This window comes from Danio aesculapii, chromosome 12 (genome assembly GCF_903798145.1).
Source record: "Danio aesculapii chromosome 12, fDanAes4.1, whole genome shotgun sequence".
Classification (NCBI taxonomy): Eukaryota; Metazoa; Chordata; class Actinopteri; order Cypriniformes; family Danionidae; genus Danio; species Danio aesculapii.
Window position 1 is genome coordinate 26572769 of NC_079446.1, and position 56528 is coordinate 26629296.

Sequence of the window (56528 nt, forward strand, 5' to 3'; positions counted from 1 at the left end):
ATTGTAGTGTATTGACTGAGAGATGGGATTTACATATCAGGAATGTGTGTATTTTGTGTTGACTACTGTATAACCCTGAGTTACTTTTTGGTTGGTCATCGTTTTGTTTCTAATGAGTCTTCTGTTTTCGCTACTGCAGACTAGTTCAGTAAAAAAGAAAGAAAGAAAGAAAAAATGTGTTTTTTCTTATCAGAAACAAACCATTAATCTGGTAGTGTTTGCATTGCTTTTTCAGGGTTAGTTATTGTGATCTCCCAATTGTGACAGAGAAATATAATGGGAAATCTCTGTAGACTGATGGCATCTCATGCTGTTCAGCCTTTTAATCTTAAAATATGAGTAAAATAAACTGTTTTGTCAACCCTTTAGAAATTATGCTAGAGAATCATTCAAACACTAGCTCTTAAAGGTGCAGTAGGTGATTGTCTTCAGAAACATGTTTTGTTGTGCTGGTAGAAAGCCTCTTCACATTCCAGTAGTACTGATTAAAGTAAATGATCTAAATGTATTTATATGTATTTTTATATTCTGGGTAAGGCATAACACTAAAAAATGTTCATCCAATTAAATAGCGTCGGGCCAACATCTCCCGTAATTCCGATAAGTAGCCCAAACTGTCTGTCAGCAAATGCAGATTATAACTATTGGACAGCTATTTACGCGCAGATCCGCCGTTTGTGCATACATGCACAGTGGGTTCATGAGAGAGAGAGAGAGAGAGAGAGAGAGAGAGAGAGAGAGAGAGAGAGAGAGAGAGAGAGAGAGAGAGAGAGAGAGAGAGAGAGAGAGAGAGAGAGAGGTAAAACATGCTGAATCAAAACTTTTTAAAATCCTGAATCAATATTGGAGTTATTTTTGCACGCTGGAGGCAGGACGACACCATGGCTGAAGTATTCATTTTAGACAAGTAATGTTCTGTTTTAAAACTATTTCAGCTTTACGCAATGCTGATGTAGATTTTGTTGTCACAAATGGGTTAACCTATATGCACAGAAGTGTTGTTCAGCCACTGAAATCTTCCGGCGAAAGATTGATGTGACTAGTATTTTCAGTTTCATAAGGGACCTTTTACAGCATTGATAATGTAGATTTTTCATTTAGTTTAACAACAAAACATCAGTAAATAGCGCTATTCCACCTAGCCTGCTTTACTGAGCTGAAGTGGTTTAATATTCACATTGGTTCATTTTTTAACAATAACAACCAGTGATGCGCTGCCTATATTGTTTACCGTCCTACTCTGAATATTCGGTCTGAAATAGCATGTAAGTATGGCTTAGTAATGAGTGTAATTCCTGCACGCCACCGACCAAGCACTAGTCACTGAGTGAGGGTTCTGCTGTCATCTTTAAGGTGCGCGTACTTGTATTTCAGGAGGCGTGGCTTTGGACGGCAGAGGTGGGACAGAGTTTCAGAGATTTATGCTAGCCGATTAGCATTGTCGCAGATCACCTACAGCACCTTTAAGTGATGTTGGTGAATTAGTAACGGTTTCTGCTGTTCTGACGTCAGCTGCAGATGTGAATAAATGGCGGGAGAAAGTAGTTCCTTCCACAAAGGGGTTTTTAGACTCTCTGTGCTTGGTTTTCCTTTTTATATGCACGATTATGCCATCAAACTGTTGTATAAACACAACATCACACTCGTAGCTGTGCGATATGGCTGTATATCATCACTGGTGGGACACTAAGGCACCAACATAGAGTAAGGGACTAAGGTGGGACACCAAGGGACCAATGCATGCCTCCCACCAGTGCCCCCCGGTATTATTAGCCCCCCTGTTTATTTTTTCCCTAATTTCTGTTTAACGGAGAGAAGATATTTTCAACACATTTCTAAACATAATAGTTTTAATAACTTATTTCTAATCACTGATTTATTTTATCTTTGCCATGATGACAGTAAATAATATTTGACTAGATATTTTTCAAGACAATTTTTCTATATAGATTAAAGGGACATTTAAAGGCTTAACTAGGTAAATTAGGTTAACTAGGCAGGTTAGGGTAATTAAGCAAGTTAATGCATAACGATGTTTTTTTCTGTAGACTATCAAAAAATATATAGCTTAAAGGGGTTAATAATTTTCACCTTAACATTTTATTTTTATTCTTGCTGAAATAAAACAAATAAGACTTTCTCCAGAAGAACAAATATTATCAGATATACTGTGAAAATTTCCTTACTCTGTAAACATAATTTGGGAAATATTTAAAAAAATTAAAAAAATAAATAAAATGGGGGCTAATAATTCTGACTTCAAGTGTATATATATATATATATATATATATATATATATATATATATATATATATATATATATATATATATATATATATATATATATATATAGACTTAGTTTATTGTTTTATTAGTATTATTTTGAACTTTGTTTTAAGCAAAAAAATAAACCAATAAATAAACTGTCATAAACTAATGAATGAATGAATGAATGAATGAATGAATGAATGAATGAATGAATGAATGAATGAATGAAAAACAACTGAAAAATGAACACAAACAACTGAACACCTTCTGGCTACAACCCATAAGCAGAGACAGTAAGCTGTTAAGCTGTCTACATGTAGGCTAATGCAGTGCTGTAAACAAGAATCAAATCATTAAAACATGCAGCTGACTTCAAAGAGTGCAGGCACATTATAATGCAAAGCAGCCCATATAATTGCCATTATTGCCGATGGTTTCAAACCACCAATCAAAGCCTGTTGAAGGACAGCGAGGGACAGCAGCTGGTCTTCAGCACTCAGCAGTCCGAGCTTCACCTGTCCCAGTGACCCAGTAACCAGGAATAGTCCAGCGTGACCATCTCTTCCCTCAAACCACCTCACCATGAGAGTTTATAAATACACCGTCGCCACTAACAGACACTCCAAACTCATTTCAGAACTCTGATACATACTGTAGGTCAACCACACCAACACCAAGTTGCCATTCTTTCTCATGCATACAAATATAGTCATGAAAGCACTAATATATGCCCTGGGAGGTTTTTAAAAGATATAATACAGAATAATCAACTCAAATGGAGATTAAGAGACAGGCGTACAGTTGGCGTCCAGTCATGTGTCTTGTTATTTAAAGAAAAGCCAACAGCGGCTCTCGTTTAGTGCATTGAACTGGACACATGCAGGAGTGTCAGAGGCAGAGAACATCGCTTAACCAACAGGAACAATGTCTTATATACATGGATAGATCTTTTTTTTCACCACTTTTTACACACAGCTAGGGGCTTACATAACTGAGTTATTCTGTGCTTGGCAGTACTTGATTTTGGATGCAGGACTGCTGTTCTGAAGCACTGCTTCACCTTTACATCATCCTGAATAACACACTCGCAGGACTCAGTCTGCTTTTCTGTGAGATGTGGTTGTGAATTCTGCTCGTCAAGTTGTCATTTAGAAAAAAAATATTTGTCAAAACTGGAAAAATGTTGAGTGTCAATGATCAAGAATGTTTTGCTATGCAATGTGCTATCATTTTCCAGCAAGTCTTATGCACTTTAAATGTTAGTTTCCGTATTTTGTGATTCACAAGTGTTTTCCAGTGTTTATTTACAGTTGTGAATTGCATTATCAACTCTACAGTTTAACAAAGAGACTTTTATTGCCATTTTAATTTATATAATGTATAAGAAATAATATATAGAGAAAGGAGTCTGTAAAATAACACAAGAGGTACTGGTAGTTTATTACAAGGTTTTTGTAGCATAATATACAACACCAACCCAGACAATATATCACTTTAAACTATTTAAAATGTTAATAAAATCACCTTTTTTCAACTTTTCGTGGTTAAAAGTTGTTGGAAGAAAGATCAAAGTCTCATAATGTAATTCAAAAACATAAATAAACGAGGGAAAACACAAAACAAAAACACGGAAAACAGCTACAGATATTTTTACAGTGTTTCTATAATTTCAGAAGGATGGATAAGAATTTATGTACAGTATTTAAGGCAAATATCTTATAAATAATTTTACTGACTGAATTGAAATGACTGAAAATGAAAGGTAACCCCTTGCTTTACTTTTGCAGCTGTAATTTAATTACAGTAATTAAACTGCACTTTGAAACTAATTACATTCAACGCTGGACATGGATCGATGAAATATAAGCACACAGAATTCAAATCTAAAATAAATGTAAAATTATTGAACACATGAAAGAAATTTGCATTATCAGGGTGCACACTGGAACAAGAAAAGCCAAAGCCTGAGCACTTTGAGTTCTTTTAATTTCCAATGACCATCATATTCTTATTTTACCAAAATATTCTATCTTATACTTATTTTCAGAATGGTGTACATAATGGGGAGTACAGACCACATTAATTCATCACTTCGAGGGCTCATGACAGTGTTCATCTATGATGATCTTTGTTTCATCTGCATCCTTGCTTCATGCTATACTTTTGTAAACACCAATCTGTCTGAGCTGACCCATTGGGAGAAACAGCGAGTAGGGATGAATCTGCCTGAAATTAGGCTGTAGCAGCTCACGAAGCAAACACTAAACAGCTGTGGCCCAAAATCATACGCTGTTGTCTGTTACAGTGCTCAGCATAATTGAGTACACCCCATTTTGAAAATGAATATTGTTATCCGTTTCTCAGTGAATATAGGCAATGTATTTTGGTGCATTTAAACAAAACAGATTTATTAAACAGATATATTTATTAAAATCATATTTTAGTCACCAAACATATTTAAAAATTCAAAAGATAATAGAATTAAATTCAAGCAAAAATATTGCAAAGAAACAATTACAACCTAGAAAATTCAAACTAAATTTTTCAATTTTTTTTTTACATTACAAAATATTTTTCTCCAACATATAAATTTGGGTGTACTTGTTTTTGGACCGTTATCGTAAGTTATTTTGTTAGATAAGCTCCAGATTTCAGTACTGACTGATCTAATGTATATGCACAAATATAATATTGCAGAGCTTCCTATTAAAAATATGAATTGAAAAGATTGATTTGTGAGGGATGTACTTATAAATGCTGAGCACTGTATATACCTCATAATCAACCTAGATTACCAGCACATTTCTATTAATGTTCTACTGACATTAAAACAACACAATACTCTAGAAAATGTTGGGTTATTTCAAGCCAAATTGGGTAAAATATTTACAAAGCCAAGCATGTTATTTAAAATATCTTATTTTGAACAAGTATATTTTTGGCAACTAGCAAAAACACATTGTATTAGTCAAAATTATATTTTTGAGATTTTTCTATAATGACAATAATCTATATAATATGCTCCGTTTTTTTTTTTTTTTATTCCTGGTAATACTTTATTTTGATGGTCCCTATTGCACATTTTGTTGTCTAAAAGTTGCATTGCTACTACATGCCAATTAATTCTCTTTTTGAGTATTAGTTGACTGTCTGCTTAATAACTGTTGATACTGCTCCTTCAACACATTTAACTCACTATAAGAAAATTTGCCAGTACATGTCCACTTACACTAACCCTAACACAAACCTTACAGTCTACTTATAATCTAATGAAAATTAGTTGGCATGTACACTACTGTTTAAAAGTTTGGGGTCAGTAGGATTTTAAAATGTTTTAAAATAAGCTTCTTCTGCTCAACAAAGCTGCATTTATTTCATCACAAATACAGTAAAAAATTTTTTATTGCGAAATGTTATTGCACTGTAACTGTTCAAAAGTAGTTCATAATTTCATTTAATGATTTATTCCAGCGATTTTAAAGATGAATTTTCAGCTTCATTACTCCAGTCTTCAGAGTCACATGATCCTTCAGAAATCACTCTAATATTAGTTATTATTATTATTATTATTATTATTATTATTATTATGATAATTATTATTATTATTATAATTATTATTATTATTATTATTATTATTATTAATGTAATAGTAATAAAAGCAATAATGACTGAAGTAATAATTTAATTTGAAACTACATACAATAAGTAATAATTAAATATTTAAGAAATAAGTATTTAACAATTTAACACATTTTTATATGCAATGCAACTTAAATTCAACAAAATGTGATAAAGGGACCATCAAAATAAAGGGATACCAAATTATTTTTTCGTAAAAATATCCTTTTAATATATTAAAACAAAAAGTTTGAATATTAATATGCGTCAATGACGTAATTTGGACAACATAAAGGCAGTTTTCTCAATATTTCGATTTTTCAAATCCTTGTTGACTCACTTTCAAATGTTTGTTTCGAGGTCAAATATTGTCCATATGGATAGCTTTTTATTCAGCTTTAAGAGATAATACACTTAATAATAATACACTTATGTTTTGTGTCCAGGGTCACATTTAGTCCTATAAGTAGGGCCAGACAGAATCTGCCCACAGTTTTTGCTTTTTCTGCTGAGAATTTTGTAAAAAGTCTGCAGATTTATGCACTCTCAGAAATAAAGGTACAGGAGCTGTCACTGGGGCAGTACCTTTTCAAAAGGTACATATTTGTACTTGAAGGGTCCATAATGGTACACCTCAAAGGTACTTTTTAGGTAGATTTGAGTACTAATATGCATCTTTTAGGTACCACTGTGGACTATTTGGGTACAAATATGCATCTATTAAAAAGGTACTGCCCCAGTGACAGCTCCTGTACCTTTATTTCTGAGAGTGTGTGGAATGATATAAGGAGATTCATAACAAAAAAAATTATGAAATAAAAAATAATACATTTTTAACTTTTATTTAATGTTTACAATGCAAATTCAATTAGATCTAAATTGGTAAACAAAGCAAGTCTTTCATATAATATCACTACTAAAAACTATTATATTATTCATTCATTTATTTTCTTTTCAGCTTAGTCCCTTTATTAATCCAGGGTTGCCACAGCGGAATGAACCGCCAATTTATCCAGCTTGTTTTACACAGCGGATGCTCTTCCAGCTGCAACTCATCTCTGGGAAACATCCATACACTCATTCACACACATACACTACGGTCAATTTAGCTTTCCCAATTCACCTATACCGCATGTCTTTGGACTGTGGGGGAAACCAGAGCACCCAGAGGAAATCCATACGAACGCAGGGAGAACATACTGTGCCACTGCGTCGCCCTATTATATTAAACTATATAAAATATGACTTCACAAACTGTATTATAAATAAATACATTTTAATATTGCTATTGTTATTTCACAATACATTCATTCATTTTCTTTTCGGCTCAGTCCCTTTATTAATCCGGGGTCGCCACAGCTTCCAGCTGCAACCCATCTCTGAGAAACATCCATACACTCTCATTCACACACATACACTACAGACAATTTAGCCTACCCAATTCACCTGTACCATATATCTTTGGACTGTGGGGAGCACCCGGAGGAAACCCACGCGAATGCAGGGAGAACATGCAAACTCCACACAGAAACGCCAACTGACCCAACCGAGACTCGAACCAGCGACAGCACTACCTACTGCGCCACTGCATCATCCTATATCACAATAATATTAGTGAAATTGATTTAAAAACTGAATAAATATAAATATACACACATTTACACAAGTAACTACTGTACATAGACTCAATGATGGGCTAAAAATCTTCGGATAGGCCTATCTTTCAGTAAATAATACCAAAAAAAAAATCTGGTGTTTTTGTCCATATTTATCCCTAAAATTGGCTTGAAAACCCAAGCATTTTTAAAGCACAGTAAGATGCCCTGAAATAATGGTAACAACTTAAATTCAATTCATCCCGAATCAGAGGTGACATAAATTACCACATGCAAATCTTGTGTATTCCGTTTGTTGTGCTTTTGACCCAATTAAAGGCTCCACTGGATCTCTGAACCAATCAAATTCACCCATGAGCTAGGAATCCCCGTTACCCCAGCAACTGTGAGGTCACTGAAACAGATGGGGAGGAGAAGGAGGAGGAGGGGGGGTGTTCGGTCGTAAGGTTGTAAAATGCAGTTTCTCTCCCTTGACAGTACAGCTGCTGTGCAAGTGTTTGATGCATGCATGCATTCATTAGCGCAGGCATACAGGAAGGAACAGAGGGAGACAGAAATCCATCGAAGCAGATGTGCTTCAAAAAGGAACATTTCCCTGCCTGTTTCTTGTTCAGGTTGCAAAGCAAAACTACAGCTATTGATGAACGAACTCAGTGTCACGGCTGATTTTTTCCAATGCATACTGTAAGATTCATTAGCAGCTTGGCGATGATCAAACTTTTTCCCATCGGGGAAAAAAAACGAAGCAAGGTGATGAAACTCCTCCAGCGTGACCTATTATTATTCACTGAGAGAATTCGCTCTCATCCATGTTTTAAACTCCCATCTCTCTCCCACAAAGAGAAGCACTCGCTCCAGCTGAAATGTTAACGTCGACGCCAACAAATGAACTGCGAAAATAGTCATTGCACATTTTTTTGGTATGTTTTTTCTTGCGGTCTGAGCTGAATAAAGGAGGACTGGATTATGGAGGAAGAGCAGATGAAAGGAGAGAGAGAGGAAGGAGTGGAGACCAGGGCAGCGGAGTTGAAAAGCGAGGAGAGTGGGGGCGTATAGAGCTGTCATTTCATCTTAGATTGTGCTCTCTCCTTGTCTCCACTCGTCTTGCTTGGTGAAATGTTAATCTGGCATGGAGTGGAAAACAGCACAGAAGATCAAAAATAGGTCAGAGGGAAAGAAAAGAGAGGAGCGCTCCATCCTGTGATTCGAAATGCACACTGAGAGAGATGAGAAAGAGGATGGTCGAGCTTCTGAAGATATTTGGGACTGAAGATTAAGATGAACAGAGATTGTAATTACAAATATCTTTGTGTGTGTGCACCCTATAAAGGGGCTATATGTAGAATTCACTATCTCTTCTTAATAGCAACATTGGTGGCTGTTAAGTAGGGATGTAACGATTTACCTGACTCACGATTCACGATTTGGTCACGATTTCTTAACAAAATGATTTAGGACAAATTCTTAAATGCTGCACATTTTTTTGCACAATAATATATTTTCTGCCATAACTAAATTGCTATTTTAAAAACAAGTAAATAAAAAAGCAAGAAGAATACAAACTAAAGAAATCTCATTAATATAAACAAACTGAAACTGTGATTGTGCTAGGATTTTATATATCTAAAAAGAAATATGAGCATATCTTTATTTTCTGGTATAAGCTGAGATCTTTGCACATTTACAGTGTCCCCTGCTGATGAAAAAACTCTTTTACTGGAAACTGATAGGGCTGGTGTGGAGAAAGCCTTTCCTAAACCAGTAAGCAGTGTGTACAGAGGAGGTCAATAGGCCCTCTGATCCAGGGGACTGGCCACTGGCATTAAATACTGATCATAAAACTACTAATTATATAGTAAGATAGAGACAGTAGTTGAATATGATTATGAAGGTGCATAATTACTATTACTTGTATAGTTAATTTGTATAAGTATCAGTGTGATACACCTAAAATGAGATAATCCTAACCTTTTTTAAGTGTTCAATAATAAGCAAATTACTAAAATATTATAAACTAATTTGGAAAGGAGAGGGAAAAATAACCTAATACCTGGTTTTGTAACAGAGCAACTTTCTATTTCAGTCTGAAAAACATCTTTACGCTTTGCTATGAAAACACTGATGCACCGTGTGATCTCCGTAGCACTCAATGGAGTTTTATTATAGTTTTTTGCGTATAGATGTCTGTGACAGTAGTTTTTCACACACACAGTAGTTGTTCTGTTAGTGTAAGTACATGTCTTTTTGCTATATTTGCACACAGTTAAGGCCCGTTTCCACTGAGTGGTACAGTACGGTACGGTTCGGTACACTTTTATGGCTGTTTCCACTGTCAAAGGGTACCTAAAAGCAAACCGTACCGTACCACTTTTTGGGTACCACCCTTGGATCCCTAGCACAACAAAAGGGTACCAAAAGGTGGAGCTAGACGCGCAACTGAACACTATTGGTTTACAGAGATACGTCACTCGCTCGTGGACAAGCAGGAGAATGACAACAAAGGAACCGCAATTTTTAAATACACAGCCGAGACATTACGCCATAATAATATATACATATAATAACGAGCTATGATCGACCTGAGCTTAAACAAACCTTGTCATCGTCTTGATGAACAGCCACAAAGTCAAGAAGAAGAGCAGAATCTGTCCTGTGCACCAGTTTTTTACAAGGCTTTCTAAAAACACGAGAGGTTTCGCTTTCTCCCTTGCGCTCGCCGCGCGTCTATATTTGACATAACAAACTTCTTGAGCTGATAACAATAATGTGCACATGATTATTGAAGTGCTTCTGACATTTGATCCTGTCAGAAACGAACAAACGCGAGAGTGACGCACGAAAAAACAAAGGAGAACCCGGAACAAACCAAGGAGCACATGATCATTTCAGCAAGCTAAAATATGCACAAACTGCCATAACTTACAGTAAGTATACTATAACTATACTGTAACTTACTATACTGTACTTACTGTAACTATACTGTAAGTATACAGGCATTGGTGGGATGTGCAAAGGATAATTATCTAAATGTTGTCAATTTTATCACAAGTTGGACAACAGAAAATTCCTTGCAGTTTAACAGTAGTAAGACGAAAGAAATGTGTTGTGGAACAAACAAAATATGAACATTTTGTGACCTTTGCAAATTAATGGGAAGGAAGTTGAACAGATGAGTTATTTTAAATATTTAGGTGTGGAAATTCAATTCAATTCAAATTCAATTCAATTCTCTTTAGTTTTTAAAAGGCTCAGCAGCAGGTGAGTTTATTGAAAAAACTGAAAAGTTTTGATATTGAGAAGGACATTTTGATTGTTATACACTGTCCTTACTTTTAATATTGTAGCCTGGTTTAACTCCCTCTGTTAAAAGCAAAAATAAACTTTTACGGTTGGTAAACATAGCGAGTAAAATAATTGGTGACAAACACCTCTCACTGATTTATTTATAGCAGTGACAAAAAGAAAAACCTCCACTATTGTGAAAGATTCCTCCCATCCTTTACATGGTTCCTTTACTTACATCTGGTGGACGGTATAAAGTCCCTTTAGCAAAAAAGGCTAAGTACAAGAAGACATTAGGCCCAATCCCAATTCTATTTTTGTATATCTTCCCCTTGACCCTTAAAACAGAGTGTGAACGGGAAGGGCTTCAAAATGTACCCCTAAGGAATGGGACAGCACTACAACACCTGCACACATCATCATATGTCATAGTGAGCTCTTGCTTTTTATGAGATTGCGTTATTTTTTGGTATTTATCTTCAGGAATTCACTGAAGGCATATATCATGCTATCGTAACTATATAATGTGGCAATAAGATCTTAACTGTACTGTGCGTTTACACTGTGGCCATAATAATCTATGTAAACACATGAAAACAACATACCAGATACTGTGAAAAGGTCATTCCCAGCCACTAGGCATTTCTGACAGGGTATTCGAGTGTCATCAAGTGACAGAATGTTGTAGGACTACTATACAGGAGTTATTATAGGCATTATAGATTTTAGCGGTTTTTATTTTAGCGTTTTTTTTTTCTTAACATGACGGTAAAACACGAAATCCGTTATAAATGTATTAAAATATATGCTTGTTTGTTGTAAAAATTTGTAATAATGACAAAAAAAATACTAATTTGTGCATCTCCTGACTTCCGTGTGCAGCCATTTTGTCGTTGTGGCTGGTGTATACTGGGAAATGTTCGTACCCCTTGTTTTCGAGTGTGGTCCTGAAAAATCTCTGTTTTAAGTGCTATCTAGCCCTTCCCCTTAGCCCTACGCCTTCATGCTAAAGAGAATTGGGACACCCCTACACCTTCACGTGAACGTGCAAAACAAGGGGTGGGGGGTAAGGGGAAGGGCTAAAGGGTAGATTTGGGATTGGGCCTTATTCCCACTGCCATTGGGTTTACTGCAAGTGTATTTATGTCTAAAGGCAATTTTGTAACCCCTGTGGGATAGACAAAGTTTATTGAATTGATTTGAATTGAATTGACGTCAATGGTTTCCAGCGTTCTTCAAAAGGTGGAACAAAAATGTAAGTCAAACAGGTTCAAAAACGGTGAGTAAATGATGGCAGACTTCAAATATTTTGATGAACTATCCATTTAATTCTGCTGAGTGTGATATTTAGATGAATAAGTAATATATTCCTGCACACTTTCGTCTCAATAAACAACACACCAGAAAATGACAGCTGTGAAAAGAATCCATCTGATCTTAGTAATGTCCATATATTTGAACAAGCTCAGCAATTCACGGCATGTTGACAAATAGTAACAGATACTATCAGATAGATAGAAGTAATTACACTGTTATGATAGTTGGATTATGACGCAAATTTCAGTATATATGCTATAGATTATGTATGATGTATGACAGATTATGCTATGTGACGGTGTAAGTTTGAATTAATGCACTGTTTCTGCATTTCCATTTTAGAGCATTTGTTTTTTATGCCAGAATATAAAAAGGTCTTTCAAAAGGTTTAACAGGCTTTCATAAACAAGCTAAAAAGGTCTCATTATTACATTCTATTACAAGCTGTTTGCACATTGGCAATGAAAAAGTTACATATGCTCCCACAGAAGTAAACAGATTTTTGCACCCATCATTCATTAATTTTCCTGCAGCTTAGTCTCTATTTCAGAGGTCGCCACAGCGGAATGAACCACCAACTATTCCAGCATATGTTTTACATGGCGTATGCTCTTCTAGCTGCAACCCAGTATTAGGAAACCCCCATACACACTCATTCACACACATGCACTATGGACAATTTAGCTTATTTAGCCAATTCTCCTACATGTCTTTGGACTGTAGGGGAAACCCACACGAACTTAGGGAGAACATGCAAGAAATGCTCCACACAGAAATGCCAACTGGCTCAGCCAGAACTCGAATCCGCGACCTTCTTGCTGTGAGGCGACAGTGCTAACCACTGAGCCACCATGCCAATCATTCAATCTATTTATTTACTTAAATGTAACTGTGTGTGAATGTACATTTGTTTAGTGTTTATATTAATTTCATTAATGTTCTTAAATAATATGCAAATGTTTAATCATTTACGTACAATACAAATTGTAAAGCAATATTGTTTGTATTTTAGAGGATGTATTATACTAGAGAGCTTCTGTAGGTTTATTCGATGAAGTGGCCCTCTTTAGAATAGTTTATTTTAGGATACTCTCAAGATCATTCTGCATATCTACATATTTTAACATTCTGCACAGATAAAGTAAAAAATAAAATGATTCTGCACTGTAAAAAGAGATTAGCTACTTTACTTTCAAAAAGTGAGTAAATCCGTTGCCTTAAAAGCAACAAGTTTATTTTGCTTAAAGATAGTAAACCCATTGACTTAACGTAACTTAATTATGCATATAGTTTGTTTACTTAATAATTATAAAGCAGTGAGTTTACTCTCCTTTTTTAAGCAAAGTCAAAGAATCACTTTTTACAGTGTGTCTAGCTCTGCATATAGCTCGGTCCATTACTGTGGTAAAATGTGAAAAACTAGTAGTTCTAGTGGTCTGGGACTCAAAAAAGGGTCACAATTTTGTTCATACAAAATTTTTGAATAGCTCAATGCAAATAACAAATCACAGCTACTAATAAAACTTGATCAACATTTTAAAAAGTGTGGGGAAAGCACCTTGCTGTGTTAATTTGCAAAAACAAATTCATGTCAGACTAGCTGAATTAGGCAAATTACTGTCTGACATGCCCTTTTCTGCAAAAAAACATGCACAATGTGGAGAAAAACATCATATGCCACGTTAAGTATGAGTTTTGAACTCACTGAAAACACACTTCCTGATTATTTGATTAGAAACTAGTACCAGGCTTGACTCCCATTTGTCTTGAGAAATACCTGAATGTGTTTGTGGCATAGATTCTGCAAGATGAGATTTTGGTCTATATTGACTGATTTGTTAGCGACATATCCATGATGCAAATCCCAAAGGTTGTCTAATAGATATCTGCTGACTGCTGAGGCCATTTGTGTTTAAAAAACAAAACATTTTAAAATGACTTGAGCTTTGTAAAATAGCATGCTATGCTGCTAGAAATAGCCTCGAAAAATGGATCAATGAGATAAACATGGCCAGAAACACTAGGTAGACAATAATGTTTAAACAATGCTCATTTGGTATTAAAGGGCCGAAAGCATGTTAAGAAAACATCCTGCATATCATTACACTAATAATTACTAGACTGTTCATTTGATATGGAACACTCAGACCAGCCCATCTAGCACCAACAAGCATGTGTTTAAATACACATCTATACATACACACACATACACATCTATACATACACACACACACACACACACACACACACACACACACACACATATATATATATATATATATATATATATATATATATATATATATATATATATATATATATATATATATATATATATATATATATATATATATAAAATGTATGTGTGAGTGTATGCTTGTGTGTGCAAATATGCCATTGTGCCAGTGTGTGGATTCATATAAAGACTGCAAATCTTTGCCTCCCTTCCCCTCTTACTTCATTCCACCATTCCATCTGAGCATCTTAGGATGTGCTGTGTCGTAATTCCTTCTCCACTCGTTTCCTCTTTCTCACTCTATCTTTCACTGTCTGCGCAGCTAGTAGGGCAGCATGGGGGTTGGGAAGCAGCAAGACTGCTTTACTTACATATTGAGTGGAGGAGGAAAGCAAAAGAGGTTAAAGATAATAAGGACATTAAAGATAATAAGGAGGCACTTTGAACAACAAACCTGCTGAGACAGGAACTAAGTACAAGCACACATAAAGAAACATCTCACTACCTGTTCCCTGAAGAGCTCTTTCTCTGTCATGGAGCTCTTTAGTGCTCTCTGCTGGTTAAGATGCAAACAGCATCAGCACTCATACAGTAGCCAGATCTATACACCTGCCACTACTGAGAATTTAAGAAACGTCCGACTACACTACCTGACAAAAGTCTTGTTGCCTATCCAAGTTTTAGGAACAACAAATAATAACTTGATTTCTAGTTGATCATTTGGTATAAGAAGTGGCTTATATGAAAGGCAAAGGCCTCTAGATTACGCTTATTTTACCAAAATAAAATATGATCAAACAAGCGTTGATTTTTAATTATTTAATTAGGACAGTAAAGTCTGACTTTACTTAGACAAAAGTATTGTCACTTAACAGAAATAATGTACAGTATAGTATAGAAAGTCATGGTGCAGTGGAAAAGGAATTAATATTGTGTATGACTCCCATGAGCTTGGAGGACTGCATCCATACTCACACCAACAAGGTAAGAGAATCTCTAATGTAACAACCAGAAATATTAAACTTTTTATTTGGTGGTTAATGTACAATGTTCTCCAGAATATTGGTAACCAAACAGTTTCATTTTCCATTGACTATTGTATTTTTTCCCCTCAAGGTTTGAGTTTCTGATTACTGTATTGAAATGTGATGGGCACCATTGCTGCAACAAAAAAAACTAAATTTGCTTGATCAAACATTGTGCCCCATTCATTTAGGGCTCTTTGATCCATGTTGTGATTTCTGTTAAACACAACTAGAGTTTGAAGGTGGACTAATGGTGCGTTCAAGTCATGTCAGATAATTATATTTATGAGTTGAATGCTCATATGATTTCCAAGCCTATCAATAAAAAGTTGATGGATGCAATGTTTTTTTTTTTTTTTTTTTTTTTTATCAAAAGAGGGTACTCCATACTATGCCGAAGAAAGTGACTTGATTTTTGTCATAATTATGACTTGTCAACTCACAAGTATGAACATCCCAGGAAGACGCACTATGAGACTCATCTTTCCACATGTTTTTGCAATTAACCCAGTGAAGTCTACAGAGTGTGTGTTGTCATTGCAGATGAATTATAGTTAAGAATTGAATGCATAGTCAATAGTATGAGTAAGAAACTCACATTTTGTTTTGTATCCATGATCCAAATCCCGAAGGTGGTCTATTGGATAGAGATTTAGTGATTGTGGAGGTCATTGTGTTCAAGAAACCAGTGTATAATGCAGGGGTGCGCAACTCTGTTCCTGGAGATCTCCCTTTCTGCAAAGTTCAGCTCCAACCCTGATCAAACACACCTGAACCAATTAAATAGGACCTGAACAGTGCTTAATAATCACAGGCAGGTGTGTTTGATACGGGTTGCAACTGAAATCTGCAGGAAGGTAGATCTCCAGGAACAGGGTTGAGCACCCCTGGTATAATGACTCAAGCTTTGTGAAATAGAATGTTATTATAGAAATACCCTTCACAAAATGGGTTGTCATATTAGAATGAACATAGTCAGAAACAATGCTTATGGTAGACGTTGACTTGACTTTCATCGCAATTATGACTTGTCAACTCACAACTGTGAAAGTCCCAGGAAGACCTGAGACCCCTCTCTTCTTACTTTACACAGTTTTGAAATTAATGGAAGTGGACTGATGGTGCGGTGGTTTTTATAAGTGGGAAACTCCCATTTTTTTAATACATGATGCAAATCCCAAAGGTGGTCTATTGGATAGAGATCTGGTGACTGTGGAGGTCATTTGTGTTCAAGAAACCAGTGTATAATGACTCAAGCTTTGTGAAATAGCATGTTATTCTAGAAATACCCTTCACAAAATGGGTGGACATAATAGGATGAACATAGAAACAATTCATAGGTAGAGGGTAACTTGGAAGTGACTTGACTTGTAATTTTGACTTGTCAACTCACAAGTGTGCCAGGAAGACTTTAAAATGAATAGAAGTGGGCTGATGGTGCGGTGGTTATTATAAGTGCAAAACTCAAAATTTTCAGACTTTATGAGTTGCCCAGAGTTTCTAAGTTGGTAGTGTGTCAATAAAAGCACGGTGAAATCAATGGATGCAAAACTTGTTGTAGATCAAAAGAAGGTACACTGTCATCCTCTCCCAATGAAAGTGACTTGAATTTCATTGCAATTTTGGATTGTCAACTCACAATTACGAACATCCCAGAAAGACTACGATGCACCATGAGACCCCACCTTTCACTGCATATTCTTGCTATAAAGCCAATTACATTCTAGCATCTGTAGATAACATGTGGAAGTTAAGTTTAGGTGATTGGCTGAAAAACAACTTGGTAACAAAAATAAGCACCAATAAACAATATGGTATAACTGGTATAATGCAGGCTGTGTACCTGGAACAGCCAGGTAAGAGATGAACAGTAATACTAATGGATAGTTTTCTGCTGGTATATTACAGTCCTGCCTTACAGGGATTCATCCATTCATTCATTTTCTTTTCGGCTTAGTGCCTTATATATCAGGGGTCACCACAGCGGAATGAACCGCCAGCTATTCTGGCACATGTTTTAAGCAGCAGATGCCCTTCCAGCCGCAACCCAGTACTGGGAAACACCATTCACTCTCACATTCACACTACTGCCAATTTAGTTTACCCAACTCACTTATACCGCAAGTCGTTGGACTGTTGGGGAAACCAGAGCACCCGGAGGAAACCAACTCAAACACAGGGAGAACATGCAAATTCCACACAGAAATGCCAACTGATGCAGCCGGGACTCGGACCAGCAACCTGTGAGGCGACAGTGCTAACCACTGAGCCACCGTGCCACCTCTAACAGGGATTCTAACTCTAAAACACAACCAGCTGAAAAAAAAGTCATGCAAATGCTTCTCAGGGGATCCAGGAAAAACAAGGTGTTGAAATCAGTAGGTTTATGTGTAAACATGTGACTACACATGTCATTTCATTTCATAACAGCTCATTGTCGACACAATACTTGCTGTGCTCTCCCTATTACTCCCTATTCTACTTCCTTCCATCAACATGCTATTGTATTAAAATGGACCCTAATGCTCAACAGGAACATCAGATGTGCACAAATGTTCTCTTGACTCCCCCATGACCTCATAATCACAAGTTGAGCCATTTTATTATCTGCCGTTCACCTATTTTAATTTGCATTGCTCACATGTAATGCGAATGTGTGCCTCTAAAGCCTGTCCCACAATGTTGCGCTAATGTAATCCAACTCGGCTGCACTCACTGACCCCCATTATGAAACTAAAAACGTGTGAAGAGCAGCGCTTCTTTCAAAGGAGGCCAATCTCCTCCCGTGTTTGTCTGCTCTAAGCTTCTTGTCCATTCGGCTTTTTCTCAATCTCCTTCCACCGCTTCCTTCTCCCCATTGCCAGCTGTGCACACAATCCCCAGCTCTGTAGGCCCACTCGGAGGGGTCATAATCTTCCATCTTCTTAATCACACCCATCCACCGCAACCTCCTGCAGAGAGCGAGATGGATATACATTTTACTGTCGCTCTGCTGTTCACACCGAAATGAGCAGCCTTGGCTCTCTCGCCCTTCCCCGAGGTAGAAAGAGCTGAGCCTTTTCAAAGTTCACGACAAAGTGACACGTCCAAGGCCACCTTTTCTCCCTCAACACTCCCTCACACATACATACACACCTCTCTCTGGTTTTAGCTCTAATTATACTGAGAAGTAGGCTGATGTTCTAGTTCAGAGCACCCAAGTGGGTGGCCTGATTCACCATCACTGGGCGTGGAGAGGACGGGAGGGGGTAAGATAGAGGAAGGGAGAACTCAAGTCATAATGTGACGAAGGAGATGATAAGCATAGTCCTGTATGATGCCCACAGAGCAGTGGGACATGCTGGAAGCGGTCCTGTCTACTGCAGTGGTCTTCTGAGAGATGGGGAACTAGTAGAAACTCAGCTGAAGTCAAATTCACAAAATGAAGCACAGAGTATTGGTTGGTGTTTAATGCACTTTAGTACAAAATTCTGGCAATGACTTAGCATCACAGTAGCAACAAAGACTATAGAATACACAAGACATGTCACTTGTGTAGTTTTGAATAGGGAAAAGAGTATTGGTAGATATGGCAAATGAAGCACAGGAGCCAATCATTGATTGCTATAGACTGACGTTTGTTCGAGGGGAAGCTCGGATCAGACGTGTGCTTTTACGAAGTTTGGGGGTCAAAACACACACTGGAATCTCAGCGAATACTTGCTTCACAGACATGAGAAATATATCCACATAAAGCTTAAAATCCCAACTTTTAAATGAACCAAGTGTACTCAATAACAAAAGTTTTGTAACCTGTATGAAACGAAAGCGAGGTACAGTCAATCCTGTCAAATGCACATCACATGACAGTAACTACTCAACCACCCACAAACTTGTAAACAAAGAGTCACTGTCATTTCTGGAGGAGATTCGCCATCAAGGCAAAATTGTGGATTACTTCAGAAGAGCAGTGTGATTGGACGATCATTATCCAGAGGATAATAATATGTAGAACGGCCATAAATGAGGTTGGTGTCGTGATCTCGTTCCTTTCGAGTGCCAATTTAGTTTGTTTCTGACATTTAGAAATGAAACTTTTGAGGCAGCTGTTGTTTAATTTGAATGTTGGTTGCAAATATATAGTGTAATCATAAGCTTGGCAAACCGTTTTGGAAAATTAGATGTTTCCCAACCAACTTGCTCCGGCTCTGCTGCCGAGTGAAATTACTTGCCTTAATAAGACTTTGGTAGCAATAACCAAAACTCCTAACGATTTATCTAGTCTACTATTAAACTGCCTACAGGAACTTTCACACCAGAAAGTTACAGGTACTCGTTAATAGGAACACGGCACCAGGTTGCCCACAGAAGTATCTCCCCTTTAAACCATTTTCCTAACTGCATTTGCACTGTCACTAGGAATCCGAAAATGACGTACATCTGCCCACATAGCAAACGGACTTGGCCCAAATGTGGCCCTTATAATGGCACTGCTGGTGTGTTGCTGGCACTGGCATGCATAATGTCAGCCGAATGTGGGCCATGCATGGCAATGATGGCACTGCAGGCATGACGGCAAACTACATTTGGGCCAAAAGTGGATGGGAGGTGTGTGGCCCAGATCAGTGTAGCAACTGTGCACATTGTTTAGGTAACATATGGTTAACTTATAGCTGAGAATCGGTACCAATAATAAGCCTGTTTTAGCCCAGTTTAGGGCCAGTTAAGGGTAATACATTGGCTGAGATTCGGGCCGGTTATGGCCCATGTGTGGCCCTTGTCTTTAATCCAGTTATGGGCCACTTCAGGACCGTCATTCTTTGCGGTACTTGGGCCGATGGAAAAGTTATTGTGTGGCCTGCAGCTGGGCCAGAAAACATTTGCTATGTGGGTGGCTGACAATGACAACAAGTACAGCGTTCAACAAAATCGAACTTTGTTCTGAAGAACTGTCGTTCTTACTTCAGTTAAAACATCAGAGTTTGCACAGTAGTGGACAGAGACCCATCTTTTCAGAGTTCTCGTCCACTGATACAGTATGTGCCACAGCCATATCACCCTGCAGCCCAAGACCGGTTACTCACTAAAGCTAAGCAGAGCTGAACCTGGTCAGTACCTGGATGGGAGACCACATGGGAAAACTAGTTTGCTGTTGGAAGTGGTGTCAGTGAGGCCAGCAGGGGTGCTCAAACTGTAGTCTGTGTGAGTCCTAATGCCCCAGTAAGTGATGGGGACACTATACTGTCAGTGAGCACTCTCTTTCAGATGATACGTTAAACCGAGGTCCTGACTCTCTGTGGCCATTAAAAATCCCATAGCATTTCTCGTGAAGAGTAGGGGTGTAACCCGGTGTCCTGGCTAAACTTCCATCCATCGGCCCTTACCCATCATGGCCTCCCAATTATCCCCATCCACTGACTTAGCTCTGTCACTGTCTGTCCATTCCACTAATAGCTGGTCTGTAGTGAGCACACTGGCACCGTTGTCCTGTGGCTGCCGCCACATCATCAAAGTGGATGCTGCACACTGGTGTTGGTGTGGGGAGATCCACTGATGATTGTGATTTGGGTGTATGGCCATTCACGATAAATGCACTATATAAATACACATTACTTACTTATCTACTTGCTTTGATTTGTAACAGGGTTCACTTTTAACCATATATATATGTGTCACTTTTAACCATATATATATATATATATAAATGCAACCGAGTTAGTTTTAATCCGACCAAACCAGCCAAGTGAATATACCCTTTTTGAAAGAAAAGACTCAAATGAAGATAGCTTACAGTTAAATCAAATGAAGATGAGAAGAGAAGAGAGAGAAAGAGAGAGAGAGAGAGAGAGAGAGGGAGAGAGACTTTCATAACCATGAGTAGCTTCTGGTAGAAGCACTGGTTGCTAAGCAACAGCATCCGTGCTGCAACTGCATTGCGACATAGAGTTGAGAACACAAAGTCTATAGTTGACTGCTCTCTCCCCGTTTGACATACTTTCTTCAAAGCCATGTTTTAGAACTGATCTCAGGTCTTACCATAATTATGAAAACCTATGCTCAGGCACGCGCATAGCCTACAGTACATGTGCAGATAATATGAGCTGTTGTGCTGAGTCACAGTGTGCCAATGACTAAAGAGTTAAACTAATCATGTATGGAGGAGTGTAGGAGAGAGAGAAGGAGAAAGAATAAGTAGAAGACATGGTGGAAATTATATAATTAGGGCAGGAAAGAGAAGTTAGAGATCTGAAATGTTCAACCATAAAGAAATTCTAGCACACAAATGCTCCAAACGGGTTGGTTCACATTAACCTATATATAGAATGACAGAAGGTAGCGTAGGACAGATGTAACATAGGTCAAAGAGTTTACTATAAGTAGAAATATTACAACAGGGCAGTCACTTATATTAATATTACCTTCAAAATCCGACGGATGTCTGTCTTTACCTATTGAACTGTACCGACATCTGCTGGACACAAAAGGAAATGCATGAATAGCCTTCTAAAGCCACTTTAACATAGGCCTACACATTTTAACGAGCATTTCATAATTACAAATGATAGCTTTACCGTAAACTGGGGTCTTCAAACAGAATGAACTAAATTAATGTAAAACAAGACTTTCTGTGTGATGAGCAGTATTTTGAGTTGAACTTGAAACCCGAAAAGGAACCTGTAAATAGAGAAATCCAGCGTTAATTTTGACATTTTAATTTAGTTTTAGTATTTTGACTAAATATTTGGATTTAAATTGTTTGGATTTAGTGTACTTTTAGTCAACTAAATCTACTGTGGATTTTAGTCGACTTTGTCTAACAGGTTAAAGGGATAGTTCAAACAAATATGAAAGTTCTGTCATTTAGGCCTACTCACACTTTACAATTCGTTCTTCTGTTTAACACAAAAAAAGATATTTTGAAAAATGTTGAAAAGCTAACTACTGACATCCAAAATAGGCTATTTGTTTTTCATACTATGGAAGTCAATGATTGCAGGTTTTCATCTTTCTTCAAAATAACTTACTTGTGTTAAACAGAAGAAAGAAACTCACTTTGGAACCATTTGAGGAGGGTAAGTGGGTATTGTACGAGGGTATTGTGAGTACATTTTCTTTTTTAAGTGAACTATTCCTTTAAATTGTAATTTCCAAAAATAAAGAATGTACATTTGTAGAAACCCCCATGAACCTATAGTAATGATCATAATTTACTCACCCTGAAAGTAACCATTGTTTAAACATTGTTTAAAAATTTGTAATCAATATGCCCCCCCCCCCCAAAAAGATGGTTACTAGGCCTACACTTTTACTAAATTTAAAGGTGCAGTATAGGTGATCTGCCTAAATGCTAACAGGTTAGCACAGGCATGGGCAAACTCGATCCTGGAGGGCCGGTGTCCCTGCAGAGTTTTGCTCCAACACTAATCAAACACACCTGAACACCCTAACTAGTGTCTTCAAGATCACTAGAAAGCTACAAGCAGGTGTGTTTGATTAGGGTTGGTGCAAAACTATGCAGGGACACCGGCCCTCTCTTGCCGTCCAAAGCCACGCCTCCTGAAATCACATGAACGTGCACAATAAAGATGACAGAGCATATATCTAGCATGTTTTCAGTTGTGTAGCAAGCAAAACTTGTCATAATGTGCAATATTTCATGCATGCAAGGGTCGCTGGTTTCACTCTCTCACACGCTGTCCTAAAGCGACAACTGTTTTGCCGGTGACAGTGGTTGGCCGGCGGCATGCAGAAATTACACTTATCAATAGCTTACATGCTGTTTCAGACTGAATATTCAAAGTACCATGGTAAACAATATTGGCAGCACGTGACAAGTTTTCATTGTTCAAAAATGAACCAATGTGATGTGACTATAAAAGCAACTTCAGCTCAGTAAAGCAGGCCAGGCGGAATAGCACTATTTACTTATGGTTTATTGTTAAACTAAATAAAAATCTACAGTATCGATGCTGTGAAAAGGTCCCTTATGAAATTGAAAATGGTCACATCAATCGTTCGCTGAGATTTCAGTGGCTGAACGACACTTCTGTGCATATAACCCATTTGTAACAACAAAATCTACATCAGCTTTGCGTGACTGAAATAGTTTTAAAACATAACGTTAGCTGTCTAAAAGAAAGACTTCAGCCATGGTGTCTTCCTTCCTCCAGCTTGCAAATGTAACTCCAATATTGATTCAGGATTTTAAAGTTTGGATTCAGCATTTGTTTTTACCGCTCTCACTCGTGTCCACGTGCACGCGCATCAGCAGATCTGCATGAACAGAAGTGCACAGTTGTACAAATTGACATTTGCTGACAGACAGTTTGGGCTACTTATGAGAATTATGGGAATTATCGGCCTGACAAATTTTGATTGGATGAACATTTTTTAGTCTTATGCCTTACCCAGAATATAAAAATACATATAAATACATTTAGATCATTTACTTTAATCATTACAACTGGAATGTGAAGAGACTTTCAACCAGCACATCAAAAAAAAAAAAAAGACAATGACCTACTGCACCTTTAAGCAGTGGTTAACATTCGAAAGGTTTTTTTCTTCTTTCAGACCAAGAAAATCTTGGTTATAACCTAGCTCTTCCCAACTTTGTAATGGCAACGAATAATTAAAGAATAATTGTAATCCTTATGATCCCAGGAGGCTAATGAATGCCTTCTGAGGCAAATATAAGTGTTGGCTTTTCTTAGGAAATATATTTGTTTAAAAAAAATTTAAATATCCTTATCAATACTATCATATAACTGGCTTCTAGCTGTATGTGCAGTCAGGTGCATATGATGTAGGTTTAGCGATAGCTAAGCAGAGGCTTGAAACCGATCTCTTTGGAATAAGTTGTGAACAGAACAAGATTGTTTTGGTTGAACTATTAAAATAAGGATCAAGCCTAAAATGGTGCGTTTGCGTTTCTATCTGGGATTAATGTTTGAAACATTCTTCATTCATGTGGGACACTACCATGACACATTTATATTGCTTTTCTTTTTTTTTTAAAGCTCAAACCCTTCAGTCCCCAACCATTGTAACATCAGGCTCTTTATATAATTTAGAATTCTGACATTTTTTAAAAGGCTATTATTATTGCTGTCCACATCAGAACTCTGCATGACCTGCAGAAGAGGTCCTCCATGTCCCTCCGTGAGTGTGTGAGTGTATCTCAGTGTTGGCAGGAGTGAATTCTCAGAACTCTTAATCAATAGTAAATCATAGACTTCTTGGAAGTTACTGTATTGAGTTTAATCTAGCAAAAATCGACAGCATTTTGCTTTTGGCAGGTTTCCGTTATATTTCCAGAGGAGAACTCTGATACTGATTATGTGATGAATAGGTTTACTACGTGTTGTTATCCGGTGGTCCCACTGCATGGGTGTCTCACAAATGCCAGACAGACTTGTCGCACAGAGAGAGAGAAAAATGCAATCCGACCCTTGCCCTCCCATTTCTGTGAAAGAGACAGACAGCCTGAATGATGAACTGACAACATGTTATAGTATCATACCCAGAGAGAGGATCTCGATGTTAGGTCTAGACATAAGACGTAGGGTTGTCTCTAGCAGGGAAAATATTGGTGATCATTCTAAGGGCTCCAACACATCATATTTTTCAAGGGTGAGCACCGAACTTCTAGAAACATGATTTCAACCATGGTCCTCACCCAGAGCCTGCATTAAGGCCTTGCATTGCCTTGTTATTTACATGATAAGCTGCATGTTTTCTAGGACTTGATGAACTTGTAGCCACATGAACTGAGCATTACGGATGTCCTGCAGGTAACAGAAGAGCCATTTGCAGAGGGCTAAAGAGAAATCTTTAAATATCCTCGTTTTTGGATTACTTAAAAACTAAGGTTTGTTTTAATTCTTACCTAGTTTGTGCCGGATGAGAGACTAGATGTACAAACACTGTTATTCCATTGTGGCCAACACAACACCATGGGGATCTTACTGTGTATGTCTAACTGGTGGCTAACCCCAGATGTCTGGGTTTATTTATAGAGCAGTACGTGTCAAGTCAGACTCAACCATACTGAACTCCTGCAGGTTCTTAAACATCTACTCGCTGACCTGACGTGGCTCCGGAACAAGGGATTGAGAAAACACGCAACACGGGTTTATGCAGAATTGGTAACAATTGCATTACATAAGGCTGGTTTGAAGTGCCTTGTGCATTAGACAGAGATTACATCATTTTTTTCTCACACCTACTTTCCATTTTAATCCCTTCCACAATCAATGCAGCCTTTCAGTTATTCAAAAGACTGCTACAGATAAACCAAACCCACTTGCTATTTTTGCCCGAGCATGACAAACTGACACATTTTAGATAGATAATCTGAAGTGCTTTTGCAACTTGTTAGCACAATGCTAAGCTATCGATTAAAAACAATCCAATACATTCAAAATGTTTCATTGGATTATTTTCAGCTTCATCTATAATCTGATGTGTACTTAACAGGGCATTATTAACATTATCAAGATTAAGATGTACTTTAAAAACATGCATATAAGTTGAACTCACCAAAAGGTCCCATGAAATTAAAGTTTTTAGATGTTATGAGTATTACTAGCTTTTAGGATATCTATAAGCTAGTGCACACCAAAACAGTGACAAAATTCACGTTTAGAAGATATAAAAATTACATAAACATGTAAAGCTTGCAGTTCGTCTCTTCCGCCTAAATGGATTAACACCCCTTCAGACCCGAATTACGTTCCAAGTATCTGAAAAATGTAAAAGTATGTTTTCACAGGTCTTGAGGCTCCTCACCAAAAAAATTAAAATAAATTAGGGTAGGGTGCCGGAAAACCCCCGTAAAATAACGGCCAGTTAATTTACAGACATTTACTGTAAAATAACAGAAGGTAAATTACAGAAATTTACTGAGCATTTTAAATTTAAGGAAATTTCTGTCATTTAAAGTGTGTTATTCTATGGTAAATGTCTGTAATTTAACAATCGTTATTTTACGTTTTTTTTCCATCGCCCTAATTTATTTTCAAAATCACAAACATTACCATTGTAACATTTTTACTTTAATTTTGAGGTTTTTGTTGTAGAAATTACACATTGTTTCTTCATAGATTGCACATCTTCCTCATCGCTTAACGTCCAAATCTGAGATATGTCCATCTGCACTTCCATATGCTCAAGAACTTCAAGATCTGTATAGTTGCATATGAAATTGATTCAGCAATGATGTTTAGTTTATAGTTTTATAGTATAGATTTTAATATAAAATATATATATATATAAAAAGTTCAATCCGCATTACTGGAAATTTACATTCAGTAACACATTTTGAAACCATTGTACATACTAATGGACAGACATATTTGAAACAAAAATCTGTATCTAAAGCTTGCTATGTTACAAAAGACTTAAAACTTTAATTAGTGCATGCGATCCCTATTTTTAACATATAACCTATTAAATAATAGCAAACATATTAAAAAATAAGAATAAAAACATTGTAAATGCATGTGGCTTACGTCTGGGTCTGGAGTGAAGTGATGCCATGCTGCTTTTCAGTGTAGTGTTTTTTTTTTCCAAATTACAACATACAGAGTCTTACCGCCATTTGATTGAATGACAATCGTCCACTCTCATGGACTGCAGGCTTTAAATTAGATGAAATGCTCAGGAACCACAAAAAAACATGGGTTGACATGTGATGTACATTGTAATGGACACTGGATCATGACCAAATCAAATGCTCTCTAGTATCTGACATGCCCCGTCCACCAAGACGCTTCTCATTTGATGCACTTGGTCTACATCGACCAAGACTTTTTGGTAAATAACCGAATTATTCTAGGTAAACACTTCATTTATAAATGCAAATTTGTAAAGGTGAAACCCCGCTTTAATGGATGGAGGAATGATCTGAAGATGTTTGTAAAGTCTCTTCGTTTCATGAGGAACAGAAATGGCCGAAAGCTTTCACATGCCTTGCCCTCGTTTCTACTGCTCGATTAAGACCCTCACACCCACTTTTTTATTTAAATTTTTTAGTTTGTTTGTGTTCCTAGTCATGTACTTTTATATCAACACTTACACTATGTAATAATAATTAACTTGAATTATTCTTTACATTTATATAGCGCTTAACTTGACACTCAAAACACAAGCAATAGCACAAAGCAATTTTTGGGGGGAATCTCCTCATCCACCACCTGTGCAGCATCTACCTGGATGATGCGACGGCAGCCATATCACGCCAGACCGCACCCCAGTTAATTAATTAATTATTAACTAGTGCATGCAATCCCTCTTTTTAACATATAACCTATGAAATATTAGCAAACATATAAAAAAAATCTGAATAAAAACATTGTAAATGCATGTGGCTTATGTCTGGGTCTGGAGTGAAGTGATGCCATACTGCTTTTCAGTGTAGTGGATTTTTTTTTCCAAATTACAACATACAGAGTCTTACCGTCATTTGATTGAATGACAATCATCCACTCTCATGGACTGCAGGCTTTAAATAAAAAAAACCCCACCTGTGTGCAGCATCTACCTGGATGACGCGACGGCAGCCATATCACGCCAGACCGCACACCACACACCAGCTGATTGGTGGAGAGGGGACAGTGATAAAGCCAATTATGATATAGGGATGGTTAGGAGGCCACAATAGACAGAGGCCAGTGGGCAAATTTGGCCAGGATGCCAGGGTTAAACCCCAACTCTTTTTCGAAAGTCTTGCTGGGACTTTTATTGACCAAAGAGAGTCAGGACCTCGGTTTAACATCTCATCTGAAAGAGATTTTATCTGAGAGAGAGAGTTTTGCACTCCGTCAAAATGGGAGGGATTTTGGATCCTTTTTAACGTCAGAAAATGTAAAGAAAGAGACTTTTTGTCTTTACATCACTCCCGTATGACTGTGGACACACTATACCTACACACAGTTCCGTCCAAACAGCTTCCAAAAGATTATTTTCATCATCAAACTGCAAAATGCACATTTGAATAGGTTTAAGAAAACAGTTATAGCGTGCTAGATTTAAAAAAAAAAACAGGAAACCAAATTACACATACAACACTTTTATTTTTGAATTTTAAGACAATGAAGCATAAGCCAAGAGCACCAAGAGTGACAGCTACTGGTGAAAGGGGGGCATGCTTCTGCTCCCCCACAAGAACAGCAAACTGTAACCCAAAGTCAAACAAAAGATTACAACAGAGCAACTTAGTAACAGCCTGGGAGTAGGGACCAATAACTGTACATAAGAGAGAAAGAAGGAACGATGACATAGAGAGAGGACGCCGAGTGCGAGTAATTACAATGTACAGTACGAACCTCGGGCAGTGTATAAAAAATAATAATAATTAACGTATAAGAAGGTGAGAGACAGTGATATCCACGTCACTCCACAGAACCCACAGTCCCTATTTCAGGAAGTGTATTGAGGGTTTACTCCCAAGGGTCAAATAAGAAATAAAGAGGAAGGTCATGGATGGCTCAAGAGTCATCTCACGAATGATCGTTGTCAATTGCTGTAACAATGACACTCGGTTCCACCATCAGTCCCTTCCTCGAAAACAAATGTGCATACACCATTTTAAATGGGTGATGCTTATGATGTATTGGATCTGAAAAAGATCCAACCAGAATTGAACAAGTCAGTCTTTATTCCTGTCCAAAGATTGCTGAACCTCCCTCTAGTTTGTGTACAGAAATGGGTTGAAGAACACTGAACAGAAAACGTTTCCTGTTGGTATACTGTGCAAGGCTCTGCACACAAAATGGCTTGCAACATTCTCTCTAACATTTTAACACAGTCTTGTTATTTTCTAAGAAATCTCAGCTTCCCAAGTTAGGCTACTGACATCAACACACTGCCAATCCAAACCTTAGCGTATCGTCTGAAAATCATGACCTTTCATTCGGTTTTGAGATCTGTGATAGTCTCCATCCATACACATTATTCATGTGCTGTCCGATCACTTAAGTCAGGGATGTCCGAACTCGGTCCTGGAGGGCCGGTGTCCTGGAGAGTTTAGCTTCAACCCTAACCAGACACACCTGAACCAGCTAGGGCCTTACTAGATATACTAGAAACTTCCTGGCAGATGTGCAAGTTGGAGCTAAACTCAGCAGGACACCGGCCCTCCAGGACTGAGTTTGGACATCCCTGACTTAAGTCAATCTGAATAGACCTGGTGGTCTAGAAATATTTCATAAATTACATTTAACTATATTGATCTGGTTAACAAAGATCAAGAACATACCTTAATAATAACATTGTTACTAAAATATGGGGGACTGAAAGCTTTGTGTACACCATTTCTTTGTGATAATTTCAAATTCGTCGCAGAACACTACACACTTCTATAAAAACTCTAAATTAACGCTTATATTTTTAGTCGCGTTTTCTACAATAAGGAATTATGCTTTCATTTGCCGCAAGATGAAATTGAACTAAACTGGGGGCTACTTGAGTTGGGTTACTTCAGAAAAGGGTGTAAAATTTAAGAAAAGGCACTTCTGAAAGTAAGTGAAGCAAATTCACACAATGAGCCAATTAGCACCTGTGATTCGAGTCAATTTTGCAATTACTTTGTTAGGATGGTTTCTGATCACTCTGACAATTATTCACCAAACTTAAACCTTTGGTCACATTAATCTATAGCTTCTCTCACACACCTTTCAATGGCATTGCACTAGATCCATTGCTGTCATGATGTGAACAGGATGACTTTAACCTAAAGGTGATTTCAAAGGAAACCAACTTCTCAAACAATTCACATTGGTTTTCATATGGGTCACCATTATAGCTAAGCCCAAGAACATTATTGCATTTTTTTTACAGTTACTACTATTAAAAATATTTCATTTTAAAATCTGTATCAATATATATATATATATAGATAGATATCTATTTTAATCCAATATGTCTTAAGTAAAACTAGGGAAACTAAGGTGGAGAGAAGAGGCAGCATAATCCGCTTCTCTACCCCCATCTGACTGAGCATATATTCCAGCCCTGATGAAAATTGGTACAGGTATAGGTAGGTACTAGTCAAGTTTCATAAGTTAGTGCAGTAAGGAGTGTCTGGAGCAAAGCCAAGCATTACACTTTTACAGATGAGCAGGACAGCTGGCCCCTTCAGATGCCATGTCAACCTGAAACCTGCTTCACCACTATAATCCAAGCTAAAGCTCTGTCTAAATTGCACTACGTTCACCCACACCTTCCAAATGGGGTGAGGGAGATCAATTCATACCACTGAGAGTTGCCCCAAAGATCCTTCCTTTTGTCTTTGTATTTATTCCTAGTATGACCATGGCACCTTTTTCTTGTGCAAGAAAAAAATGACTCAACGGGATAATGTGCAGGAAGACTTTAAATGCATCAGGATAGGCTGTGATTAGTGTTTCTCGGGAGGAGCAGATAACACAAAACGTTTCATGCCAGCTGAAGTCTTGACAAGAAGGTCAGGGGCAGTGCAACATACACACATACACAAAGCTGGTTGCTGGTTATAGTCACACTGCTGTTTCGAGCCTGAGCTTTGCATTTGGGAGTTGTACCTGATCTCGTCAACTGAAATAAAATATGAAAGTTGAGGGAGTCAATAGTCATATCCCTAGCTCTACTCAAAAACACATCATACATCAGCACCAGGTCCATGAAGATGATGTTTCATGGAGCCATTTCATGACATTCAGTGCAGAAACAGTCATTGGAAAAATTCTCTTCCAATTGGACCACTGTTTGTTACTCACAAATTTTAGATGTATGAAGGCACACTGCTTAAGTGATCTATCTTTTTTTGAGACTAAGAGAATGGGCAAATATTCGTTTCTCTGCCATTCAAACAAGATATGGAGTTTGAAATGACTCACTTTTGTCAAAGAAACTAGCGATGTGATCAAGGCGCTGGTCTTGGCCAGGGGAATCAATGTGAACGTACTCAATTTGAACTCTGAACTTCCCCCTGGACGCTTTCAGAAACAATCTGAAACACTTAAATGTACAACTCGGTAAGTATTAAAAAACATCCCTTAATTAAAATCATATTAAACAGGCTCACAAAACAAGCCAGCTTGACCCAAAGCCATTGGCACTGATGGGAAACCTCAAATCTTAGTCTGTCCTCTCTAGAGCAATGTGGTTTAGACAAAGTGAGATTATAGTGTTTATTCCTATATAGGAGGATGTTTACGCCTGACAACAATGGTCCCAGTGTAGCAGGTTTATGTATTGCCTCTGCTGCACCCACTAACATAAGCACAGTTAAGTTAAAGTGCTCTCAATCAGCGCCCAACTTCCAGGACACCAATAGACCATTCACAACAATACAAAAAAGACGATACAGAATTAGTCACCCCCTGTGCAATTAGTGGTAGGAATTAATGATTACAAAACATACATACAGCAACAGAACGCAGAGTGTGAGTAACTATGTTTTTTGAAAACCAAGCGCTCTCACATCACACCACGTCACATTGTGCACCATTGTCCTTACAGCTTCCCAGAAGCGCAAGGAAGCAAAACGTCACAGAGCCCTTCTCTCCACTGCAATGCATTCCAAAAAGCTATCTGGACACATAGTTTAAACTATCTTTCATGGATCTCTTCTGCCTTTCTTTTAGCAGGGGGAAAGTCTTTCTAGAGTTTTTCCTGCTCCTGAATGCCTCCTCCTCTAAACTGCGGAATGAGCACAGAACGTTACCATGAGAATCACTGACAGAGCACCATGAAATCTAATGATGATGAAAGAAGCTGGAAAAAGCAATAAATGGACATCACCGAACTTCTCCTCTCCCCTCAGAATTTGTCCACAATGTTACTTTAAATAAACACTTGTGATGCAATTTCAATACAAGGGAATTATGGGGAGGCAAGGAGGTGAATGGTACAACAGAAAGAAAAAAGTGAAATGGCTATAAACCAATGGCTATAAACCAGTCAAGCTGTTAAAGGGTGGAGAGGCATGAAAATAGCTGAATCTGCAGATCCCCCTTAGAACACAGCCATGGGAACTAAGGAAGAAAGAAAATGAGACTAAGACCTCTGCTGCTTCATTCTAGTCCAGAAGCTGTAGTGAAATGTGCACTCTGGAGAGCCTGTATATGTAACTTTGTTTGTTAGAGTGATAACAAAAAAAAAATGATAGAAACTTATAGTGTTCAGTTTCAGGTCCCTCCTTACTTCCAACCCCAAACATCAGACCCCTTCCCAAAAAGTGTGTAATTCTTCCACCTCTGCAAAGTGATGAATGAATTACTCGATGGAGAGATGAGAAGTACAGTATCTAGCCTGCCTCACTTGGCCTTGACCGGCTCTCGCTCAAGCCAGCGTACACGCACCCTCTGTTTATAGTGATACTCCCTGAGGTAGTCCTGCAGAGCAGGGGGCAGTGGTAGTGCCCCGATGCCATCGTAGGTGATCCCATGGCAAATTGCAGCTCGAGCCAGGCTTTGCAGGCCAAATGGGAAGGTCCGGTGCAGAGGCACAGTGAGCAATGGCTCAAAAAACATGCAAGCGCTAGGGTCCTTGTAGTGCTCCAAGAGTGCGGTGACAGTGGCTGCATGGAACACGCAGGGGTCGTGTGCATCAAAGCTGAAGTTGTGATTCCATTGCTCAATGCGTGCGTGTAGCGAACGACCATATCTGCGGAAGCTAACAGAAAATAGGTAGTCTTCCTGAGCAGAGTCACGCAGCAAAAAAGTTCCCTCTGGTCGACCATCTAGCAATGCTTCAGCCTCGTAACGGTCCATCACACCCCAGTAACAGGGAAGGGCTGTGATCTGCAGCAGATCTGGAACCAAGCAGTGAATATAGTCAATCTGGGTGTGCACTTTCCAAGGACCCGGTTGCTTGCTGCTCAGATGGCCCTCTCCTGAAGCATGCCACTGCTTGGGTTTGCGAGCTTGCAAGCAAAGTGTGGTGGTTTCATCGTCCTCAGAGTCACAGTTAGCTGCTGCTGCTGCACCTCGACTATCGCCTACGGCCTCACCCATTCCTGGAGCAAGCTTCGGTCCTAGCTTATAAAGAGAAGCTAAGGGGGCTGTGATGGCCTCCACTGTGTGGATCTGAGCATCTGGAGGTGGGTCCACACCCTCCTCAATGCTAAGTCGCCTTCTTTCTCGCAAACGCTCCTCTTCATCTTCCGGGGATGCACAGGTAGCACCACATGCATCAGAAGATGAATCCAATGGAATCATGTTGATGGGTGCAGTGTGTTGTTTAATAAGGTGCCACTTTCTGGCAAGGTCTGATCCTGGTGCAAATGGGCATGTCTCCAGCATCAGCTCCGTAATTTGTATTTTGCGTTTGGGTGGTGGAAGGTGAGTATTTCGAGAAGATGAGCGTAGTGGGAGGCATAGGCCCACAGTATCATGGATTTGCTGGCGAATTGAACGTGTTGTCCCTGACTCCAACTCCTCTGGGCTGTTACCAGTCCCATGTCTGCGCCGAGACCGGCCTGATTGCCGGTCTGTGGTTTCTAGAGAACTCTGAGCCTTAGTAGAACAAGAGTGTCTCTTTTTTCCGCTCCAAGGTGCATGACGTGAATAGGAGTCTCTGCGGGCTCCCAGTGGAGCACGAGCATCATCAGCATCCTGCTCGACAGTGATCTCCAGTATCTGGGGTACATCTGCTACACAGTTATGGCCCCGTCGTGTCACACTCCCACTGGTCCTCCATGCCACTAGAGGAAGTGCTGCTACACTGCTAGAGGGACTGTTGGCCTCTAGGGTGATATCTCCCTGGGCTCTGTCCACACTATGGCACACTGTATCTGTTTGCGGTTGAAGCTGTGGCGATGTTTCAACACGAGAACCCCCATCTGTGTGAAGCAGAGACTGACACCCTCTCTTCAGGTTGCTCCACACCTTGCCAACCTTCTCCATGAGGTGGGGGCACCTGGAACTAGAAAAAAGAAAGAATTTAGTTAGTACCTCATGACAAAAAACTAATTATCTAGTTATAAGCAAGCACAAATAAGGCTCAGACACAAGAGTGTGCATGTATGTCAGGAACTGTGGGAGAGCAAAGTGACTAAGGCCCCATTTACGCATACATCTTGGGAAATCATTGCACAAGTTTATAACAGCCAAATGTGTTCATTTTCAAAATAGATTGACGTTTGAAACAAGGTCTAAAACGAAAGTATCAACTTTGCTTTTCTTTATAGATATAATATGAACGATAATGTTTTAATTAACCATTGCACTCCACCACAAGTTTTTGTTATTAGGGGACTGTTATTTTCCCCCTAATTTAATCAAGGTTTCCTTAATATTAATCAATGGTTTATACATTTTACATCCATTTTACACATTTATTTTCACAATTTATGCTAAACAGACCAAATAAAAGGGATTTATTGAGCAGTATAGCAAAAAAAAAATAGCTTAACTGTCATAGTTTAGTTTCTAAATACATTTTTAAAAAATCTGAAAAAGAACATTTGCATTAAAAAAATGGCAAAAGTAGGCATTCAGACAACATGTGAAACATGCATAATTTAATATTGCTTTAAAATATATATGTTATACTAAAATAATAATATCCTCAACACTAATAAAACTCAAATAAAAGCCTTAGGATTGCAATGTTTATATTATAAAAGTGACAGATTTTAATAAGAGATATAACGTCAGGTATCCCAGGAGACTCATGTTAATTCCAGGTGTATACTCCAATCTTTCTTGGCTGACCACTTGGGATCAGATAGCTCAAGATGGATGTTAATACCAGGTGTAAACAAGGCCTAAGTGATTAAAGAGTTGCCAGGCAGACTCACTGAGACTCAAGGCCAGTGCTAAAAATGAACCCATGGATCTGCTCCCAGTCAACATGCTGCCGTGGGCTGAGTTACAATGCCGGTCTAGGCCTGTCTTTTTCTGACCTGCCACAGTAGAGTGCATTACAGCTAATGAACTGAGAGATTTTGCATGAGCTCTGTAAATCCTATCTGCTGTAATCATTGTGTAACCACCAAAAAACTTTGAACTTAGCTTAAATAATAAAATAAAATATTAAAAAATATTAAATATAAAAGTGAATTGGCTTGGCCTTATTCATTAACTGTTTACCCACTAGATGTTATTCACATTTAATTGTAAAAGCAACACCATATTAGAGAAGACTAAATGTCAGAACAGGCTAAATGTGAGTCAGTAAAGTAGTGAGTAGTAGTGATGGCCTCCAGGTGAAGCGCGAGCTCAAGGACTGCTTGTGCTCAGAAAAACTAGCTTCTTTATTGAGCACATGTACTCTGGCTAAATCGTCTTCTCAAAAGACAAACTTGCTGTCAATGAAAACAAATCAAGCTTTAAATCCCAAGAACAGATCCTTCTACAGATAACCAAATCCAACAGTGATTTCAACACCAAAAATGTTTAGCATAATACATAAGGTGCCCAAATATTACCATTAAAGCAGGTCATCGCATCAGTTTGCACAGAAAACAAGACTTTAAATTATTTAATGTGAAATATGTCACAATGCAAGCCTGAATGAGAGCGAAAACGGCCATACATAATTAATGCTAGTTCATCAAGTCTCCTGATAAAAAGGGAACAACAGAATGTAGGTCATGTGGGAGAAAGAGCAGAGCATTATTCACCTTCTCTCAGATGTTAGAGGAAGAGTGTCAAGTTTTTTTTTTTCATCAAGGTTGCTTGGTGTCATGTGTAAATGTAATAAACATTTGAGATGGACAAACTTGTGAGGCTGACACCATTTGCTGATTTTCAGCTATAAAGAATTCTGTTTAAGGATCAGGGGTAGGAAGATATGTTTATGTAATCATGGGTCATTTTAACCCTGCATAAATGAATCCTGGGTTATCTTGATTCAGATTTCACACTGTGCTTAACATAACAATGAATCACAAGTATTCAACGCTGATGTTTCAACACTGTGAATGCTAAACCCTGGGTTAATGTCCTAATTTGTATATTGCAGTGTCACTGACTGGATGAATGCAACCTGTTTGTTTTGAAACAGACGGACAATATTAAATATAGTCTTCCAATTTACATGATTTTGGCCCATTTCACTGAGTGGTACAGTTTGTACAGTACGGTACACACTTATGTCAATTTCCACTGTCAAAATGGCCACAATAGCAAATCATACCACACCACATTATTCTCAGAGGAAACAAGGCATTTAATATTTTCACCTCAAACGACTGTTTATGAAAAAAATGCACTGTTGCACCAAAGCCTGTGAATATGAGGCAAGTTCTTGGCTGTCATTATGCATAGTCCTAACCCTCCTAACACCTAAAAGAACCCTGTCTTGACCCCGTCTTGAATGAGGGTTTCATAATACCGAGTAGGCATGGGATGTTTTCAGGGTATACCGCGGTTTGGAAAAGTCAAGGTTTTAAAACCGTCAACATTCTCTGTAATACCGTTCCTATATGTGTAAGACTTTCTATTTACTTTTTGTTTGTTTTTAGGACAACAGTATCTCCAGAAGAAAAAAAAATCTAAATTTACCAATTTAAATGGTAAAGAAATCTGTGTTTTTGAAACTAATGAAGACAGCAGAAGTCAATGATTTATTTGAATTATTTAGCCTCACATGTTTACTGTTCCAAAATATTATGTCTTTCAAAAGATAAAATATATTGTTTTCAATGAGGAAAAAAGTTTGTTTTTTACCCAGACATTTAAAAAGAATATATTTTAAAGCAGTAACCACAATACTATGAAACCGTGAAATTTTTTATCCAAGATTTTTATATCGTCATAATCTTATAATCCTGCCCATGCCTAATCCTGAGAAGAAAAAAAAACGAACCAGTGCTAACCAACTTGTGAAGTGTCTAAATTTTCAAGTATGAAATATTGCTATATTTGGGTTAAAACAGGGTTTGAAACAATAAGGATTATAATTTTAACTACTTTTTAATTGAGGTAGCAAATGAAAGCAAATAGTAAGTAATGTGTATTTAAATGGTGCATTTATCGTGTATGGCCATACACCCACAGAACTTCACAATTATTAGGGGGTCTCTTCACACCACCACCAGTGTGCAGCATCCACTTGGATGATGCGACGGCAGCCACAGGAGAACGGCTCCAATGTGCTCAACACACATTAGCTATTAGTGGAGTGGATAGACAGTCATAGAGCCAATTTGGTGGATGGGATTGATTGGGAGGCCATGATGGGTAAGGGCCGATGGAGGGAATTTGGCCAGGACACGGTTACATCCCTGCCTTTTTTTTTTTTTTTACAAAAAGTGCCATGGGATTTTTAATGACCACAGAGAGTCAGGACTGGCGCTTACTGACAGTATAGTGGCCCCTTCACTATACTGGGGCATTAGGATTCACACAGACTACAGGTTGAGCGCCCCTTGCTGGCCTCACTGTCAACACTTTCAACAGCAAACTAGTTTTCCCATGTGTTCTCCAATCCAGGTACTGACCAGGCTCAGGCCTGCTTAACTGGTCTTGGGCTGCATGTTGATATGGCTGTGGCATATGCATGAAATTCAGAAAAATATTGAATCGAAGGGCAAAGTGTGTAACATTTCAGTTGAAATCGGCTTGTTGGCATTAAAACTATTCAATTCTAAGACTACATGTTCTCTAATTCAACAGACAAGACAAGCTCTTTTGAGTCCATACCAAGATCAACTGCTCCTTTATCTCATGGCAATTAATAAATATTTTACATTGTTTTGTGAATTAGTGGCCAATTTATAAGCCTATTCATACATTTTGTGTAATCTGCTCACACCCTGGTGACGTTACATTTTGGGGAGAGGTTAGGGGCAAACCATTATGGTTGGTTTAAACTACAATGACTATTGAACACTACAGTTTGGTGAATCTTCATTTCGTAATATCAATATTACTAAATATTATTGTAGCCCTTTTGCTTTAATTTTATGCCAAATAATACTTAGTTTTAGTGGTTTCTTACGACTGGATAAGAATACAATTTATATTTAAAAGAGGAAGAAACTCATGATTATTATGTTAATATTATAGAAAATTATTTATTGATATTAATAAATAATATTTATTATGTTAATTAATTTGTATTTTTAATTATGATGATGATTACTATTATTATTCTATGTATTATAATACTATACTACTATTTGCTGTGTTTACTATGTTATATATATATATATATATATATATATATATATATATATATATATATATATATATATATATATATATATATACATACACACATACACTTTTTAATGTAAACTTTAGAAATGCTTTGGCAATACTTTTGTAACATTTGTCATGGCAATAAAGCAATTATTGAATTGAATTGAAAGTGATGATGCCTTAGTCGGGCACTTATATACCCTCATTCATGTTTCCAAATATTGCACACAGTGACATTTTGGCTCAAACAGCATCTTGCTTATGTCAAACCTGCTTGATTATGTCAGTGCTGAAAAATGGGTATGATTGGCACCAAAAGCGTTAGCATGTTCCCCTTTGTTTTTCCCATTCAAAGCCAGTCTGTGAGTATAAAGAATGATCATAAATCAAAGTTCAGATCTTGCAGTGGCAGCTATGGCGACAATGTGCATAGGGGCCAACAAGCCTGACCTTTCCCCCAAACTCAGGAACCCTGCTCCACTTCTAGACTGAACTTGCACTACATAACATTTGTAAAATTGTGGCGCGAGGCGGTCAGAAGAGTTCATGAAAAGGGTCATAGAATTCATTAGGATGTATTCTGTGAAACTGTAAGCTAAATATGAAGTCAAGGGTCATTTTTTATGCCTCGACTCTCATCGTGAAATAAGACTATTGCATAAAAAGTGTTGCATGAGCAACATTTGCACTATTTAAATGACTGGAACTGTAAATTGATATTACATAACCTTGCTTTGGCAAACCAGGCAGGGAGGCACAACGGAGTGAATTAAATCTATTCAATTCACAGTGCACACGTTCCAAAAAAAGTCACATCCAAGCAAACTGACTGTGGAGGTCTTCAATATATTGTGTATTAAAATTCAATAAGCAATAGGACAGGTTCCAGAAGAACATTTTAAACCATTAAATAAGCATGTTAGCGATTAGCGAATGACTTTTTCCCAATGTTTAAGAAATTATTCAAATGTAAAGTTGTATGGTAATAAAAAAAACCTGACATTGCAATATTTAGTTTTTCTGCAATATACACTGTGATATGAATACAATTTCAGCAAATGATTTAAATAGCTCTATTTGGAAAGCATTTATTAATTTAGATGAGAATAAACATACGATGATAGCCTTTTTCATGGTATATCGTGGTTTGGAAAAGTCGAGGTTTTAAAACCGCCACAATTTTTTGCTATTCCATTCCTATAGTATAAGTAAGATTTTTTTATTTACTAAATTTATTATTAATTACTGTTTTAAATTGTAAAAAAAATCTGTGTTTTAGATACACGAAGACAGCAGAAATCAATAATTTATTTGAATCATTTACTGCTCCAAAATATTTTAAATGTTTCTCAAAATAAAATATACTGTGTTCAGAGGGGAAAAAAGTTGTTGTTTTTTACCCACACATTTAAAAAGAACTTATTTAAGAGCAGTAATCGCAATACCGTTAAACCGTGATTTTCCATCAGAATCTTATACCGGCCCATGCCTAGTAGAGAATAGGATTGCACAATATATATCGTTGCAGCATCGATATCGCAATGTGCGCATCTACAATAGTCACATCGCAAGAATTGCAATGTTGTGTCTAAATTAGTTGACCAGGAGCTACAGAACTTGTGATTTGTAAAGTCACTGCTAAATTGAACCATAATAGATAGAACGTTTATAGATAGAAAGTCTTGTGACTAAGCATTTCTGACTTACTTTCTGCATTAAATCGAAATTTCACAATCTAAATTTCTCATAAAACTCATAATGTTCCTTTTACAGCATTGATGTTGTAATGTATATCAAATATAATCAGCTAAATAGACTTAAGCATCCATTTGGTGGTTTAAGCATAGAAACAGACGAAAAACAATTTAAACGTAGGCGCCGTCATTAGCAATAGGCTAGCGCAGAAACTCCATTGAAAATACTGGGGTAAAATTAATTTCGATATTTTAGACATGGCGTGGAATAATGGAATTTTATGCTGTGCTTCTTGTTTGGTCTGATACCCACTTTATATCGTATCTCAGCCAGGCAGTGAAGATCGCTGTTTTTTCAAGAAAGCAGATCTTAAATGTGTCAATATTGTATGAGATGACAATTAACCGGAAGCCCTGGGGATGGCTGACTGAAATTAAAAGTCTGTTTGTATATACCTCATTCAAAAAAAATCTGAAGTTTGGAAATGCGACTAAAAAAATCTGACTAAAAATTCAGTTGCCTTAAATTTCAGATGTTCAATATTCAAGTTAAGAAAAAAAAAAAAAAAGAAAATCAAATTCAAAACAATTTTAAAAGATATATAATATTCAGTATTATTTAATTATAATTGTTAACAACACAATTCAAATTTAGATGGTTTTGGCATATATTTTTATATACATTTGCAGATAATTTAGCTTGTCTTAAGGAAAAACTCCTAATTATTTTTTCTTCAGGTGAAAATAAAACAATTTTACTAACAATAACTTGAGATATTTTGACTAGAAACAAGACAAAGAAAAAAAAACATTTCTTTGTGTTGTGGTTTTTCCATTTCTGTACCTGAATACTGTTAGATTGCACAGAAAACTTTCAAAAAGAGCTATACAAACCATTTTGTGAAAGTGTATTGATATAGCAATACCTATTGCAGAAAAATAAAATATCGCGAAATTGTGCAGTCCTAGAAGTGAATCATGAAAAACTATAATAAATTACAAGCAAAGATAAACACTATGAAGCAAAGATACAAGCGTAATAAACAGAGCTTTGTGGTTTTTAAGGGAGTCGAACAATATTCAGATACAGCAACTGAATAATCAAACTACACTGCATTTTTATTGTATAAATATCTCATTAAAATGAATCTTTATTAAATATACAACAACAAACATACAATTTCTTGTGCCTGAATGCTATAAACTCTCTTGAAATCCTCAACCAAGTCACCGGCCTTAAAAGCACATGCAGAGAATGAAGTTGAACTCTATTATAGTTAAACTCTGCAGTGACTCCACAAATCTCATGTGTCCTGAACTGCGGTACTGATAAACAACTGCGCGCACAGTGGTATCAATGCAGAAAAAAACAACAGCGGAATATATATATATATGCTATGCAATGGTAATCTTTGCTATAACCTATATGTGATGTAATGAATCCAGCTGCTTTGTTTAGTATTTCCATCCATAATGTTTTCTTTCACGCGGCATGTGACAGGGGAAGCTCGTGTTTGGCTGTGGGGCTCCCTTGTGTGGCTAAGAGACAGAACCGCACCCCAAGAGCAAACAAACACAACTATTTTAAAAAATATCTGGCACAAAAACTGGTTGACATGGCATACTAGTAAAGGCAGCGCCCCTTCCTCAAGTCAGTACAACAGCTGGGTTCATCTTTGAGCACTTTCAGATCTTTAGACACTACAACTTACTCAAGAATTTGAAACTCAAGGCAGAACAAGATGCTGATGTTCTGCAGGATTATAATAACCATGTAATGTAATAATAATAATTAATAAAATATCACAAAACTTTAAAATAAAAACCAACTGCAGCAGGGAGCAAGAGTTTAGAAGAGGCTCTATGGGATATGTTTACTTAATATTTTATATATATTATTAGTTATCGAATTAATTTCTAACAATAAGAAAATGAGAGCAGAACTGCATGAACTCCACAAGTGTATCAAACATGATAATTCAATTTCCACAGCAAGGATTGGGTGTATCATGTGCTTCAGTGGAAGAACATATGACCATCTGTACAAAGGAGTTCACACTTTCAATACCGTAAATTGGATTAGTACCCTATAGCGGGGCAAGGGATTACGCTTGATCCGTATGTTTCAGAACAATGGCAGATTATTAACCATAATCTGACTCGTCATGAAAGTAGCGATTTATAAACATTTATGTTCAAATATTCCTCATTCACAAAAGACTTTCCTTCAAAACTAAGAAATACCTTGAGGTGATGTCCAAGTACTTTGTATGATTTGTCCTAAGTGCAATTCCTAAAAAATAAATATGTTATTAACTGTCAGTCTTTGGCATTATCTGACTGAATTAAAATTTTCTTCATTCTTTTAAAAACTCTTCATAACTATTTTTTTTTTAATTCTTACATTACCTCTGTAAGTGCAAGGAAAAAATTCAGATAAAATGATTTCTAACTATTATCTATTATTAGTGGAGTAATGATCGCAAATCTCATGGTTCAGATCACATAATGGTTATTTTGTCACAGATCGGACCATTGTTTAGATCAGCAAAAAGGGGAGGAGAGAAATGTAATTTGCTTTTCATTTATTACAAAAACAGTACTGCAAGACACTTTCGGTTTTAACAAACAGAACTTAGAAGCTGTAATTTGACGCCATTATTTTGTGGTACATTTTTGATGGCTGGTTGTCACCACCTATTGGTTAAATAATGTAAATGCTGCCTCCAACTTTTTTGAGCGTCGTTAAATGCATATGGCGGAGATTTTAATCTTTACCATAAACATCAGTGGTTTTATCTAAACAATGAACTATTATGCTAGTACTTCTTTATGAAGCCAGATCAGTCACAAAAATAATACATTTACAAAATGGAATTCGTAAATTCATGCACAGCAGCACACTCCACATTTACAAAAAAATCTAATTTGTAAATTTGCAAACACAATTCATGTCTTGAATCGTTTAATGTCACGAATCGTGTTTTGAATTTCCGAATTGGATTTGTGTGTTTTTGTATCGTGTTTGGAATTTACGAATTGGATTTGTGTGTTTTTGTATCGTGTTTGGAATTTACGAATTGGATTTGTGTGTTTTTGTATCGTGTTTGGAATTTACGAATTGGATTTGTGTGTTTGTGTATCGTGTTTGGAATTTCCGAATTGGATTTGTGTGTTTTTGTATCGTGTTTGGAATTTCCGAATTGGATTTGTGTGTTTTTGTATCGTGTTTGGAATTTACAAATTGGATTTGTGTGTTTTTGTATCGTGTTTGGAATTTACGAATTGGATTTGTGTGTTTTTGTATCGTGTTTGGAATTTACGAATTGGATTTGTGTGTTTTTGTATCGTGTTTGGAATTTACGAATTGGATTGGTGTTTTTGTATCGTGTTTGGAATTTACGAATTGGATTTGTGCGTTTTTGTATCGTGTTTGGAATTTACGAATTGGATTTGTGCGTTTTTGTATCGTGTTTTGAATTTACGAATTGGATTTGTGTGTTTTTGAATCGTGTTTTGAATTTACGAATTGGATTTGTGTGTTTTTGAATCGTGTTTTGAATTCAGGAATTGGATTGTGTTTTTAAAGTGTGTTCTGAATTTACAAATTGGATTTGTCTTTTTGAATCGTGTTTTGAACTTACGAATTGGATGGGTATTTTTTAATCGTGTTTTGAAATTACAAATTAGATTTTGTGAATGTGAATTGTTGTGGATCTATGAATTGTATTTTGTAAACGTATTATTTTTAAGACTGATCTGGCTCCATACTTCTGTGTTATATGACTGTGTAACTTCATAACTAACTCAAAAAACTAAAGACTGAATCTCTTTCTTGATTTTTGCCTTTTTCAAACACAGATTTGAATGCAGCAATTCAAAGGATTAATAAACATATACAAATCACCATCATTCATAATTTATGTTGCGTGGGTGTTAAGATCCCGAACTTTTAATGATTAAACATGCAGCTTACACTGAATGCATTAATGCATGCTAAACAAGTAGTGACAGAAAACTCCTTTAATAAACCCACAACATCCCGAATAACCTACCACAACTTGTATCATCATTATAATTTACAGTAAAGCCTAAATGCTTTTATACATGTGATTTGAATGACTCAAGAGGCGATCTCTCTGTAATAGTTACAAATTTAGGATTACCAGTAAAAAAATGTATTAATCCACGGGTCATGTGTGTTCTGAACCATGGGTCGTGATCCGTATGAATCACGGATCAACCGCGTACACCCAACTACACAAATACCAAGTAGCACTCTTTCAAATCTTACATTTCGATTCTACAAGTATCCTCTTAGTATTATGCAGTTCTATCTAAAATGTATGGCTAAAATTAAGAGTTTTTCACATATTCAAGTTTTGAGATGTTTTAATAATAATAATAATAATAATAATAATAATAAAAACTTGATCCGCATTTAATTTTTGCGATATGGAATGTAAAAACTTAAAAGCTTTCAAAACCACTCAGAATGCAGAGAGAAATTAATCATTCCAAAACAGATGCAGTTTAGAAATCTAGCCATTTGTAAGCACTAAGTACACTTCTCCATATATACACACACATACATTAATTAACAGCAATTCTTGGTACCTCTGTACTCATCCGTTTTAACCCTCATTACTCTGCAGCTTACAAAACACTCCACAACCTTAACCAGTTAGAGCGTATTAGTGGATTAGTGGATCTCTTCTGTTCCTCATGTTCCACCGCTGACCAGATACAGCAGGACTGTCTGCGGATGAATCCTGGCACCAGATCACAAAACACTAGCCCATTAAATACTATGCTATTCTCTGCTCGGCTAGGGTTTCTGCTACCAAGAACGCTAACAAGCCTTGCCCAGAGCTACTGCTTCCTGGTAACGTGGGCCCAGCCCCCTCTGTTTCCCCCAGGTCTCACCCCCTCTCTTCACCTGATACCGTGGCCAAATTCTACACCAGACGTATCTAACACCCAAGCGCCAGAAGAGGAAGCAGTCCAGAGACGTCCACCTCGTTCTCAAGAGGGACAGACAGTCAAATATCTACACAATCTCTGGAAACAAAGATCCACACCAACATTTTTTTTCTGCTAACAGATCTGTATCTCAAACAAAACTGACACTGCTATATTTTGTTCTTCTGTAAATATATAATATTGCCATATAAAAGCAATTCAACCAAATGTACTGAATAGCTCTGGATGGAAAGTAGGGCTGAGCGATATTGCAAAAAATAATATCACAATCTCATGTTTCATATCATTCGGTATCAATAATTATTGAATATTTTTAACAATACATTTAGGAATATTAGGATTTTTTATTTAACCATCTTATTTTAATTTACCATATTAGTAAACAAAAATATTTAAACAAAGTATTCTGATCTCTTTATAATAAAAATAAACATAAGTGTTAAAGAGACTCTTAAACTTGATAAATAAAATGTTACAAAGTGTGTGGAATGGTAAAGTTAGATCAACATCTGTAAGGTGTCAATAATAATGATACAATAAACCTCAAACTCTGTAAACAAAACTAATGATAATCAAATCTGAGCTTTCATTTAAACGAACCATGCAGCCATCATTATTCAAATACATGCTGCAACATTACAAAGTAGAATGACTAAATTACCCCCTATGCTAAAAATCTTTCAGATGGGGAGCTAGTGGCTGGGATGCACAAGAAAAGAAACCAAAAAGCCACTCTAGCAACATCCTTGCGTGTTGTTATTTTGACCTGAAGTGAGAAGCGTGATTTGTGTTTGTCTGAGGTAATTAGTCTGCTGTTAATACTGAAATATGATTATTGCATACAAAGTGTGAAGCAGATTGGTTAGTTTTAGTGCCGGGGCATTCGGAAAAGTTCAGATTTTTTTCAACTAGGTGTAACTGGAAAATGCGCCATTGGAAATGACAAACTGACACCCTAATCTTATTGCCATTGGTTCCAAGGCGTGCATTCAGCAGCCATGTTTTAATAAAACTATAGCACTTCATACCGAAACTACATACCAAACTTTTTTTATTGTCAATATTGAAAATGGTGTTTGGTCAATAAATAGCGATATCTATTTTATCGCCCAGCCCTAATGTAAAGAAATCACTGTTTTATAATAATTGGGTTGATTTTATACACACACAAGCAATATTTATGCTGCTTGTTTTGCTGAAAACTGCTTTTTAAAATGAGCTTAAACTGCACAATTCTAGAGATTTTTTAGAAAAACGTTAATTTATGTTTTTATGTTCTATCAACTTAAATTTGTTATGTTAACTTAATACGTGTTGTGAAAACAAATTAATTGTGTGGAACCCTGCATTTTGTACAGAGTAGGGTAGTGAAACAAACAAATAACACGCATATAATTTGAACAGAGCAGAGTCCAGAAGTATATTCAGCTACAGAAATTCAATAATCAAAGCACTACAGTATTCTTCGTAGTATAAATTCAATCTTTGTTAAAGCTACAAATATAATTTATTGTGCCTAAATGCTTTAAACTCGCTCACACACCTTAAAACTTGCCAAAAGATATGCCATGCAATGAAAAGTGTCTGTGTTGCGGACTTGCATCAGCTGCTTTTGGACTAAAAAAGCTGCATATGAGAAGAGTGCATTAAACAGATGACAGCTGATTAAAACGAGAACCTACGAATTAATCTTTCCATATCTGCAGGTGGCAGCAGTCTAAACTATCATAACAGAATGGAAAACTGGAACTAGTGCTGCACACATACAAACCTTAAAGTAGAATATACATAATAAGGGCTGCACAAAATATTGTTTCAGCATGGATATCGCAATCTGATTGTCATTCAAAATAGTCTTTATAAATGTATCATTTGCATGTGTTTTTAATGCCTGACATTGTATAAGTATTTTAAAAGCACTCAGGTATGAGAAATTGTACCATTTGTGACAATGATGATTCATTTTATTGAGTTATTTTTATTTTAATCATTCAATTACAGTACCTGAATACTGTTAGACTCAGAAAGCTATGAAACATCATTTAAATCTTTTTCTTGATTGTATTTATAGATTGTTTATTAGAGTTTCTGCAGATGCACTCCCACCGCAGAATCATCCCAATCAATCTAAGATTATAAATAAAATTCTTTCCAAATATAGATATTAAGTCATCTGGTCATAATCTGATAATGCATATTGTTTGCAAATATTTAGGAAATGCAACAAAAAAGACAGCTTCATTTTCCGTCTTTGACTTGCGTTGTTTGCTTAATTTTGTTACAAAGTTTTGTTTTTTCCTTGAACTCTGATTGATAGAGCAGCCAATCTGAGCACTCCATTTAACCAATGGCTGATGGAGATTCAACATGATTCTGGGAAACTCGCTCTGACATATGCCTGACAAGAGGCATTGTATGGAACACACCAAACACACTAGCCTTTACAAATGCTTACCGACGGCTCAACACAGCAAATGGCCGACCGTTGATTGGTGTCTTTAAAAACGCATGCAACTGATAAACTTTCACTCTATTATGGTGTGGAGAAGCATTGCTTGCATATGGTTAATACATGTGGTTGCACTTTTTCGTGATGTACTGTTTACACAGTGTTAAAATAACGCATTGTTGGCAATGCTAAAACAGTTGACAAATAGCTACAAGCTACGAAAAAAAATTTTTATTTTAAAACAAACTTGTGGGCACTTTTAATTTACTTTATTACTTTTTATTTGGTTTATTATTAATATGTTAACGTGTTTAGTTGTTATTTGGTTACATATGAAATACTGAAGTGATATTTTATAACTTACAGAACCCAATGTCTGGGTGTAGGAGTAAGAAAAAATATAGATAATAAAGACTTTTGTCTGTGTGTTTTTTTTTTTTTTTTTTTTTACAGCTTATCAACACAAAATAATGCCGTAAATAATGCCACAAGTTTTAAGAAAAAAGTTCCAGCAAAATCGTTTTAGGCTGCAAAAATCAGAAAAAAAGTCCTGCGCAATCCTGGAGGGACTGTTCAAGTTTGCAGTCACTCACCAAATCTCATGTGTTCTGACTGTGGTGCCTGAACATCCCAATATGAGACTATTGTGGATGCATGCATTACCGTGCCGATGGTAAAAAGATATCCAGTAAACTTTATTACTGTAAACATGCCTGAGCTCTTTTGATAAAAGTCTAAATGCCACAGGAGATTGAGAAGAAGCCCTTATCTTCACCATACTCCTTCAGTTACTGCAGACAGCACTAGATGTGAAGTATGCCATTCTCTGGCAACGAGAGAAACAACGTTACATGAAAAACATCTATAATATGGGAAGTGAAATATGGGTCCTACTGAGAGCTGATGATACCACATCCATGAGTTTGGACGGAAGACAGACTGGGTGGGTTGTACTTCCATACACATAGATAAGACTCCTTGGTCTCAGAACAGTCTTTTTAATCACTATGGTTAAAATAGCCACCATCAAATTGGGAAATCATGCATTTATGCTTCATTATCAAACTCTAAAGGAAAATATACACTACTGGTTAAAACCTTTTCTAAGTTAGCTACTTTTTAACTAACTAACTCTAACTAATAGAGTGATTATAAGCTAAATTAATCAGAAGTGACAGTAAAAGCATTCCAGAGATTATATATATATATATATATATATATATATATATATATATATATATATATATATATATATATATATATATATATATATATATATATATATGATCTTCTTTTAAACTTTCTATTCAATGAACAATCCTGAAAATGGCCTGCACAAAAAACTGACCAAATTCAGCTTTTCCATCAAAATACATTTGGTCTTGAAGTATATTAAACATTTTGTAAGTTGTAATGATTTCCCACAATATTACTATTCAAGGTAATGTACATTTGAATAAAATATCTTTTACATATATTTTATTAACCCCAGGATTTTGTACAGTAATGTAAAATGTGTTTTATATTAATTTAAAAATAAACATCAGCGATAAAAAGTAAATGTTCCCATGAGGTTTTATTTGTTAATATTAGTTTAAGGTGTTCTCGTTGGCGTACAATTATGCATTTAAGTACTGATTAATATTAATTATAAGCACATTCTATAAAGTTTGAGTTAGGGATAGGTTTGAACTACTGCTATATGTTTAATTACACTTCATTTACCATTGCTTATTTAGCAAGTAACACTGTAAAGGACACTAAAAAGCAAAGTATTACCCTTCATTAGCTACACCATGTCACCAAGTTAATTTCAACACACAGTGCTCAGCATATACAATTACACCCCTCACAAATGTATATTTTAAATTCCTATTTTTAACAGGAAGCTATACAATATTATATTTGTGCATCTACATTAGATTAGTCAGTACTGAAGCCAAATCCGGAGCTTATCTAACAAAATAACTTATGATAACTATCCAAAGACAAGTTTATATGTTATAAAAAAAATATTAAATACAAATTTAAAAAAAAGAGAAAAAAAAATCAAGAGAAGTAAAAAAAAGTGAACGTTTTTGTTGAAATTTTGTAGGTTGTAATTTTGTTTTTGCGATATTTTTCTTGAATTTAATTGTATTCTCTTTCAATTTCTAAATATGTTTGATGACAAAATTATTACTTTGATAAATATATGTGTTTAATAAATCTGTTTTGTTTAAATGCACCAAAATGCATTCAATATATTCACTGACAAATGGATTAAAATATTCATTTTCAAAATGGGGTGTACTCAATTAGGCTGAGCACTGTACACCATGTTAATTGCCAACATTTACCAACAAATCTAAAGTGGCATCTGTTGACATTGTAATAGAATATAAAATAACATAAATAAACATTTTAAAACTGCATTTTGTTTCCCCACGAGCAAAGAATCTCATGGATTGGAGAACGTCTGAATTGACCTCCCCCATATCCTAAAAACTGTATTTTAATCAATTTACATTAACAATTCATTACCGCAATAAATTATAAATCAATGTGCCAAATATTAATTATTTTGCATATCATCATTTTACATTAACCACTGAATTAAATGTTAACAAATGAAATAAAAATATTACTGTGTCACTGGTGCCCTTAATGCAGTGAAGCAGCTTTCTAGGAAGCATCTGTTGCAATGTCTAAGCCCCACTCAAGACAACTAAAATATCTGGGCAGGCCTTCACCTCTGTTCATGGAAATATGTCAGCATGAGTTCACGAAGTCTCTCTCACTTTACTAAATTGTCTTGCGGGTCAAGAGAAGGACTCTGAGATGCCCCAAACTAGCAGATAATATTTCATTATGTTCAGAATAAGCCTGCAATCTTTTACAGTGTGGCAGGAGGTCTGCAGAAACAACAAAAAAAAAACATTAGCAAGCACCCACAATCTATTTGAGAAACGGACCTCTAAAAACCAGACCTCCATAAAGCCAGAGGTTTTATTCTCCTACCGAGGTTACGCCACTGTATATCTTATGCAACAAAGGCCCAACATATAGATAGGCATATTAAATCTGTATTAAGTAATACTTGCAATAGGATAACATTCTGATCAGTGCTTTTTTCTTGCAAGCTGATAAGAATCAGATATTAACCAGGAAAACACTAAAGGTTACAAAAATAACATTTCATAGTTTCTATTAATAGATGGAGTCGGAATAGTTCCTCCAAATGCATCGTAGTGACCTGCAACTGTCACACTCATCTCAAAGGCATATTTTAGTGTTCACTGTCTTTTTTAACTTAGGGATTCTTTAGCGCCTTTAGTTCTTTTCGGCTTAGTCCCTTTATAAATCAGGGGTCGACACAGAGGAATGAACCGCCAACTTATCCAACATATGTTTTACTTCCAGCTGCAACCCAAAACTGGGAAACACCCATACATACTCTTTCACACACAAACACTACCGCCAATTTAGCTTATTCAATTCAACTATAGCACATGTCTTTGGACTGTGGGGGAAACTGGAGCACCCGGAGGAAACCCACGCAAACACTGGGAGAGCATGCAAACTCCGCGCAGAAATGCCAACTGACCCGGCCGGGGCTCAAACCAGCGACCTTCTTGCTGAGGCGATTGTGCTACCCACTGTGCCACCGTGATGCCCATAGTTAATTTTAATTTACAGATTTTTTTTTTTTTTTGAAGAATTTGACAATTAAGAATGAAATGAAAATAAATTGCACCATAAATATCTGCCAAAAAATCTGCCATTAAACAAAGGTTATTTCTTGATACAATGGAAAATGCAAGCTCTCAGCTCAAAATTCATAGTTTCATCTATTCTGGTGTATTAATTGTCATTTGATACAATTTCCAAAAAGTGAAATGTGAGCCAAAGACAAAAAGGGATTTATCAAGCATCAAAAACGGGGTATATCCAGGGCTAGCGGTTAATTGTCATACCATACAAAATCACCAAGTTTAAGATGATTTCTTTCAAAAAAAAAAAAAAAAAAAAAACAACTCTGATTTTCACTGCCTGGATGAGATACGATACAAAGTGGGTATCAGACCAAACAAGAAGCACTGCATTAAATTATATTTTGCCACGCCATGTCTAAAACATGGAAATTAATTTTACCCCAGTGTTTTCAATGGAATTTCTGCGCTAACCTACAGCTAATAATGGCGCCTGCGGTTAAACTGTTTTTCGTCTCTTTTTACACTTTAACAACCAAATGGATGCTTAAGTCTATTTAACTGATTATATTTGATTACATTACAACATCAATCCTATAAAAGGAAACTTATGCGTGCCCTATTAAGCGCTTTGAGTGTCCAGAAAAGCGCTATACAAATGTAAAGAATAATTATTATTAATAAATTGAAAATAGTCACATAAACCTTTCACTGCAAGTTCACTATTGGCTGAAAAACACTAGCTGTGCATATAGTCCATTGTTATAACTATTACATTGTGTCAGGTTGCATTTAGCTTTTTTCAATGTCTATCATACATTTTCCTTCAGTACAGGCAGAGATCATCATATGCGTTTATAACAAGAATCACTTTATGACAACAAAATGACTAAGTGCAGCCCAAAATACTAATTAACTCTAATTGATTAGTTTAATACTAATTAAAGTATGTTTTTAATTCTGATTTTTCCAACATCTTTTAAACCACTAAAGGTGTAGCCTATTCGCCAACAAAATACTTTTACAAAATATTATTTTTTAAATATTTTTCATTTAAAATATAATAATTTTGTTTGCCCACTTATTGTTTTCTATATTTGATTAGGTAAAAGGTCAGAATAAAAATGTTGTTTCACTTTTACCAATATATATTGATTGCAATGAATGGTGACACATATATTTTAACATTTTGTTTTCACACGTCATTTGTAACAAAGTAGACACTTGCATTCAAAATGCTTATTATGTCTATAAATTGCCATTGTAAATTTCATTTGATACAAAAATCAAAATGGGTCACTTCATTTTTGACTTGAATACGTATATGTATATTTTTTAAATGACCAACAACACATAATTGATTAAAAATCATCTACACAAAAGAGCTGACTTTAAAATATACTCCACGGCCAAGCATTTCTTTTGTTTCACATGTCAGTTCACAGCCTGGACTTGCACCTTAAAAATCTTTAAAAAAAAATCTCTTTAAAAAAAAAAAAAGGAAGCCAGATACACAGATTATGTACTTAAACTTAACTCAAAGAAAATATTTGCTCACACTTTACAATAATGTTTGATTAATGTATACTAGCATGAACTAATAATGAACAACACTTCCACAACATTTATTAATCAAAGTTCAACGTTTAGTAACGCTTTATTAAAATCCAAAGTTGTGCCTGTTAACACAGGCCAGTAGCCAGTCTAGTGAAAGGGGTGGTTCTTTTTTCTCAAAAAAAGGACCTTTTTGCAGTTATTAGACTTATTTTCCATTTAATAATGAGATTTAAATACTACATTTTAATGACATTTTAAGCACTTTTCATGCTGGATTAGCTTGTCGGATGGTCACACTTTTTGTTGAACCAAAAACATTTTCTAAAGATTTAGAATAAAGAAATATGAAGAGGCTACTTGTTTTTAGGCTACATTATGATATATCACTGGGGAGGAAAAAAGCAGTCTATTAAAGTTTTCAATTTAAAAGTGTGGCCTATTGTCATTTACTAGGCAAATAACAAACTGGCCAGCACATTCAACTTTCCCCAGTCTCAGAATCAGGCCATTTGAATAATAAAAATAAATAAACATAATAATGATGATAATAATAACGTAAAGCTTCACAATTTCTCTAGCTTTTCTTGTAAAGAAAAAGTACATTAGAAAATTCATGGATAACAACAATAGCCTAATAATTATTAATATGGGCCGCTTTTGGTGCTTCACAGCTTTTTTCTTTTAAGAATAATGTCCAAGATTTAGAATAAAAGTTACTTATAAAATCTTTTCTTTATAACAACAATACAGTGAAAGTTGACTTTACTTGCATCAGATTCCGCTTGGTCTAAAAGTCTTTTTCGATGGGTTATTTTGATAACTTATGGTGGCATAACCAATTAAAATAGGACAAACGAGCTCATGTATGGGACAGATTCTGAACCCTCTTGGCCACCGGCTTGTAACATTAGTTAAAATTGTACTGTGAATAACCATTAACAATAAAAAGAACATTTTTTCATTACCTAATGTTAGCAAGGATGAATAAATACTGTAATAAATGTTAGAAAATGCATGAATAATGAACTCTTATTGTAAAGTTTGAGCAAATAATAAAAGGGCATGGAGGTAATTTAGTGGAAAGCATGAAACTTTCATCATAATTAGGGCAGGCCTTTGCAATAACAGTGCAGCTACAGTGCACCTAAGTGCAATCCTCCTCAATACAGGCATGGTAAAATAACTGTATTTTGTAATAACTGTAAGTGTGTTGTTTCACTTTTACCTATATATACTGATTGCTGTGAATGGTGATGAAGCATTAATTCACCCATATATAATTTCATGTGTAATTTGTAACAATAAAGTAGACACTTGCATTCAAAATGCTTATTATGTATATAAATCACCTTTATAAATTTAATCTCATGCGGACATCAAAATGGGTCACTTCATTTGAACACACAACTGATTAAAATGATCTACACAAAAGAGCTGAATTGAAAATATACTCCACAGCCAAGCATTTCTATTGTTTCACATGTCAGTTCACAGCCAGTCATAGACTTGCACCTTAAAAAATCTGGACGTCAGATATACAGATTATGTGCTTAAACTTAGCTTAAACTTATGTGAAAATATTTGTGCACACTCTACAATAATGTTTGATTAATGTATACTAGCATGATCTAATAATGAACACTTCCACAACATTTATTAATCATAGTTCAACATTTAGTAATGCTTTACAAAAATCCAAAGTTGTGCACAACTAATTAAAAATGATCTAAACAAAAGAGCTGAATTTAAAATATAATTCACGGGCAAGCATTTCTATTGTCTCACATGTCAGTTCACAGCCTGTCATAGACCTGTTAGTAATAAAAATGAAGTCCTATTGTAAAGTTTGAGCAAATAATAAAAGGGCATTTAGTGGAAAGCATGAAACTTTCGTCATAATTAGGGTAGGCCTTTGCAATAACAGTGCAGCTAAGTGCAATCCTCCTCAATACAGGCATGAAAATTAACTGTATTTTTATGGATACCTTAATGATTCTTTCTATGCTTTACCTGATATAACTACCGGCCTACATGTAGATCAGTTGTGCTGAATAACAAAAAAAAAACAGTCTAAGTGTAAAAAGGAAGACTAAGTGCAGCCCAAAATACTAATTAACTCTAATTGATTATTATTTAATACTAATTAAAGTATTTTTTTTACTTTTGATTTTTCTAACATTTTTTAATCTACTAGGTTTTGCCTATTAGTCAACAAAACACTTTTACAAAATATTATATTTATTTATATTTTTCATTGAAAATAGAATAATTTTTGTATGTCCACTCTTTTATATATTTGAATAGGTAAGAGGTCAGAATAAGTGTGTTGTTTCACTTTTACCTTGATATATTGAATGCAATTAATGGTGATGAAGCATTATTTCACACGTTTACGCAAGAAATTTGGTAACAATAAAGTAGACACTTGCATTCAAAATGGTTATTATATATAAATCACCTTTGTAAATATAATTTGATGTAGACACCAAAATTGGACACTTCATTTTTTACTAGGATAAGTATCTGTATATTTTTAAATGATTTAGAACACACAACTGATTAAAATGACCTACACAAAAGAGCTGAATTTAAAATATACTTCACAGCCAAGAATTAATATTGTCTCATATGTCAGTTCACAGCCTGTCATAGACTTGCATGTTAGTAAATACATAAAAATGAACTCTTATTGTAAAGTTTGAGCAACTATAAAAAGGGCATTTAATGGAAAGCATGAAACTTTCGTCATAATTAGGGTAGGCCTTTGCAATAACAGTGCAGCTACAGCCTAAGTGCAATCCTCCTCAATACAGGCATGAAAAATAACTGTATTTTTATGGATACCCTAATGATTCCTTCTAAGCTTTACTTGATATAACAACTACTGGCCTACATGTGGATCAGTTGTGCTGAATAACAAAATAAAGAGTCTCTATGCATTTCTACTTGCTTTCAACCGGCTTCGGGTATTTAGAAAAGGGGCCGACTGGAAAAAAGAAAGAGTTAAAAGGCCATCGAACATGCGCGATAACATAAAATAATCGATGCGCACTCACAACACACGGAGAGATAAACTCACCGATCCTTCTGTCGTGCTCTTTTATTGTTTTTTCAGGTGTCTTCTTTTGTTTGCGAAAAAAATGCTATCAAGAATAGTCGGGTACATTTTCCCGAGGCTAGACGCGGCGCTGGATAAAACAGACGGACGGGAGACGACCGGGAGCATAACTGCGATAATCGAAAAGCAAACTGCGCATCGGTTTGTCGATGAAGTCGTAAACATTTGATACTTTGTATTTACATGGCCTACGATCCCCTCATCCCGTTGGCATTTCTTTCCCTGACGGCCGATATGGTCGCCAAGTGCAGCAGCAGCGGAGTCGAGAATCAGGAGAAGTGGTGGCAAAGCTGCTGTTGACTGACATCGGGAAACTCCAATTGCGCGAAGCTCTGTGTTCCGGCGGATGCGGATGGGGAAAGACTTTGGAAGTGAGCGTCACTTCCTTGCTCGAATTCCAGCTCATGGTGGGATGTTCGACTCAATGCAGCGAGTCGGTTCTTTTAAACAGTTGCTTTAAAAGAATCGGTTCCGAATTAGACATGATGAAAAGCATGGGGGCTCTTTTTCGGTTTGTTCATTATGAAATAACATTTAATTCACAATTGAACTAGACAAC

The 56528-nt window shown here is 36.3% G+C and overlaps 1 protein-coding gene across 2 annotated transcripts; it reads right to left on the reverse strand.

Annotated features, from left to right (window-relative positions):
• Window positions 1-28397: 28397 nt before the first annotated feature.
• socs5a (suppressor of cytokine signaling 5a) lies at window positions 28398-56288 on the reverse strand. Of its 2 annotated transcripts, none has more exons than XM_056469127.1 (2): window positions 56153-56288; window positions 28398-34250 (listed from the first exon to the last, which is right to left on the reverse strand). In XM_056469127.1, exon 2 carries the CDS (start codon window positions 34229-34231, stop codon window positions 32642-32644), a length of 1590 nt encoding a protein of 529 aa, XP_056325102.1. In that variant the 5' UTR covers window positions 34232-34250; window positions 56153-56288; the 3' UTR covers window positions 28398-32641. The 2 variants fall into 2 exon arrangements, with proteins under 2 accessions (XP_056325102.1, XP_056325101.1); XM_056469126.1 differs by having other exon boundaries at window positions 55931-56288.
• Between the last annotated feature and the right edge of the window lie 240 nt (window positions 56289-56528).

Coding starts and splice junctions, on each gene's coding strand:
- socs5a (XM_056469127.1), bottom strand. CDS start 34,231: ATGGAGAAGGTTGGCAAGGTGTGGAGCAACCTGAAGAGAGGGTGTCAG.